This window comes from Sapajus apella, unplaced genomic scaffold (genome assembly GCF_009761245.1).
Source record: "Sapajus apella isolate SASKATOON/1434 unplaced genomic scaffold, GSC_monkey_1.0 scaffold130, whole genome shotgun sequence".
NCBI lineage: Eukaryota > Metazoa > Chordata > Mammalia > Primates > Cebidae > Sapajus > Sapajus apella.
The window spans coordinates 1,891,174-1,962,057 of record NW_022437070.1 but is presented as its reverse complement, the minus strand read 5'-3'; the positions used below and the strand labels follow the sequence as shown (position 1 = coordinate 1,962,057).

Genomic DNA, 70,884 nt, shown 5'->3' with positions numbered 1-70,884 from the left:
CAAAAAGGTGGCTCACACTTGTAATCCCAGCACTTTGGGAGGCCGAGGCGGGCAGATCATCTGAGGTCAGGAGATCGAGACCATCCTGGCTAACGCGGTGAAAACCCGTCTCTACTACAAATACAAAAAATTAGCCGGGCGTGGTGGCACATGCCTGTAATCCCAGCTGCTGGGGAGGCTGAGGCAGTAGAATTGCTTGAACCCACGAGGCAGAGGCTGCAGGGAGCCGAGATTGCACCATTGCACTCCAGCTTGGGCAACAGGAGCAAAACTGTGTCTCAAAACAAAACAAAACAAAAACACTTGGAGTTCCCAGACCCCATTGGAGAGGCACTGAAAACTGTGGTCCCTCCCTACTCAGTGGCTCACGCCTGTAATCCCAAAACTCGGAGAGACGGAGGTGGGAGAATCACTTGAGGCCAAGAATTTGAGACCAGCCTGGGCAACATAGACCTAGTTTCTACAAAAAAATAGGCATGCTGGAACCAGCCTGTAGTCCCAGCTACTCATGAGGCTGAGGCAGGAAGATCACTTGAGCCCAGGAGTCAGAGGTTGCAGTGAGATATGACCCTGACGTTGCATTCCAGTCAGGGTGACAAAGTGAGACCCTGTTTCTAAAAATTAAATTTAAAATAGGCTGGGCACAGTGGTTCACACCTGTAACCTCAGCACTTTGGGAGGCCAAGGTGGGCAGACAACCTGAGGTCAGGAATTTGAGACCAGCCTGGCCAACACGATGAAACCCTATCTCTACTAAAAATACAAAAATGAGCCAGGCGTGGTGGTGTATGACTGTAATCCCAGCTACTTAGTCACCTCGTCTCTGTTAAAAATATAAACATCATGTCGGGCAAGGTGGCTCACACCTGTAATCCTAACACTTTAAGAGGCTGAGGTGAGTGGATCACCTGAGGTCAGGAGTTCAAGACCAGCCTGGCCATCATGGTGAAACCCCATCTTTAAAAAAATAAAATAAAATAAAATAAATACAACATCAGCTGGGTATGGTGGCTCGAACCTGTTGTCCCAGCTACTCAGTTACCCCATCTCTACTAAAAATACAAAAATTAGGCCGGGAGCAGTGGCACATGTCTGTAATCCCAGCACTTTGGAAGGCCGAGAAGGGTGGATCATGAGGTCAGGAATTATATATATATATATAAATTTAGCCGGGTGTGGTGAGGCATTCTGGAGGTTGAGGCAGGAGAATCGCTTGAACCTGGGAGGCAGAGGTTGCAGTGAGCCGAGATGGTGCCACTGCACTCCAGCCTGGGCGGCAGAGCGACACTCCATCTAAAAACAAACAAACAACAACAACAACAACAAAACCCAAAAGGCCAGGCGTGGTGCCTCATGCCTGTAATCCTAGCACTTTGAGAGCCCAAGTTGGGCGGATCACCTGAGGTCAGGAGTTCGAGTCCAGCCTGGCCAAAATGGTGAAACCCTGTCTCTACTAAAAAATAGAAAAAAACCTTGCTGGGCACGGTGGCGCACACCTGTAATCCCAGCTACTTGGGAGACTGAGGCAGGAGAATCACTTGAACCCGGAGGCGGAGGTTGCAGTGAGCCAAGACCCGCCATTGCACTCCAGCCTGAGCCACAGAGCAAAATTCCGTATCAAACAAAAACCAAAAAACCTGCAAATTACCAGGTGTGGTGGCACACACCTGTAGTCCCAGCTACTCGTCACCCCGTCTCTACTAAAAATATGTAATTAGTCGGGTGTGGTGGTACGTGGCTGTAGTTCCAACTACACGGGAGACTGAGGCAGGAGAATCACTTGAACCCGGGAGGCGGAGGTCGCAGTGAACTAAGATTGCACCATCGCACTCCAGCCTGGGCGACAGAGCGAAACTCTGTCAAAAACCAACCAACCAAACAAACCAAAAACAACAAAACCCAAAAATTCTCCAGGTGGCGAGCACCTGTAGTCCCAGGTACAGTTACTCGGGAGGCTGAGGCAGGAGAATCACTTGAACCCGGGCAGTGAGCCGAGATGGCGCCACTGCACTCCAGCCAAGGCGACATCGAAAGACTGTCTCACAAAGAAACCGAAGACAGAAACAGATAGAATCATTTCAAAGATGACTGGAAAAACTTTTTATTAACCAGAGCGTAATACTCAGGGTCTGAGCCAAAAACCGAACAACTTAAAATCTGACGGAGGCCCTTCTTTTTTTTGCCCCTAAAATAAAATCTAGGCGGTTGCCTTTCCCATCCAGGTACTCAAACTCCTTTCTTATCGGAACTTCCTTGACTTAAACGTTGGAGGATGAAACACACAGGAGGGGGAAAAAAATGTCCTTTAGACAGCTATCATGATTTGTAGGGGCGGATGGTAGGTGGCTAGAGATGTGTGGCTCGCTGGGGGAAAGGACCCATTGGTGATCTGGGGATGGGGGCAGGTACCGAGTGCAATGGGCTGAACAAGGAAAAGAGCAACCAGGGAGCATTGAAATGGGTCAGCTCACCCCACTGCTCTCCATTCACAGGTGAGCCTGCGAAGACATGGTGCTCTCCAGGGACACAGGGCCGTCCAGCGTCCCACTGAGGTCCTGATGGATGGATGCTGAGGGCAGGGAAGGAACTAACCAGTGTGGTCCACGATGACACGGCGGTTCTGCAGGAGGCTGAAGGTGGAGAAGGCTGGTCTTAAGTCGACATCCCATCTTGAAATGCTTGGGTGGGCACTTCTGAGCCAGCCTTGTTCAGTGTCTCCCGAGGGCTGGCTTGGAACAGCACCAAGGAATCCTGGAGGTTCGCGGGATCCTAGAACTCCAGAGGGAACGGAGAAGTTGAAGGGGCAGGGCTCTTGTCACCAGCAGGCCCCACAAGGACAAAAGATCCACGAACTGGAGCCCAGAGGGCGCTGCAGGGTTGTGCAGGCCGGGTTCCCGGCACACCAAGGACCCTTGGACGCCCAAAGGCCAGAGCTCCGACGGCTGACAGGTCCAAGGGGGCGGGGCTGGCCTGGCTCCCAGCAGCCTCCCCTGTTTCAGGATCCAGCAGGGTGGAGTTCTCGGGGCCAGAAATTCCAAAGGGCTGGGTGACTGGAGAAGAGAGTGGAGGGACTCGGGTGGGATGGACCAGGAGGGTCAGGGGTGCGGGTGGTGGGCATCTCACGGTCCTCAGCGCTTGACCCTGCGTCCAGCTGAGTTGCGCCCGCTGCGGCGGTACAGGGACTGCTGGCCACCGTTGAGCGGGCAGTACTTGAGCGTGTGGGCCTGGCCGCCGGTGGCCCCGCACACGGGACACACGTAGTGCCTCAGGATGGGACACACCACCACGCCGTCCGGTGTCTTCAGCTGGTGTGAGGAGTAGACGTTGCGGGACTCCCCGTTGTGCTTGCAGAAGTTACAGAGGGTGCCCAGGCCCCCGGGGGCTCCCGGCCCTCCCAGCCCCTGATCCTGCCCCAGCGAGGGCCCGGGACTTGGCTCCGCAATCTCTTGGGTCTCCAGCTTTTGCCCCCGACTCTCAATCAGCGCCCATACCAACTGGCTCAGGTTGAAGTAGTCCTTCCACATGTCGAAGGGTGGCAGCTGCATAGCACCAAAGCAGGGGTGGTGGGCGCTGGAGAGGGACTAGGGCTGCAGGCCTCTGGGCAAAGGCAAGAGCAGCCAGCGTTTCCCGGAGTAGAAAGGAGCTGCACCCCCTTTTATAATCCCCAGAAAGTCTTCTAAGCAAAGGTGGAGCTTAGGATTTAAAGGGGCCACTCCCACCCATATCCCCCATCTGACTATCGTACTTCATGGAGATCTGGAAAGAGGTCATTCCCCTGGTTTCTGGTCCCTGCTCTGCCACCAAGGTGTTCTGTGTCCTCTGAGAAGACACGTCCACGCTCTGTGCCTCAGTTTCCCTATTTGTTCAAAGAAAGTCCATGTTTGTAAATATCCCCCACCCCTAGGCTGGAGTGGCTGCACCCTTCGTAGACTTCAAAGTGATTCCTAATCATCATAACAGCCAGGCTGGGTCCAGTGGCTCACACCTGTAATCCCGGCAGTTTGGGAAGCCGAGGCAGGAAGATGGCTTGAGCCCAGAACCTGTAGGCCAGCGTGGGCAAAATAGCTAGACCTTCTCTACAAAAAATAAAAAGACAAAAATAAAAATAGCATGATCTGATTTATTTTATTTATTTGAGACACTGTCTCGCTCTGTCATCCAGGCTGGAGTGCAATGGCACGATCTCGGCTCACTGTAACCTCCGCCTCCTGGGTTCAAGTAATTCTCCTGCCTCAGCCTACAGAGTAGCTGGGATTACAGGTGCCGGCCACCAAGCACAGCTGTTTTTTTTTTTTTTTTTTTTTTTTTTAATTTTTAGTAGAGACGGGGTTTCACCGTATTGGCCAGGCTGGTATTGAACTCCTGACCTCAGGTGATCCACCTGCCTCAGCCTCCCAAAGTGTGGGATTACAGGTGTGAGCCACTGCTCCTGGCCAATTATTTTCATTTTACAGAGAAACATAGGAAGCTTGGAGAGGTTAAGGAAGGTATCTAAGGTGACACAGCAGGGAAATGGCAGAGCCAGGTTTCATACTCACTCTGGGAACTGGGAATTGATGTTAGAAGTGGCAGAGGACCTTGGCATGGACATTCTCACTAAGAATGCCCCCACTTGGGCTGGACGTGGTGGGTCACACCTGTAATCCTAATACTTTGGGAGGCTGAGGCTAGAGAGTCACTTGAACCCAGGAGGCAGAGATTGCAGTGAGCCGATATCGCACCGCTGCACTCCAGCCTGTGTGACAAAGCGAGACTCCGTCTCAAAAAAAAAAAAAAAAAAGGGTGATCCTGAAATTTGAGAACAGCATGGGGGCTGGAGCGGCTAGAATGGAGGGAAGGTCCCAAGATGAAGCCAGCATGGTTTGCAGGGGTTGGACACCCTCAGACTCTGGACATCTCCCTTAGGGCATGTTTTGGAATTGGTGGGGATGTTTTGAGTTTGTCACACTGATTGGGGGTGTGGCTGGATTTAGTGGGTGGGGACAAGGGATGGCAGATATCTCAGCAGTTCACATCACCAAGAACTGTTCCGGACCTACTTAACTTTCCAGTGTCCCACTGAATACCCATCTAGGTAGAAAAACCCATTTATAATTATCCACATTCAGAACCTGGCTATGTTATATATATGTATGTTTCATACATAAGCACTAAGTGCTTTTTTTTTTTTTTTAATGGAGTCTTGCTCTGTCACCAGTCTGGAGTGCAGTGGCATGATCTCGGCTTACCGCAACCCCCGCCTCCCGGGTTCGAGTGATCCTCCTGCCTCAGCCTCCAGAGTAGCTGAGACTACAGACATGCGCCACTAAGCCCAGCTAATTTTTGTATTTTTAGTAGAGACGGGGCTTCACCATGTTGGTCAGGCTGGTCTCGAACTGCTAACCTCATGATCTGCCTGCCTCGGGCTCCCAAAGTGCTGGTATTACAGGCATGAGCCACCACACCGGGCCAGCACTAAGTGCTTTTTGCAATATTTGAAGATAAAACTAATTTTTCCTGGAATGCAACTACTGTGTTCATTCTGGCCTTCAATGATTTTTCTGAGAACTTTATTCAGTTATTCACCAATTCTAGAAGCCAACACACTTAAGGCAATGCTGCTTGTGGTATCTGTCCCCAAACAACGTTCCATTTGTTTGTGTCTCATTCATCGTGAATCTATACAGAGAGGCTAGTGTCTGCCCGCTCAGATGATTTTTAGAGTGTCCATGCCTGATATTTATACACTTAAATAGACATTATTTTATTATAAATTACTGTCTTTTTATTTTCCCTTTGTATTTTAGTTAGGACATGATGTCCATTTTTTAAAATAAAATGTGTGGCTAGGCGCGGTGGCTCACACCTATAATCCCAGCACTCTGGGAGGCTGAGGCAGGAGGATCACTTGAAGTCAGGAGTTCGAGACCAGCCTGGCCAACATGGCAAAACCCCACCTCTACTAAAAATTCAAAAATTAGCCAGACATGGTGGCGTGCACCTGCAATCCCAGCTACTTGGGAGGCTGAGGCAGGAGAACTGCTTGAACCCAGGAAGTGGAGGTTGCAGTGAGCTGAGATAGCACCACTGCACTCCAGCCTGGGTGACAGAGCAAGACTCCATCTCAGGAAAAAATAAAAAATTAAAAAAAAAATAAAATTTGTATGTTGGTGGGCTATATTACCTATGAGTTTAATTTTCAAGATCCTAAAGGAGAATTTCAAAATGTTATCTATGGTGTTGGGGGTCCTCTCTTGGCCCCATCCATTGTCCCAAATTCTCATGTCTGTAATCCCAGCACTTTGGGAGGCCAAGACAGGTGGATCACAAGGTCAGGAGTTTGAGACCAGTCTGGCCAATGTGGTGAAACCCCATCTCTACTAAAAATACAAAAATTAGCCGGGCATGGTGGCTTGCTCCTGTAGTCCCAGCTACTCAGGAGACTGAGGCAACAGAATCGCTTGGACCTGGGAGACAGAGGTTGCAGTGAGCCGAGATCATGCTACTGCATTCCACCTTGGACGACAGAGCGAGACTTTGTCTCAAAAAAAAAAAAAAGTACAAAAAAATTAACTGGTGCTGCATGCCTGTAGTCCCAGCTACTCAAGAGGCTGAGGCAGGAGGGTTGCATGAACCCAGGAGGTTGAGACTTCAGTGAGCTGTGTTCATGTCACTGCACTCCAGCCTGGGTGAGGGAGTGAGACCCCATCTCAAAAAAAAAAAGTCATCTATGATAATAAAGATACAGTAATTGTGGCAATAATCATAGGTAGACTCATTACTGAGCATTTTTGAGTATTTATCTGGCAATAATATACATGCTCAGGGCTCTACCTGTGTCACGTCTAAATCCTTCCAGATCCTGTCAAACAGAGTCTGTTAATAGTCCTATTTTACAGATGAGTAAATGGAGACTCAGAGGGGCTCAGGAGCTTGTCCAAAGTCATATGAACAGTAAGTCTTAGTCTGGGCGGGCGCAGTGGTTCATGCCTGTCATCCAGTACTTTGGGAAGCCGAGGCGGGCAGATCACTTACGGCCAGAGTTAGAGACCAGCCTGGCCAACATGGTAAAACCCCGTCTCTACTAAAAATACAAAAATTAGCTGGGCGTGGTGGCACATCCCTGTAATCCCAGCTACTTGGAGAGTGAGGCAGGAGAATCGCTTGAATCCAGGAAGCAGAGGTTGCAGTGAGCCCAGATCGCACTGCTGCGCTCCAGCTTGGGTGACAGAGCAAGACTCTGTCTCAAAAAAATAAATTAAAGGTAAAAATAATGTTAAAAAAAAAAAAGTGTCACTCTGGAGCTGAAACCCAAGACTGACGCAGACCTCGGACATCCTCCCACCCGCTGTGAAGGAGCACACACGCCCCCTGTGAGTCAAGAGCCTGCCTAAGCCGTCAAGGGAAAGCAGCATAATTTGGGAGTCTTGCCGGTGTAGCGGCAGATTGAGGTGGGAAGTCAGGAAGGCTGGGGATATGTTAGCCAGGTAGCTTTTCAGACACAGAGCAGGTGAGACCTGTCAGCAATCGACGGCCATACTCGTGAGCAGAAGAGACCCTGGTCTGCAGAATGCAGGAACAAGGGTCCTGAGGAGGCACCATGATGGGCACCGGGGTCTCTGTGCTGAGTGCAAAGTCACAGCGGGAGGTGTGAGTTCCCTGTGTGTGCAGGGCCTGGACCCAGTAACCCAGTGTCAGTGGTTACAGCTGTGGCATTAGCGGGATGTCTGAGAATGATGTTAAGGAGAGGCAGTTGTGAGGCTCCACGACTCTCCTTAACAATTGCACCTATTGTTTGGAGAATCCCAGATACTGTTGCTTAGGAGTGTGTGTGTTTTTTTCTCCCTTGTTATTTTCTCTCTAATTGTTTTCTTCTAGGATTCTGTTATTTGTGTCCTGGCTGCTTTGCACCCCCCGCTCCAATTTTATTGGATGGATGAGTTGATTGAAAGATACCCTTATCCTTCTTCAGACAAGTCCCCTCTTTCCCTGCCGTGGTTGCTGCATTAAGGGAACTGGGAGATGATACTGACGAGAAATTCATCAGCCCGGGTGTTTACTACGCCCTTACCTCAGCCCCCACCGCAAGGCCACGACCACTGCCTGCTAACCTGACGCCAAGGTGCCCTGTTTATTTGTGAGTTTCCGTCTCTACCTGAAGTCTGGCAGAAAAAAGCTCTTGCCGGGGGGTCCAGAGAAGGGTGGGGAGGGGCAAGAGTTAGAAACCGCGAGAAAGCATGGGGAGAAACACATAGACGGGTAGCGGTGACTCCCAGAGAGACCAAGGGACCTGCGCATGCAGGGACCAGGACAGGGGAGATGAAGACCGGGGGCGAGAGACCCCGAGGGCCAGCGAGGTCACCATCATCATCGTCCTCATGGCCTCTACTGTGTGCTTGCCTGTGTCATCTCATTAAGTCCCCAGACTGCCTTGTCAAGTATCTTCTAACACCCTCATTTCACAGAACAGGGAACAGGCTTGGAGGTGACATCTCTCAGGGGATGTGATCCAGTCAGGCTGGACTGAAGTCCAGATCTGGGTCTGGGTGCGTTGGCTCCCCCTTTAATCCCAGCACTTCGGGAGGACAAGCAGTAGGGTCGCTTGAGCCCAGGAGTTTTAGGCCAGCCTGGGCAACATAGTGAGACCCCCTTCTCTAAAAAAAGTTAAAAATTAGCTGGATGTGGAGGCATGCCTATAGTCGGAGCTACCCGGAGGGCTGAGGTGGGCAGATTGCTTGAGCCCAGGATGTCAAACAGTGACTGCACCAAGACACTCCAGTCTGGACAGACAGAGCAAGATCCTGTCTCTAAAAAAGAAAAAGGATATATATTTATGTTAAAATTATATCTTGTATATAATATAGTTATGTATGACTTAATATATTTATAGAATTATAATATTTTATATTTAACAATATTTTTACACATGCAAATATATTTAATTTATATATTATACATAATATAGATAAATATTAATATAGCAATAATATACATTTATAAATATGTTTGCATTTACAAGATAACACTGATTAATAATAAGTATGTTATAAATATATAAAAGGTATATATGTACTTATATATAAAAATATGTATTTTTCATATATTTATACATTTAAAAAATACATTTATATATTTAGTTTATAAATAGATATATTTATTAATATTAAAACATAAACATTTATTATTAAAATGTAAATATATATTTACTAATTTTATATCACATATTTATATAAAAATCTATATATTTTATATATACTTATATATAATATAGTTGTTTTATGTATTTTGTATATTTATATTTTATGTATTATACATAATGTATAATATATACTTATTTCACTTATATATTATAAATTTATGTATTATATAAAAATCTATATATAATATACAATATACATTTATATATAATATAAATATATATAATATAATTATATGTAATATAAAAATATAAAAATACATTTATTTTTGTTTATATTTTGTAGAATGTAAATATGATAATGTATACTAAAATTGTATATATAATTAGCTGGGTGCAGTGGTTCGTGCCTGTATTCCCAGCACTTCGGGAGGCTGAGGCAGACGGATCACCTGAAGTCGGGAGTTTGAGACTAACCTGGTCAACATGGTGAAAGTCTGTGTCTACTAAAAATACAAAAATTAGCTGGGTGTGGTGGCAGGCGCCTGTAATCCCAGCTACTCAGGAGGCTGAGGCACAAGAATCTCTTGAACCCGGGAGGTGGAGGTTGCAGTGAGCCGAGATTGCACCACTGCATTCCAGCCTGGGCGACAGAGCAAGACTTTGTCTCAAAAAACAAATTAAAAAAAAGTAAAATTATGTATGTAATTATATATAAGATAATAATTACTATATACATAGACTAAATAATATATGTTATGTGTATTTTTTGGGCAGTGGTCAGGAGTGGCCTTTTGGAGGAGGTACCGTTTGAGAAAAGTCTTCAAGGATGTGGAGGAGGGAGCCTTGTCCAGATGTGGAGAAGTGCAACCAGACAGAGGGAGCAGCCAGTGCAAAGGCCGTGAGGTTGGACCATGAGGGGTGTTCAAGGAGGCCAGTGTGGCTCGGGTGGATTGAGAGGGAGAGTGGGAGGAGGTGAGGGGGAATGCAGGACCCGGTGGGCCACAGTGGGGACGTTGGGTTTTGCTTTGAGTAAGGTGGGAGTCATGGGGGGGTCTGAGCAGCAGAAGGGAATGATTTGATTCAAGATCTAGCAAGGTCTCTCTATCTGCCCTGTTGGGGACAGACGGTGGGAGTTGAGGGCAGAAGCTGGGAGTCCTGTGAGGTCAAGGCAAGAAGTGATGGTGGCCGGACCAGCGGGAAGGCAGAGAGACAGTGTCAAGAAGTGGCTGGGTGTTGATGACCGCATAGCAGTAGAATGACATTTCTAAAATATAAATCAGATAGTGCCACTCCTCCAGCTTAAAACTTATTCTGATTCTCTTTCAATCTCAGAATTAAAGTCCCAAAATGTTACTGTGGCCTACAGGTTCCTACGTGATATGTGTCCCCTCTTCCCATCTTCCTTTTTTTTGGCGGGGGGGACGGAGTCTTGCTCTGTTGCCCAGGCTGGAGTGCAGCAGTGCAATCTCGGCTCACTGCAACCTCTGCCTCTCGGGTTCGAGCGATTCTCCTGCCTCAGCCTCCCAAGTAGCTGGGATTACAGGTACATGAGACCACACCCGGCTAATTTTTGTAATTTTTTTTTTTAGTGGAGACAGGGTTTCCCTGTGTTGGCCAGGTGGGTCTCGAACTCCTGACTTTGTGATCTGCCCTCCTTGGCTTCTCAAAGTGCTGTGATTACAGGCGTGAGCCACTGTGCCTGGCCATGATCTCATTTTCTGCCGCATTCTGCTGCAGTTGCTCACTCCTCTGTAGCCACCCAGGTGTCATTTCTCTCTCTCTCTCTTTTTTTTGAGACGGAGTCTCTGTCTATCGTCCAGGCTGTAGTGCAGTGGCGCGATCTCAGCTCACTGCAGCCTCCGCCTCCCGGGTTCAAGTGATTCTCCTGCCTTAGCCTCCAGAGTAACGGGGATTACAGGTGCCCACCACCATGCCCAACTCAGTTTTGTATTTTTAGTAGAGATGGCGTTTCACTATGTTGGCCAGTCTGCTCTTGAACTCGTGGCCTCAAGTGATCCACCTGCATCAGCCTCCCAAAGTGCTGGGACTAAAGGTGTGAGCGGCTGGGCTTGACCTAAAAATATTTTTTAAAATATTTGCAGTATTGCCGGGCTGGTGGCTCATGCCTGTAATCCCTGCACTTTGGGAGGCCGAGACGGGCTAAACACATGTATCAAGTTGTACAATTTAGTGATTTTTTTTCTTTTTCTTTTCGTTTTTTGTTATTTTTTAAAGACACAGTTTCACTCTGTCATCCAGGCTGGAGTGCAGTGGCGCGATTTCGGCTCACTGCAACCTCCACCTCCCGGGTTCCAGTGATACTTGTGCCTCAGCCTCCTGGGTGGCTGGGATTACATGCCCAGCTAATTTGTGTATTATTAATAGAGACGGAATTTCGGCATGTTGGCCAGGGTGGTCTCGAATTCCTACCTTAAGTGATCTGCCCCGCTTGGCCTCCTAAAATGTTGGGATTACAGGCGAGAGCCACCACGCCTGGCCTATTTTTTTCATTTCTAGAAGTTATGTTTGGTTCAAAATGATGTCGCCTTTAGAGTTTCCTATTTTCAGAAGATGTTTTCAAGTTTGTTGTGTCTTTATTTCAACACAGGAAGCTGGATTTTTTTTTTTTTTTTTTTTTTTTTTGAGGCAGGTGCAATCACCACTCACTGCAGCCTCGACCTCCGTAGGCCCAAGGAATCCTCCCACCTAAGGCTCCCAAGTAGCTGGGACTACAGGTGTGAGCCACCAGGCCTGGCTAAGCGTTGTTTATTTTTAGTGGAGATGAGGTTTCGCCATGTTGCCCAGGCTGGTCTCAAACTCCTAGACTCAAGTGTCTCAACATGCTGGGATCACAGGCGTGAGCCACCACGCCTGGCTGTGTGACTGTTTTAACATAGGGGTCTGATGTCTCAGCATCTAAAGTCTGAGCCACACCTTTTCTGTTCTTTTGATTCTTATTGGTGTCATATTTCCCTGTGACCTGATTATCTTGGCCTGATGCTTACTGACCTTTGCATTTTGTTTTTTTTGAAGCAGAATCTCCCTCCTTCGCTCAGGCGGGAGTGCAGTAGCGTGATCTCGGCTTACCACAACCTCCACAACCCGGGTTCAAGCGATTCTCCTGCCTCAGCCTCCAAAGTAGCTGGGATTACGGGGCCCGCCACTACGCCTGGCTAATTTTTGTATTTTTAGGAGAGATGGAGGTTTCACCATGTTGGCCAGGATGGTCTCGAACTCCCAACCTCAAGTTATCCACCTGTCTTGGCCTCCTAGAGTGCTGGGATTATAGGCGTGAGCCACTGCGCCCAGCCTGACATTTACATTTGACTGGGGGATCCCCCTGGGCCTGACTGGGATGCGTGGAAGGCAGGGCCTGTGTTTGCTTTGGTTAGGTGCCCGGTAGACACTTCCAGTTACAGCCTCTCCCAAACAGGTTCTGGCGTCTTGTTCCTTGACTCATCCAGTTATCTACTCCGGGGGTGTCAATCCATTCTTGGCTCATTCTGAGGCCACAACTTCTTAGGAACTTTTTTTTTTTTTCTTCCTTCTTCTCCCGTTCTGTTCCTTGTTTCGTTTTGTTTTTGAGACGGAGTCTCACTCTGTCACCCAGGCTGGAGTGCAGTGGCACAATCTCAGCTTACTGCAATCTCTGCCTTCCGGATTCAAGCGATTCTCCTGCCTCAGCCTTCCGGGTAGCTGGGATTACAGGCGCACGCCACCACACCCAGCTAATTTTTGTATTTTTAGGAGAGATGGTTTCACCATGTTGGCCAGGCTGGTCTCGAACTCCTGACCTCAAGTGATCCACCTGCCTCGGCCTCCCAAAGTGTTGGGATACAGGCAAGAACCACCATGCCTGGCCTGCTCAGTGTTGATGCTGTTGCCTTTGGAGTTGGGACAGCAACAGGTTTACATCTGGCTCGCCCTTGCTCAGCGGAAATCACTTTGGGGTCCCAGCTTAGTGAAAGGAGGGTCTTTCTTTGCACTTCCTGTCTAGGCCAGGCCCTGGAGGCCACAGTACTGACATCCAGTTATGTGCTCCCAGCAAACACCGTTGATGATATAACTGCCTTTTGTGTGTTCTTTTAGCTTCCCTGTTTACACTGTACATTTTACAGGTGTTACATCCTGTCTTTTCAAAAGTTTCATCAGTGCTTTCGTTTATCTTTCATTTGGAGAGAACTGTAAAGTCGCAAGTTGTCATAATAAATAATGGAGATCCTTTGTGTCCTTTACTCAGTTTTCCTTGATGGTAACATTTTCCACAACTATAGTGCGATACCAAGCAGGATATAGATAGACATCGGTACAATCCCCTAATCTTTTTCAGAGTTTACACTCATTTGTTCTCATTTGTGTGTGTGTGTATGTGTGTATTTAGTTTTATGGAATATAATTCATTTCCCAACAAAAGATACTGAAACTTTTTTTTTGAGGTGGAGTCTCACTCTGTCATTTGTTTATTTGTGATAGAGTCTCTCTCCAAAACCCAGGCTAGAGTGTGGTGGTGTGATCATGGCTCACTGCAGCTTTGGCCTCCTGGGCTCCAGCAATCCTCCCACCTCTGCCTCCTGAGTTGCTGGGACTACAGGTGTATGCCACCATGCTCAGATAATTTTTGTATTTTCTGTAGCAGCGGGGTCTCTGTAGGATCTTGCTATGCTGCCCAGGCTGGTCTTGAACTCCTGTGTCCTCAGGTTCCCAAAGTGTTGGGATGACAGGTGTGAACCTCCCACTGTGATGGCCAGTCGTCTCTCTTTACATTTACACACATGAATTTGACACCCTGATAGCATCCGGCCCCTCAGCTTCCTGCTGGGTAGCTTCCATTCGCTGCTGCAGATCCACTTTTGCCCTTCTGTTCCCGGCGCTGTCTGTCCTGGGTGCTGACCTGCATAGATCACATCAGCAGGATCTGGGCTTTCTAGGGCTTCAGCCAATGCTCACCTCTACCTGCCCCACAAGATGGGAGGGAGAGGGGCGAGAGAGAAAAGCAGACAGGGAGGGCCTCCAGGAATTATAGGAATCTAATCAACTTGAGCAATCACTGTTTTCGTTTTTTGAGACCGTGTCTCACTCTGTCACCTAGGATGGAGTGTAGTGGTGCAATTTTGGCTCACTGCAACCTCTGCCTCCTGGGTTCAAGTGATTCTTCTTCCTCAGCCTCCAAAGTAGCAGGGATTACAGGTGCCTGCCACCACGCCCAGCTAATTTTCATATTTGTAGATGAGATGGGGCTGGGGTCCCTCAACTTGGAAGCAGGTATGGGGAGAGGATCATTCAGTCGGGGTGTGTGCCTTCCTGTGCATAGTGTGCCTTTGTTACTTTTTTTTTTTTTCAGAGTCCATGAGGCATTTTATTTGTTTGGTGTTTGTTTGTTTGTTTTTTGTTTTTGTTGTTGTTGTTTTTAATACGGAGTTTCACCATGTTGGTCAGGCTGGTCTTGAACTCCTGACCTCAGGTGATCCGCCCGCCTAGGCCTCCAAAGTGCCTGGATTACAGGCGTGAGCCACCACGCCCAGCCAAGGCATTTTATGTGTAAATATATGTATTACATCCCTAGAAAAAGAATCCCAGGATTTCCCCTCCTGTGTGTTTTCGTCTTGCTCCTTCATGGTCCATGATGCCAGCTAAGGTTGTCAACACAATGAAACCAAACTGGCGGGACGGAAGCAGATTATTCTGCCATTTTTCTAGATCTTTGAGTTGCACATCAAATCTGGGGCTGATCATACCACACTTGCTTAGCCTGCCTGTGAAGGTCATAACAATTTTCCCAGCTCTGTGATTGTCAGTGATTTCAAATTCGCCAGTGTAACCATGCTTCATCATCACAGTGAGAAACCGGACGATGACTTTGGAGCACGGCCTAATAATCACCTGGCGTCTGCCTCCCTTTTCGGCATTGTTGATGCTCTTGAGAGCATCAACCGGGACATTCATGCGCGCCATTGTGGCGGCACGGAAAGATGGCGGAAAGAGCGCCTTTGATACTTTTTAAAAATTATTATTATTTTTTGAGAGGGAGTCTATGTCACCCAGGCTAGAATGTAGTAGCTCGATCTTTGGTTAATTAAATGTAACCGAAGATGATTGCATAGAATCAGCATAAGTCTACACGCTTGCGTAGTCTCACTTTGTCACCTAGGCTGGAGTGCAGTGGCACAATCTCGGCTCCCTGCAACCACCGCCTCCCAGGCTCAAGCCATTCTCCCCTGTGGTCACTCCAACTCTAGCTGGTAACTCACCAGTCTCTTTTGGTTCATGTCGCCTACCTGCAGGTGCCAGATCTTTCCACCTGCATGGAGAGCAGTTGAGAAATGGCAAAGCATGGATCCTGCTCCTGGCTTGTCCGTGGAACTAAGGGACACCCATATCTTCCCTCTCCCTCCTCTTCCTTCCCTAGGGCTCTGAGCCTCTGGTTCAACTGAGAATGGGGTGAAGGTCAAAGGGGAGATCCTTGATAACAGGGCTGGAACTAAGGATGAGGATAATGGTGAGGTGGGGGGCTGTGAGGATTGGCACTGGTCATACAAGCAGCGACCAAGAAAAAGGATAGAGAAGACCATAGAGATGGAAGAATTGAAATAAAACTGGAGCATGGGAGCCAGGCGAGGTGGCCCACGCCTGTAATCTCGGCACTTTGGGAGGCTGAGGCAGGTGGATCGCCTGAGCTCAGGAGTTCGAGACCAGCCTGGTCAAAGTGGCAAAACCCCATCTCCACTAAAAATACAAAAATTAACTGGGCATAGTGGTACATGCCTGTAGTCCCAGCTACATGGGAGGCTGAGGTAGGATAATCCTGAACTAGGGAGGTGGAGGTTGCAGTGAGCCGAGATAGGCACCATTGCACTCCCGCCTGAGTGACAGAGCGAGCCTCTGTCTCTAACAATACAAAAATAAAAACAAAAACAAAACTTGGATAGCGAAAAAGATGAAAACAAACAAAACCCAAGGAGACAGAACACACACAAAAATAGCAAGTGACATATACATGCACATAAAAACAGAGATGGACGAGGGGGGCGTGCAACCACAGGGAGAAAGTGTGGCCCCCTCAACATCTATTCCACTCTCCTGGGACACCTTCCTGTGACTGCAGCGGCTGAATGGCTCAAAACTACATTTCCCGGAATGCCTTGTGGCTGCGCATGTGGACGAAGGTTAAGTTCCACCAATCCGGTGCCTCCGCGGGAAGCTTGACTTTCTTACCGAAGTAAGTTGGGCGAGAGGAATCCCGAAGGCCAGTGCAGACTCCGGCGAGACGCTGAGGTGGAGGAGCCGGCTGCCGGCTTCCTGATCGCGCAGGGGAAGCAGCGGTTCCTGGGCAGGACTTTCTGGGCGCTGGATTTGAGAATGGCTTGCAAGCTCAGCCTAAAGTCTAGTTCTCCTGAAAGGCTCTGTGTCCCTTAGTAAGTCCCTTTCTGCTTACACTGTCCCGAGTGAATCCTGTTCGCTGCCCCTGAGCCACAAAGGGCACACAGACAGGGAGAAATAGATGCAGACATGGGCAGAGACAGGGGAAGTGATTCAGGGAGACACACAGAGACCCCATCCCTCCGAAGAGACAAGGAGAAAGACAATTCTGCAGAGGTGGGATGGAGATGCAGGGAAAAAAATCGATGGGAGGAGGAAGACCTGGTTAGACAGACACCCAGAGAAATACAGAGGTAACAGGCAGAGAGGAGAGAACAAGGGCAGGTGGGCCAGAAACAGGGACATGGAGATCTTACCAGAATGCTGGCGCGAAGGTGTTGCTTGAGAGGCCTCATTTTAAATTTGTGTTTATTTATTTATTTTTGGGATGGAGTCTGGCTCTGTCGCCCAGGCTGGAGTGCGGTGGTGCCATCTCCCCTCACTGCATCCTCCACCTCACGGGTTCAGTGATTCTCCTGCCTCAGCCTCCCGAGTAGCTGGGATTACAGGCTCCCGCCACCACGCCAGACTAATTTTTGTATTATTAGTAGAGACGGGGTTTCACCATGTTGGCCAGATTGATTTCGAACCTCAAGTTGTCAGCCTGCCTTGGCCTCCCAAAGTGCCAGGATTACGGGTGTAAGCCACAGCACCCAACCTGAGAGGCCTCATTAGAGACTAGACTTCTCTGAAGGCATGGCAGTTGAAGGCAGGTAAATGGAGGGGACTTTGGAGAGCTCTGACTTGCCAGACTCTCCGAGTTTGGTGGCAGATGGAGCATTCGTCTGGCAGAACGTGTCTTTGTCCCAGTGCCTGTTTCCAGCTGCGAACTTCGTCATCTCTGACTGCGGAAGGGTAGTGCCCCTGAATGTGTTTCCCATTCTCCATCACTTGCCCCTCAGGCCTTGTCCCCCCAAAATCAACCTCCACTTGACAGCTTGGTAAGAGTGAGAATAGTGACTCAATTGCTTTTAATGTCTGAGGCAGATTCCAGGAGTAGTGGCTGACTGAGGAACCAAGAGGGGTTCGGGGTGGCTGGAGGGACAGAGGACTGCAAAAAGGAGAGACCAAGGGAAAAAGAGGGAAATGTAGGGACAGAAAGCAGGGAGCGTGTGAGGAAGAGAGAGCGGAGACTGAGGGACACAGGTAGAGAAGCTAGGGGCAGAGAGAGGGAGGGATCCAGGGGCCGAGACAGAGGGGACAGAGAGGAGACAGAAGTGGGGGACAGAGGGACAGAGAGGGAGGATGAATAGAGCGGACAGAGAGAGACAGAGGGACAGAGGGGGACAGAGGGAGGGAGGATGAAGAGGGGACAGAGGGAGATGGGAGACAGACGGATGGGGAGATGGATGGATAGAGAGAGGGGTGGACAGAGGGACAGAGTGGGGACAGAAGGGCAGAGAGGGTGGGGTTATGGGCAGTAAGCTGGGCATGCCCCAGTGGGGTTCCAGATGGTGGACACCCTGGGTACTTTGACCAGTTCTGGCTTTTTTGCTGCCCCTCCAGTTTCTTTTTGTTCTCCTCCTCCTAAGGTTGCCAGGTAAAATACAGGATGCCCAGTTTCATTTGAATTTTAGATAAGCAACAACTCATATTGTAGCATACATATCGCCCAAATATTGCATGGGACATACTTACACTTTTAAAAAGTTTTTTTGAGATGGGGTTTCACTCTGTCACCCAGGCTGGAGTGCAGTGGTGTGATCTTGGCTCATTGCAACCTCTGCTTCCCAGGTTCAAGTAATTCTCCTGCCTCAGCCTCCCAGGTAGCTGGGATTACAGGCGCTTGCCACCACACCTGGCTAATTTTTGTATTTTTAGTAGAGATGGGAGATTTGCCATGTTGGCCAGGCTGGTCTCGAACTCCTGACCTAAGGTGATCTGCCTCCTTGGCCTCTCAAATTGTTGGGATTATAGGCATGAGCCACCGCGCCCAACCTAAGAATTTTTTTCGAATCGGAAATTCAGATGCCACTGGACACATGTATTTTTATTTGCTAAATCTTGGCAACATTATCTCCATCACTGTCCAGTTTCTGCCTCTTTTCCATTTTCTGTTTGTGCATGCCTGCCTCTCCCTCTCTTCTAGTTCATCTCCACCTTCTCTATTCTCCTTCCTCTGTTTTTTATTTTATTTTATTTATTTATTTATTTTTTTGAGACGGAGTTTCACTCATGTTACCCAGGCTGGAGTGCAATGGCGCGATCTCGGCTCACCGCAACCTCCGCCTCCTGGGTTCAGGCAATTCTCCTGCCTCAGTCTCCTGAGTAGCTGGGATTACAGGCACGCATCACCATGCCCAGCTAATTTTTTGTATTTTTAGTAGAGACGGGGTTTCACCATGTTGACCAGGATGGTCTCGATCTCTTGACCTCGTGATCCACCCGCCTCGGCCTCCCAAAGTGCTGGGATTACAGGCTTGAGCCACTGCGCCCGGCTGTTTTTTATTTTTATGTTATTTTTTGAGACAAAGTCTCACTCTGTCGCCAGACTGGAGCGCAATGGCTGGATCTCGGCTCGCTGCAATCTCTGCCTCCAGGGATCAAGCGATCCTCCCACCTCAGCCTCCCAAGTAGCTGGGACTACAGGCACGCACCACCACACCTGGCTAACATTTGTGTTTTCTGTAGAGATAACGTTTTGCCATGTTGCCCAGGCCGGCCTCAAACTCCTGGGCTCACGAGATTCTCCCATCTCTTCCTCTCAAAGTGCTGGGATTATAGGCAGGAGCCACTGTGCCCAGCTTCTCCTTCCTCTCTTAATGATCTGAGACCTCCGATGTGCAGAGACGCCTCCTGAGACACCTCCACCAGGTTCCTGGCTAGGCCTCTTTCTCCCTCCTTCCCCCCTCCCAGCCCTCTTTCTAGGGCTGTCTCTCTGCTCCAGGCAACTACTCTGTCTTCTTTCTTCATCTCTCTTCTCACTGAGGTCCCCCACCTTTGCAATTCACTCTACATCCCACTCACCCCCGCCCAGGGGAAAAAGCTTGAGGGCTCTGAGGTAGCTAGGAATCTCCCATTACTCACCTTCATCCTGACCTCATCTCCTTTCCTTTCCATTTCCTGGGCCAGAGAGGTCATGAGGGTTTTTCAAAGCCACACAGCAGAACAGAAACACCCACTGTCTCCCTCCAAATCTCTTCCAACTTCTCAGCTTCTTGGTGGAAAATTCCTCTACTCTTCCTGAAAATGGCTTGGCTTGGCAATGTTTCTGAATACCAGGCAATGCTAGAGGGTCACAGGCCAGGACCAGAGGTGCCTGTGGCTCCTGGGATGGTAGACTTTTGAGCACCTACTACGTGCTGAGAGTGAGGGATATGGCCTGTGGGCTGTAAATGCAAGAACAGTAATGTGTTGTGAGCATCACCATATTCCTAGGCCCAGAACACAGTAGGTGTTCAATAAATCTGTTGAATGAATGAATGAATGAATGAATGGACATACCCCTAGGAGTTGAAGCCTCATCTCTATATCTGCCCTCCTTCTCTTCATCCCTATCGCTCTTACTTTATCCTAGCCTGAGTCCCCCTTCTCCTTCCATCCCCCTCTCTTGGGCTTGTTCTTCTCTGGAGTCACGTTATTATTTTTTCAGCTGGAGGGGTCTCTGATGACCACCATGTACTGAACATTTTCTGTGTGTCAGGTACTGAAGGCGTGATTCACATGTAGAATCCTTCTGGAATAGTCCAGAAGGTAAGTGCAGCTTTCTAGGGTATTTTCCAGATGTGGAGATTGAGAGCCAGGGAGAGGAAGCCAAGTGTCTTGGGTCACACCAGAATCCGAGCGTCTGGCCTTACCCCACCCAGCCTCCTTGGTCTGGTTTGTCATTATCTGCCCAGCTGCATCTTTGACACCTCCAAAATCTAAGGCAATTACTTATCTCTTTTTCTTCTTTTTTGAGACAGGATCTTGCTCTGCTGCCCAGCCTGGAGTGCAGTGGTGCAATCACAGCTCACTGTAGCCTTGATCTCTCAGGCTCAAGTGATCCTCCTGCCTCAGCCTCCTGAATAGCTGTGACTACAGGCATGGAGCACCATACTTGGCTATTTTTTAAATATTTTGTAGAGACAGAGTCTCAAACTCCTGGGCTCAAGTGATTCTCCTGCCTCGGCTTCCCAAAATGCTTGGATTACAGGTGTGAGCCACTGCACCTGGCCAGGCTGGTAATTTTTTTTTTTTTTTTTTTTTGAGATGGAGTCTTGCTGTGTTGCCCAGGCTGGAGTGCAGCGGTGCGATCTTGGCTCACTGCAGCCTCTGTCTCCTGGGTTCCAGTGATTCTCCTGCCTCAGCCTCCTGAGTAGCTGGGATTACAGGCACACACCACCACTTCCGGCTAATTTTTGTATTTTTAGTAGAGAGATGATTTCACAATGTTGGCCAAGCTGGTCTCAAACTCCGGACCTCAACTAATCCACCCGCCTTGGCCTCCCAAAGTGCTGGGATTACAGGTGTGAGCCAACACACCTGGCCAGGCTAGTAATTCTAAATATTTGCTCAAGGGCTGCAAACGTCCAGAGCCTAGGCATGTGACACAAACGAGCAGTGCAGGTTGGGAAGAGGCTAAGCCTCTCTGCTCTGGGTGAGTGGCAGTGGCTGCCCCAGGCCAGCCCATTAAGGGCAGGTAGCAATTGCAATCAGTGCTGTTACATGGCATTTCTCAAGAGGGTCTTGAAACCCATGTTTTCAGAAGTCTCCCAATGTTTGAATGCTGGCAACAAACCCACACAAAACACTGTTCTGGTCAGATGAAATTATGGGGACCGCACCTGCCTGTTGGCTGATGGTCTGCAAACTCTGAATGAATTTTAGTCCCATGCACCAGGTTTTGTGCCAAGAAGAATTTCTCGATTCCAGTAGACTGTGTCCTCCAAAAAGCCAGAGATGCCTGGGTCTGTTTTGCTCATTGCTTTATCTCCAGCACCTAGAACAGTGCCCTATGCATCACAGGTGTTCAGTAATCATTTTTAAAAAAGTGAATAGTGTATTGATCCAAGCATAAACCATGTGATGTAGAAATAACAATTTAAAAAAAAAAATCCCCATTTTACAGATGGGGACATGAAGGCTCAGAGGAGCAAAGGACTCAGGGTAACATAGCAGCACTGGGCTCTAAACGCAGGACTCACCTGACTCAAAGGCCTCAACCCTGGCCTATCCTGATTCTACCTGGTGTTGTGTATTTGCAGGGCTGTGTGTGGGGATGTGTGTCCAGGAGCCTGTCTGTGAGACCGTGGCTCTTCGAATGTGTGTAGTGGTTCTCCTGATTGGACACAGAGGCCCTGGAAGCTTTTTTTTTTTTTTTTTTTTAAGACAGTCTCACTTTGTTGCCCAGGCTGCAGTGCAGTGGTGCAATCCCGGCTCACTGCAACCTCTACCTCCCAGGTTCAAGCGATTCTTCTGCCTCAGCCTCCCAAGTAGCTGGGACTACAGGCACATGACACCACGCCTGGCTAATTTTTTGTATTTTAGTAGATATGGGGTTTCATGATGTTGGCCAGGCTGGTCTCGAACTCCTGAGCTCAGGTGATCTGCCTGCCTCAGCCTCCCAAAGTGCTGGGATTACAGGCGTGAGCCACCACGCCCGGCCCCTGGAAGCTAAACTCGAGCACCTGCTTCCCTCAACCACAGTTGCTCCGGATGCTCACCCAGTCCAGAGAGAACAGTCCCCGCTCCCATCCTCCCCCATCTGGGACCATCCTCAGGGGTCCCCCCACCCTCTTCCCCTAAATGCCCAAAGCCCTGGGGGAAAGGGGGAAAGAATTGAGGATGAGGGTGGAGGTGCAGGGAGGAGGGAGAGGGAAGGGGATGGGTTAAGAAGGAGTGTGTGATGTCAAGCAAAAAAGACAACATTAGACACAGATGCTGAGATGGCGTTTATCGCGGCAAAAAAAGGTGAAGTCGCCGAGGGGGAAGGGGTGGGGAAAGGGGGTGTGGTGGGGGCTGGGGTGGGGGCCATGGAAGCTAATACATGGTGCACTAGGTCACACAACGGACACTGGGGGTGGGTGAGTGGGTGGGGTGGGCGTGGCCCAGGCATGGCAATGGGGGGACGGGGAGGAGACGGCAGTGGGCCCCAGCCAGGAGCTTCTGGAGGTGGTGGGGAGGAGGCGGGCGGCGTCTCTGGTCGCAGAGGATGGAAGGAATCAGTTAGAGGGGGTTGAATGGAGGCACTGGAGGCATGGCCACATTCCACGAAATGGAATGAGGGAGTGGAACAGCAGGCAGGGCGCCAGCCTGGGGCCTGGGCCTTTTCATCTAAGGACTGGGGAGAACCAAGGACCCTTAGAGGTCCTCCAGTCCTTCCCGTGTTCTGAGAGAGAGAACAAATCTGGAGAGCAGGCTAGCTTAAGGTCCTAAGAAGAATTTAGTAATCGGTTCTCCCAAGATGGCCCTACAGCCTTCCCCGCCCTCGATTTCTTCTCCTTCTCCTACCCTGTTTCCAACAGAGAAAGAGGGAAGAGACGTTCTAGCTCCTCTGACTCCCCCATGATCTCATTGAGGCTCCTCAGGGAAACTGGAGGATGAATCCGTTTCATAGAAGGGGAAAACGGAAGCATCCTGTCAGACTACACCTTTCCATACCTCTCCCACCTCCCTGCTGGGGAATCTATGCATCCCATCCCTCTAGAGTAATACTGATAGCTTGAAATCCTTATCGATGGGGACAGGTGAGAGGATACACCTTGAGATTCTCCCAAATTGACCCGGGATGTGGGCCGTGCCTCCAGTGGCCTGAGATGCCAACGTAAAGAAAAAAAAAATGACTCCCCACATCCCCTGGCTCAAACCCAGTACAAAAGTGACTATTTACAATGAAGGCATGGGGAGCATGTAGGGGGCACAGGAAGGAGGGGGTCAGAGTGAGCACTCCATTTGAGGGAGGCCACACCTCTGGACCCGCCTTTTAAAGGGACAAAGCCAAACAGCATAGATACTTATAGAGGATCTCAAGCCCCAGGGTGGGGCGGACCCTAAGGGTGAGGGATGGGAGTGGGGCATGGGATGGGGTGCAGGGGGGGAGGCATGGGCGGTGGGAGGAGATGGAGGAAAGGCAGCAACTGCCCCTAGCCTCCCCCTTCCCCGCTGCCGGACACACAGTTTTCCGTGGGATGAACACAGAAAGGGTTAATCAAAAAGAGTTCGATGAGCGAGTCTGACGGTCGAGTGGGGCGGGCTGGAGCAATGAGGCCGCAGGTCCCGGTGGCCGGTGGTGATGGAGTCACTTAGAAGATGAGAGGTTGGTGGTTTTGGGGGGAGAGGTGGGATAGGGAAAGGGGTGGGGGGGTTAGGCAGTCCCCCCCAGTTATCTCTGGGAGACAAGAGTGTCCTGGACTGGCTGAGAAGGGATTAAAAACCAGCAGCCTTCACCACCATAACCCGACAGATTCTTTTCCCATTTCCCTCCCTGCCACCCAGCAATCTCCAATGCGACTTGCAGGGGACACTAAAACCGACCATACACACCAGCAGCAGCGTCAGGAGAGAAGCCCCTCCAACCACGGCGTGCAGACAGCTGACCGCAGTGCAAAGGGATCACGATAGCAAGGCTGGGTGTTGTCACCCCCATAGACCAGTGCCCCTGGCCCGCCTGTGCCCCAACTTGGGTATCGCGATCCCATTCCCCTCATCGTGACATCCAGTTCAGGCTTTCACGACAGCCAGCCCGGGTTCCAGACTAAGGGAGCAGGTGCCAGGCAAAGGCCTGCCTGGCTGTCCTGACAGGGTACACTCAGTCAGCAGCCTGGACGCCCCAACTGCCATCCTCATTGCCACTCTTGTTGATACTTTTGCCACTGCACAGTTTATCACAGCCTCTAATCCTGGTCTTAAAACAGCAATCATCCACTTAGGGGGACTCCTCTCATTTTCCAGACAATTGGCCACCAAACAAAACAAAGGAAGAAGGAGGATGTGGGAAAGGAGGAGAAACAGAATGAGGGGATACTGAGGGGTTTGGTGGTCCAGAGGGGAGAGGAAATATCACTAGGAGGTAAGCGGTACCCTGCTGTTCCAAGTAGAGGTCCCCAGCCATCTATAAGTGGGCTTGTATCAAGATCCACTTGGGATACCCATAATTCCCACCTACAAGTCCAGTGCAGGTGTTAGGGCAGATAAAGATGGCAAAAATCATTGCCTTCTGATCACCGCCCCTACTAATTATTGCAGTGAAGCCTCCTTGCCCATGTAGGGATGGCTGGGACAGGGCAGAAGAAGGTGGCCGGGCAGGTTGGCTCAGAGCCCCCTGAGATGGGGGATAAAGGAGGTTAATTTGGCACATTGAACCCCCTCTTCTCATAGGTGCTTTGAGGTCTTTCTCTTGAATCCGGTTGGCACCGCCCCCTGGGCTGGCAGAGGAGGAGTTGAGCTTGTCTCCTCCTCCCCAGTTTCCATAGATTTGCCAGGAAGTTGGCAAGTGGGATTCTCCTTGGCTGGTGGAATTTGGGGGGATCCAAAAGGATAAGGGTAAGCTGAAAAGGAGAGCTTTTTTCTTTTTTTTTTTTCTTACAAAGATTCTAAGAAAAACTCAGGGTGGGAGGGCTGTGGAAGGGGACCCAATTTAGCTCCATGTCCACACTTTTTCAATGCCTCTTAGGGACCTCCTCAAAGAGAAGTGGTCCCATTTCCTCCCCTCTATCCAAGGTCCTCTCCCCCCAGAGCGGCTCAGTTCCAAGGAAGTTTGGCACTTTTTTTTTCTTTTAAATGGGGAAATTGGGGAGAGAGAGTTGAGACAGTTGAGGAGAGGAGGAAGACAGACAGAGACAAAGATAGAGACAGGACAGAAAACAATGGGAACCACATAGAGAAAAAAGATTTTCAGAAAGTCATAGGGAGCCAGACAGAGGGAGGAAAACACTTGGGGAAGGTATGGGAAGCTAAAGGGCAAATGAGAAGGAATCAGGAGACAATTCAATGCAGCAAACACTTATTAAGCACCTACTGGGTGCTGAAGAGCAGGGTGCAAGGAGGCCACTCAGGGACTCTGAAATCTGATTGGCTAATAGGGAGAGAGGAAAAAAAAAAAAGAGGTGATGGGTTTGTCAATGATCCCCATCCCTGGCCCCACATCTGTGCCCCCTCTGGACAAACTGCAGCACAAAAGATTGAGGTCAGATTGCAGAAGGGACTTTCAAGGGATGGCAAAGATGGTGGAGTGAAGATAAAATAGGGAAAGGTGTGTGGCTCTCCACTCACCAACATGGTGAGCGCAACTAGCTCACTGAGCTAGCAAACTATACCTTTCAGATAGCCCTGGCTGGCTGGGTAGGGGGTCCCCAAGAAATATGAACAGGGAGGGGTTGTTACACAGACACCCCAAGCAAACACTTTTCAGGAGGCCCAGCCTCCAGATACGTGTCTGTGTGAGAGGAGTCCTGGACCCGGCTGATTGGGACCCGGACTCCAGCGAATGGGTTTGTAGAAAGCGGCTGCCAAGCAGAGGATGCAAATGATATGCAAATGAGCTCATTCAGATCCCACCTCCCCACTCCCAGACCTTATTTCACCTCTCCCTGGCTCCTTTCCCTCCTCATAGGGGCCTGGGGGGCTATAGGGGGATACTCTAGCTAGATGCTGTAATATTCGCGTGCGGGTAGAGATACTGTGAAATACTGTAAGGTCTTTTGAGAGGTGGAGGGGAGCAATGGCCCATAGAGCCACCCCCACCTCTAACCCCAAGAGCTCCCAACGGTAGTAGAAGATATGTACAAAGTTACATCAAGAATTGTTTTGGCACTCAGATCTCCATCTGGGTTCAGTCTGGAGATTAGGGGTGGGGCGACAATGATGGGAAGTGGGGGATAAGGGAGGAGGAAGTGGGGCCTGCCCCCCACCCTAGAGATGACAGGGCATGGAAAAAATCACCCCAGTGCCCAAGCTACAGCCCCCATCAGGTGGAAGGGCCGGGGTGGGAAATTCAGTGCAAGGTACCTTAAAGGCTATTGCTTTCTAGGGATTTTCACATTTTGATTTGGGGGTGGCTCTCTAGCAAGGGGGAGGGATCTCCTAGGCTTTAGGGGCAGGAATTGTCTCTGTGGCTTTCCTTCCCTCCTTTTTTAGGAGAGAGACGAGGAGGCTGGATTTCCCCCAAAGCCATGGAGAAGAGAAGGGTCTGGAAGACCTAGGAGGGGGACAAATGGGGGAGAGGGTGGGCATGGGGTGCCCCTCCCCCAGAGATGCTGATGATGGAACCAGGGCACCGGGTGCCCTGCTTTGGGTTGGAGAAAGTGGAGGTGGTCTCCCAGGAGGAGGGGGAGATGGGTGGGGTAGAGGGAGGTCTCAGCTATCCTAGTCTACAGGGTTGTCAGGCCCTGAAATCTCAGTCTGCCAATAGGTCCTTAGAGCTGACCACAGCCACAGCACTCAGGGAGCCACTCTCAAACGAACTCTCAAGGCCTTCTGGCTTGTCAGACTCCATCAGAACATTCTACTTCTCCAGAGCCCCTGGTGAGCACACCAAAACCTTCTGATCCATCAGACATCACCAAAGTATGCCAGCTTGCTGGAAGCTACTAAATCAACCTAATGTATCAGACCACACAAAGCATTCCGGCCCAAGGGACCCTACCACGGCTCACTGAACTCTATACCGGGCCACACTGGCCTGACAGAGCCACCATACATTTGGCTCACCCGATTCAATGAAACAAAGCCACGCAGACACAGGCATGCACACAAAAGGCGGGGGTGGGAAGGGGGCGCTTTAACAGTAGTTTGCACTAGGTCCATCTCCCATCCCTCCCTCCAGGGTGAGTTCACAGACTTGGCATGTTTGAATGGAGATGACCCTGACAATATTGGGTTTTTTTCCTTAGAGTCCTCCAGATTGGATCCAAGTCCCATGCTTTATTCTCTTCCAAGGAAGACCCCCCCCCAGGCCAACACCCACCAAAGAGGGGTGTGGAGGGAGAAGGCAGGTCAGAGACTGGTCACTGTCCAATACAGGAAGTACATGCTTCAGCCTAATGACATCATAGGAAGTAACCTCTAGGCACCACCCAAAGTACATCTTCCCATGATATCACCGAAGTGACCTTCAAGGAAGAGCTCATTGAGACATCACAGGAAGTACCTGCCCTCTTATGCTCACAGGAAGTAATCTCTGAGGAACTGCTTCCTGTGACATCATAAGGAGCACCCAGAAGCACCCCAGAAAGTACTCAGTGACATCACAACAGAGACCCTCATTGCCATTACTCTAGGAAAAGCCATCAGAGATGCCACAACAAGTTCATCCAGCCTCTCATGAGTCTTGCCCACAGGACAGGCCCAATCCCAGAGCTGGCATCCTTCCCAGCAGCACCGTCCCTGCCCCCCATACAACCTGACAACAAAAGAGTGAACATTCCCACCTAGGAGGGACAACTCCAGTGGGAGGAGAGTAGCTGAGAAGATCTGGGAACTCTGGGGTCCCTGTTCCAGATGCCCCATTTCACCTCAGACGCCTCTGCTACCTCTACTCCCATGGCTTCCCTCAGATCTAGAACTGAAAGCAGAGAGGTGGGGTGTTGTGTTTTGGGGAGGCCCCTCATTCTGGATGACCCGGAGGCTCCCTCCCCTCCTCCCATGTGAAAGCAAAAACTTATAAGGGGGGAAAAATCCTTATCAAAAAAAGAAAAAAAAAGGAGGGAAAGAAAGAGAAAATAACGCTTTGTTTTCTATTAAAATCAACAAAATGCAATATATACAGATATCACACAGACCTGGGCCCTGGGACGGGAAGGGTCAGGCCCAGCCAAGCACAGGGAGGGAGGAAGGAGGGGTCAGTTCCGGGCTGGGGAGGGGGCTTCTGAGCCCCCTTCCCAACCGTCACTCAATCCTGCCTATGACTACCAGAAGGGGAGGGTGCAGTCGGGCCTACCCCAGCCCCATCCCAAAAGGAGCAGGACTACACCAAGCTGAGGTCAGGAGTTGGGGGGAAGGAGGAGAGGGAGGAGAAGGGGGAGGTGGGAGGAGGGAGAAGGGTGGGAGCACACACCACAGGCCTCATCCCACTTTCTGGGGGTTTGAGGCCCTCACTCCCTGCTCGTAGGTGACCCGCTGACTGATGAGGTATTGAGCGGCTTGCGTGGCCGCGGGGCTGCCCGTGATGGTGACCCGCCGGTTCCGCGTGCCTGGCAGGAACTCGCCCTTCTTGGAGATCTGGATGCGGGCGCCCGTCAGCTCCTGGTACTCCACCAACGTCTTGCCCCCCTTCCCCAGGATGGCTCCCACCAGGTTCTCAGGCACCGCAATCTCCACCAGCTCCTTGGCACTCTCAGCCGCCAGCTTCTCCGCCGTCAGGAAGCCCCCGGCCGCCCCTGCCGCGGCGGCAGCGGCCACCAGCGGGCCGCCCCCTCCGCCCGCCCCTCCGCCCGCCCCGGCCCCGAGGTAGCCATTGGCGGCCGCGGCCAACGCAAAGGATCCCAGGGCTCCGGGAGGTGGGGGCGGCGGCGGGGCGGCTCCTCCGGCCGGCCCGGCCCCGGCCTCGCCCGCGTAGGATGCCAGGAGGTTGGCGGCGGCGGCGGCCGCGGGGTTGGCCCCAGCGGCCACAGCGGCCAGGACGCCGGAGGCCGCGGCAGAGTTGAGGCCCAGGCCCAGGGAGTTGGTGTTGTAGCCGTAACTGGCCAGCGTGTTAAGCGCCGTGCTGATGGCCAGCAGGTCGGTGCCCGAGAAGGCGGGCAGCGCGGCGGGAAAGGCCCCCACGCCCGCCAGCCCGGCGGGGCCCAGCAGGCCGGAGGCGGCGGCGGCCGAGGCTGCGGCTGCGGCGGGCAGCACATCCGCGGGGCTGGCATACGGAGAGCCGGTGGGATTGGAGTTGGCCACCGGGCCAGCCACGTTGGCGTAGCTGATGTTGAGGCAGCTGCTGCTCTGGGGGTCTTCTTGTACCTTCTGCACGATGGCGCTCACGGCCTTGTGCACCTGCTCGGGCTCGCCGCTGACTGTCACCACGCGCTCCTGCAGGTTGATGCCCTCTGGCTTCTGGGACAACTGCACCCACGCCCCTGACTGTTCCATCACGGCTTTCACCGTGGCGCCCCCCTTGCCGATGATCAGGCCCGCCGTGCTGTTAGGGACGATCAGCTTGGCCTGCGTGGGGAGCAAAAAGGAGGGTCTTTAATTTTATTTTTTAAAAAAGTAAATCAGGCCGGGCAAGGTGGCTCTCGCCTGTAATCCCAGCACTTTGGGAGGCTGAGGCGAGGAGATTACTTGAGGTCAGGAGTTCCAGACTAGACGGCCAACATGGTGAAACTCCTCTACTAAACATCCAAAAATTAGCCAGCCCGGTATGTTGGCACATGCCTGTAATCCCAGCTACTCAGGAGGCTGAGGCAGGAGAATCACTTGAACCCAGGAAGCAGAGGATCCAGTGAGCGGAGAACGCGCCATTGTATTCCAGCCTGGGTGACAGAAGGAGACTCTGCCTCAAAATAAAATAAAATAAAATAAAAATATATATTTTAAGTAGAAACAGGGCCTGGCTATGTTGCCTAGTCTGGTCTTGAACTCCTGGCCTCAAGTTCTCCTGCCTTAGCCTCCTAAAGTGTTGGGATTACAGATCTGAGCCACCAAGCTGGGCAAGGGAGGGTCTTTACGGTGGCTACAGACTGAGAGGTCATTTCCCACCCCTCCTCTCCAGCATCCAAAATCAGGCTCAGCATGGCCCTTTGATAGGCACCAGTATGGTCCAACTGGTTGTTTAAAATACTAAAATATTTCAGGTCAGATGCTATGGCTTATGCCTATAATCCCAGCAATTTGACAGGCTGAGATGGGAGGATTGCTTGAGCCCAGCAGTTTGAGACCAGGCTGGGCAACATAGTTCGATCTTGCCTCTAACATTAAATGTTTTTAAAAATTTGACATATATCCACAATGGTTGGTAAATGAATAGCCAGTATTCGAGGTCCCCTCAGTAGCCCCTCAACCATCCTGTCCCATGTACCCGGGACTCTTAGCACCTCCCCTGAGTCCAGCATCTAAAGGCCTAATGGCCCATCCAGTGGGGCCCCCCAGGATCCCACTCCAAGCTTGAACCATGGCCCACCCATGCCTTCTAGTATTAAGTACTCTGACTTCCAGCCCCGGAAAAGCCTTTGTTAAATATCATTAATTTATAGATGAGCCTCTTGAGGCCTCAGAGGTGAAAGGACTTGCCCCAAGCTTCCCCAGTTAGTGACGGAGCTAAAATCTAGGCTCTTGGGTTCCAGATCCCTTGTGCTCCCCTAAACATGGTCTTCTCGTTTAACTCTCTGTTATGGGCTGAAATTGTATCCCCTCCAAATTCACATGTGGAAGCCCTAACTCTCAGTACTTTAGAACGTGACTGTATTTGGAGATAGATAGGATTTTTAAAGAGGTAATTAAGGTAACATGGGGTCATTAGGGTAGGCCCTAATTTACTGACAGGTGTCCATATAAGCAGAGGAGATTAGGACACAGAGGCACACAGAGAGAACACTATGTGAAAACACACGGAGAAGAAGGCCAAGGGGAGAAACCTCGGAAGAAACCATTTAGAAACCAAGGAGAGAGGTCTCGGAAGAAACCAATCCTGCTAACACCTTGGTCTTAGACTTCTGGCCTCCAGAATCATGAGATTATAAATACGTGTTGTTTAGACCACCCAGTCTCTGGCGCTTTGTTACGGCAACCCTAGCAAACTAATCTAGTTGTCTAGATCTAATCTGTAGAATGAAATTTACTAATCTGTAAAATGAAGATAACATGAGGCTTGTGTCTGAGAAGGCAGACATAGGTGGACGTCTTGGATGTCACACACTGGATCAGGAATCCAAGTAGATTTTCAGTCTCCTTCTAACTCCAGGGAGAACTCTCCAGGATGAAGAAGTTGGTCATTTGAATATGGTGATTTCCCTCTTCTCAGTTGAGAGCAGCCCATCCTTCAACCACCCGTCTGTCCCAAGCATCCGCAAGCCAGATCAATCTTAATTCCAGTGGGGACATTTCAAAACCAGCCATCTCCTTTTGCACCTTCAAGAGCATTTCTACACATAAATTCTTCCCTCTCAAAAATCATTCCTGTGTCCCCTTAAACCCTGGGGGTGTTTAAGAAATTCATGGGGGTGGTGGTTTTTGGTTGTTGAAGGGCTGGGGGGCAGATGGGGAATATCAGTGGGCAGGACCACAGGTGTCTGTACCCCACAGTTGGGAGTCAGTCCCTCACAAAGAAGAGTGGTCCCGGGCCGTACTTGATAACTTTTGTTTGTTTGTTGGGATTACAGATCTGAGCCAGGCTGGAGGGCAGTAGCTCGATCTCAGCTCACTGCAATCTCTACCTCCTGGGTTCAAGTAATTCTCCCAACTTATCCTCCCTAGTAGCTGGGATTACAGGTGCCCACCACCACGGCTGGCTAACTTTTTTGTCTTTTTAGTAGAGGTTTCACCCTGTTGGCCAAGCTTGCCTTGAACTTCTGGCCTCAAGTCATCCAGCCACCTCGGCCTCCCAAAATGTTGGGATTACAGGCGTGAGCCACTGTGCCCAGCTGCTATATGAATGTCCTGCTGGACAGTCATGCTGATGAAGAGCCTGTTTTTAAATCTCTGAGCCCTCGTCTGGGCATGGTGGCTCACGCCTATAATCCCAGCACCTTGGGAGGCCAAGGTGGGAGGATCACATGAGCCCAAGAGTTGGAGAGCAGCCTGGGCAGCATGGCACGACCCCATGTCTACGAAAAAAAAAAAAAAAGCATTAGCTGGTGTGGTGGCACATGCCTGTAGTCCCAGCTGCTCAGGAGGCTGAGGTGGGAGGATCACTTGAGCCTGGGAGGTGGAGGCTGTAGTGAGCTGTGATTGTACCACTGCACTTCAATTTGGGCAACACAATGAGACCCTGTCTCAAAAAAAAAAAAAGAAAAAAAAAAATCTCTGAGCCCAGAACCCAACTGACACAATGAGACACTATTTCAAAAAACCAAAAACCAACCAAACAAACAAAAAACCTCTGAGCTGGGAGCCCAACCCCATGATACATGTAAGTACCAAGTACCAAGTATTGTTTGCACGGTTTTAAGAGCTACTGAAATTTCCAGGAACGCAACTACCAGTAAATCAAGAGTGGACTGTGCTTTGTTTTGCTCTGCACTTTACTAAGAGTTTTCATTATTTTAGAAACCTTAGTCTCCAGTGTTATACTCTGGATCACTTTACATTTGTAGTTGCCTCACTTAGCTATGCTTAGGTGTAAGTAGCTGCCTAATTCATTATTTCTTCTATTGCGGTCCCGATCAAGTATTTATTTATATATTAAAATTCACAGCCGGGCGCGGTGGCTCAAGCCTGTAATCCCAGCACTTTGGGAGGCCGAGGCGGGTGGATCACGAGGTCAAGAGATCGAGACCATCCTGGTCAACATGGTGAAACCCCGTCTCTACTGAAACTACAAAAAATTAGCTGGGCATGGTGGTGCGTGCCTGTAATCCCATCTACTCAGGAGGCTGAGGCAGGAGAATTGCCTGAACCCAGGAGGCGGAGGTTGCGGTGAGCCGAGATCGCGCCATTGCACTCCAGCCTGGGTAACAAGAGCGAAACTCCGTCTCGGAAAAAAAAAAAAAAAAAAAAAATTCACCTTGGCCAGGCACAGTGACTCACACCTAATTCAGCACTGTGGGACTCTGAGGCATGGTGAATCACTTGAGCCCAGGAGTGCAAGACCAGCCTGGGCCTCATAACAAACCCTGTCTCTAGCAAAAATACAAAAATTAGCCAGGTGTGGTGGCATCTGCCTGTGGTCCCAGCTACTTGAGAGGATGAGGTGACAGGATCACCTGAGCCCAGAAGGTTGAGGCTGCAGTGAGCTGTGACTGTGTCACTGTACTCCATTCTGGGCAACCGAGCAGACCCTGTCTCAAAAACAACAACAAACAAAAAAATAAAATGAAATTCATCTTGTTTTATAACAAATCACCTTCCTTTTATTTCTTCTTTATTTTCAAACGTCTCATGGGATAAATAAAACACAGTATATCCATACAATGAAATATTTGGCAATAAATTGAATGAACAAAATACTGATACATGCTATAGCATGGATGAATCTAGAAGTGAAAGAAGTGAAAGAAGCCAGTTACAAAAGACTACATCTGAGTTCATTTACATAAATGTCCAGAATATGCAAATCCACAGAGCCAAAAAGTAGATTTGTGGTTGCCAGGAAATGGGAGGAAGGGAATTGGGGGTGACTGCCTACAGGTATAGGGTTTCTTTTGGGGTAAAAAGTTCTGGAATTAGATAGTGTTGACAGTTGACTAAATACTGTATGATTTCTTTTACAGAAATGTCCACAATAGGCAAATCTATAGACACAGAAAGTTTATTTGTGGTGGCCTGGGGATAGGGAGAGGATGAGTTGAGATGAGGGATTGAGGCGATCAAGATTTCTTTTGGAGGCCAGGCTTGGTGGCTGATGCCTGTAATCCTAGCATTTTGGGAGGCAGAAGCCAGAGGATTGCTTGAGCTCAGGAGTTACAGATCAGCTGGGCAAGATGGTGAAACCTCATTCTACAAAAAATAAAAAAAAATTAACTGGATGCAGTGGTGTGCACCTGTAGTCTCAGCTACTCAGGAGGTGAAGGGATCACTTGAGCCCAGGAGTTCAAGGCTGCAGTGAGCTATAATAGGTGACACTGCACTCCAGCCTGGGTAACAGTGCAAGACCCTGCCTCTAAACAAAGAAAAAAAGGATTTATTTTGGAGGCAATACAAACATTTCAAAACAGATTATGGCAACAGGTGTACTATGTGAATACAATAAAAGCCATTGAGCTGTATACTTTATTTATCATGTATTTTATGTTTCATTTTTTTAATAGACAGGGTCTTGCTCTGATACCCAGGCTGGAGTGCAGTGGTGCAGTCAGAGCTCACTGTAGCCTAGTACTCCTGGGCTCAAGTGATCCTCCTGCCTCGGCCTCCTAAAGTGCTGGGATTACAGGCATGAGCCCCCATACTAGGCCTAGAGCCATATACTTTAAATGGGTGAGTTGTATGTATGTGAATTATATCTCAATAAAGCTGTCAAAAAGTCATATGAGTGTAGGTATGTCTATATATGTATATATCAATAGTGTTTCAGAGAGTAAAGTGGACATGACAAAACATTTGTAGGAGAAAAGGGGTATTGCTGTGACAGAGCTGTCCATATTTTGTTCCCTGTTGGTCTCCCTGACTTTATTTTGATTGATTGATTGATTGATTTGACACACTCTCACTCTGTCTCCCAGGCTGGAGTGCAGTGGCACCATCTTGGCTCACTGCACCCCCCACCTCCCATGTTCAAGCAATTCTCAAGTGACCCGAGATTGTGCAACTGCACTCCAACCTGGGTAACAGAGTGAGACTCCATCTCAAAAAAAAAAAAAAAAAAAAAAATCCGGGCATGGTGGCTCATGCCTGTAATTCCAGCACTTTGAGAGTCTGAAGGGATCAGATTGCAAGTTTGAGACCACCTGGGCAACATGGCAAAACCTGGTCTCTATAAAAAGTACAAAAATTAACTGGGCATGATGGTGCATGCCTGTAGTCCCAGCTACTCGGGAGGCTGAGGTGGGAGGGCGGCCTGAGCCCAAGAGGAGGAGGCTGCAGTGAGCCAAAATGGCATCACTGTACTCCAGCCTGGGTGATAGAGCCAGACCTTGTCTCAAAAGAAAAAAGAAAAAGAAAAAGGAAAAAGAATCTTCTGGTTTTTAAGTGTTTGGAAGTATAAGAAAAAAAAATTCTTCCTCTATTTTAGGGTAAAAGAGAATAATGAGGTGTAAGAACTAAATACAAAGCATGGATGCTGACTGAATCTTGGATTGAAAAATCCTCTATAGCTATAAAAGATATTTAGGGCAATTTGAATATGGACTTTCCAATGAGATAATAGTATAGAATTAGCATTTTTGTTTGTTTTTTTTCTTAGGTGTGATGCTGGTAATACAATAATGTAGGAGACTGTCCTTGGACGATACATGTTCAAGAACTTAGGAGAAAAAAAAAAAATCCGGGTATGGTGGCTCATGCCTGTAAACTCTGCACTTTGGGAGGCCCGGGCGTGTAGATCACTTGAGCTCAGAAGTTTGAGACCAAGCTCGCCAACATGGTGAAACCCTGTCTCTGCTAAAAATAAAAAAATTAGCCAGGCGTGGTGGCATGCACCTCTACATTCCCACTTACTTGGTAGGCTGAGGCAGGAGAATCACTTGAACTCGGGAGGCAGAGGGTGCAGTGAGCCGAGACTGCGCCACTGCACTCCACTCAAAAAAACAGAGTCATGAGGTCTACAACTTATTTTCAGATGGATCAGAAAAACAAATCAAGACAAAAATTGTGTGTGTGTGTGTGTGTGTGCGCGTGTGTGTACACACATGCATATGCATGTGTTCATGCATGCACAAATGTTAACAACTGGTGAATCTAAGCTCAGTGTATAGGGACTATCCTTAAATGTTTTCAAAATAAACAGGAAAAAAAAATCTATGCCCTAACATTCCCTTTTCCTCTTCTCTGCTTTATTTTTCTTCATAGTATTTTTCACTCTCTAACATCCTCTATATTTTACATATCTCCCTGTTTATTTTGTGTTTCTCTGTAAAAGAATTTCAAATCCACGAAGTTAGAGATTTTTGTCTGCATTGTTACTACTGGGTTTTCAGTGCCTAGAAAATGTGCTTGGGACACAGTAGATACTTAGCAAAGGGTGGGAGAATAAATAGACGGATGAAGACTGAAGGATGACACACCCACAGGCCCAAGCAGGAAGGGGAATGGGTGGAGGCAGCAGGTGTATCTCACCTGGTGGCAGTGGGGAGTGATAGAGTACTGTGCAGTTGGACCGCCAAACTCAGCCTGATGGTCGTTTTCTAGATGAGCTGGAAATGCTGATTTGTAAAATGTGAAGCATCCTAGTTTTTAAATGTTGGCAACCTCTTCAAAATGTCTAAGGACCACTGCATAGTATAAACAATGCAATGTACGAGTCAGGCTACCCATCTGAAGTCTGTGCATATAAATCCCCAAAGAGCTGCCTTAGACTCTGAAGTCACCTGCTTGGATTTAAATCCTGGCTCTCCCACTGATGCTGGGCAAGGGATCTAACCTCTTTGAGAATCAGTTTTCTCATTTGTAAAACAGGGCTATTCAAACCTCCTCCATAGGACTACTATGAGGCTTAATTGAGCTTATGCATGAAGTGGTGAGCTTGAAATCCAAGCACAACCACAAGTAGCTGGAACTGAGTGTGAGCTGTGTCCTTCAGGTGACTCACAACTGCTACCATTGGCAGATTACACCTCAGTCCCCATGTTTCTGCTTGGCCCTGTGGGTGATGTCATCAGCATTCATTCAAATAAGCAACATGTGCTGAGCACGTACCGTGCGCCAAGCATAGGGCATCATGCATGTGTGCAATTAATATATGCCCATAGAAGCACTCAAGAAACGATTATTGTCATTGTTATCCCCATGGATGGAGCTGGATCTAAATCCCACATCTGTGGTACAGCTATTATGGCAAACAGTGTGGCAGTCCTTCAAAAAGTTGAACATAGATTTATCATGTGTCCCAACAATTCCACCCTAGGTATCTTCCAGAGAGCTGGAAACATATATCTACAAAAAAGCTTGTATATGAATGTTCAGAAGCATTACTTATCATAGCTAAAATAGCTGGGCACGGTGGCTCACACCTGTAATCCCAGTTTTTTGGGAGGCCGAGGTGGATGGATCATGAGGTCAGGAGTTCAAGACCAGCCTGGCCAAGATGGTGAAACCCTATCTCTACTAAAAATACAAAAATTAGCCGGGTGTGGTGGTGGGTCCCTGTAATCCCAACTATTCGGGAGGCTGAGGCAGAGAACTGCTTGAACCTGGGAGGCGGAGGTTGCAGTGAGCCGAGATCATGCCACTGTACTCCAGCTTGAGTGATAGAGCAAGATTCTGTCTCAAACAAACAAACGAACAAACAAAAACAAAGGGAGAAACAACCCAAATGTCTATCAACTGATGAATAGACAAGCAAAATGTGGTCTATGCATACAATGAAACATTATTTGGCTATAAAAAGGAGTAACGTTTTGACACATGCTACAATATAGACAAACCTCGAAAGCATTACATTAAGTGAAGAAAGCCAGACACAAAAGACCATATATTATATGATTCTGTTTATATAAAAGATCCAGAATAGGCAAATCCACAGAGACTAAAAGTAGATTAGTAGCTGGAAGAGGCTGATATTAGGATCTGGGGGAATGGTGACTGACTGCTGATGGGCACGGGGTTTCTTTTTGGCATGATGAAAATGTTCTGGAATTAGATGGTAATTGATGTACAACTCTGTGAACATACAACAAAACTACTGAACTGTATACTTCTAAACAGTAAAGTTTAGAGTATGCAAATTAAATCTCAACAGAGCTGTTTTTTTTTTAAATCACCAGGAAAAACCAACAGCCTGACAAATCAAAGGGTTGGAACAGCACGTTCATAGCCAGAACCAGGAATAATATGGTATTTCGTCTGTGATGCAATATTTTAAAGCAGTGAAGGAAGGATAGATTAGCCAAGAAAAGGTTTGAGTACAAGGGGTTAATCATATGGGGCAAATAAAGTTAGGTTTTTAAAAAATTTTTTATTTATTTTATTTTTTAATAGAGACGGGGTTTGTCCATGTTTGTCAGGCTGGTCTCGAACTCCTGACCTCAGGTGATCTGCCCACCTTGGCCTCCCAAATTGCTGGGATTACAGGCATGAGCCACCGTGCCCAGTAAAGTTCGGTTTTAAGAAAATTCCTACCTCTTCCATCTCCTAGCTGGTGGTCTATAAAAGTCCCTTTATTTCTCAGAGCCTCTTTTTCCGTATCTGTAAAACGGGCATACTATTCCTGATCTGAACAATCTGTGCAAATATTCAGTGAGACACTGGCAGCCTGCTCTCTGGTAGCCACTCAGTCAGCAGGGTTGCTGCTTTTACAACACAGCAAGGTCCAAGTCCTAGGTTTTTGTTTTTGGTTTTTTTTTTTTGAGACAAAATCTTGCTCTGTCAACCAGGTTGGAGTGTAGTGGTGTGATCTTGGCTCACTACAACCTCCACCTCCCAGGTTCAAGTGGTTCTCCTGCCTCAGCCTCTGGAGTAGCTGGGATTACAGATGCCTGCCACCATGCCCAGCTAATTTTTGTATTTTTAGTAAAGATGGGGTTTCACCATGTTGGCCAAACTGGTCTTGAACTCCTGGCCTCAAGTGATCCACCCACCTTGGCCTCCCAAGGTGCTGGGATTACAGGTGTGAACCATTACATCCAGCCTCCTAATTTGTTCTTTAGTAACTGTATGACCTTAGGCAAATGTCTTCACCTCTCTGTGCCTCACCTTTCTCATCCCCAGCATTAGCATAACCACACCTACCCTATATTATTACTGGAAACCTTCGCCTTCCTCTTTCTTTTTTTTTAGACAGAGTCTTGCTCTGTCACCCACATGATCAGTGCAGTGGCATGATCTCGGCTCACAGCAACCTCTGCCTACCAGGATCAAGGGATTCTCTTGCCACAGCCTCCTAAGTAGCTGAGACTACAGGCGTATGCCACCATGCCCAGCAATTTTTCAAGAAAATGGGGTAATAACACCTTTCTTAGGGTTGTGGTAGAACAAGCAGTTTTTTTGTATTTTTAGCAGAGAAGGGGTTTTGCCATGTTGGCCATGCTGGACTTGAACTCCTGACCTCAGGTGATCTATCCGCCTTGGCCTTTCAAAGTGTTGGGATTAGAGGTGTGAGCTACTGCTCCCGGCCTGTTATTGGAAACTTTCAGTGACTAAAGTGATGCCCAGTGCCTGGCACATGGGAAGCCCTAAGACAGTGGCAGCTGCCTTCATAGTAGACCCTGCATTGTAGAACCACAGCATCTTAGAAAGATCTGCAGATGCAAACTCACATAATGTTGGAATCCCAAGACATCAGAACAGTAGAATCTTAGATAATACATGCTTAGAATCTTGGAATCACAGAGCCATAGAATTGTTGAAGTTTTAGAGCCAGAAGGACCACAGACCATCTGCCCCAGTGATTTGCAAGCCCATGGAAATTTTCAACTACTACTACCAATAATAACAACAAAAGCAGCATCAACAGCTAACACAGTTTAATACAGTAACTTATCTAGGTTCTACCACAACCCTAAGAAAGGTGTTATTATTACCCCATTTTCTAGATTGGGAAATAGAGACACAAGGAAAGAACTTGTATAAGTTCTTTCACAGGTAGTGAGCAGTAGAGTCAGGATCTGATCCCAGGCCAGAGTCCATGCTCAGATTCCTAAGCCCTACCAGAAATATTGATTCAGTGGTTCTGGGCTAGGACCCATGAATCTGCATTTTAAGCTGCCCAGACGACTCAGATATCAGCTAGGGCTGAGAACCACTGGTGTAACCCAGAGGTGGCAATCTGGTGATCCTCAGGCCCCAGTCAGGCTACAGCCGTATTTTTTTTTCGACCTTCATAGTGTTTTAAAACAGAGTTGGCCTAGCCCAATGGCTCATGCCTGTAATCCCAGCCCTTTGGGAAGCCAAGGTGGGTGGATTACTTGAGTCCAGGAGTTTGACATGAGCCTGGGCAACATGGTAAAACCTTGTCTCTACAAAAAATACAAAAATTAGCTAAGGGATGGGTGCAGTGGCTCACACCTGTAACCCCAGCACTTTGGGAGGCCGAGGCGGGCAGATCACCTATGTTCAGGAGTCCAAGACCAGCCTGGCCAACATGGTCAAACCCTGTCTCTACTAAAAATACAAAAAATTAGCCGGGCATGGTAACAGAAGCCTGTAATCCCAGCTACTTGGGAGGCTAAGGCACGAGAATCATTTGAGCCCGGGAGGTGGAGGTTGCAGTGTGCCAAGACCACACCATTGTACTCCATCCTAGGCAACAAGAGTGAAACTCCATCTAAAAAAAACCAAAACCAAAAACAAAAAAACCACACAAAAGTTAGCCAGGCATGGTCATGTGCACCTGTAGTCCCAGCTATTCAGTGGGCTGAGGCAGTGATGTGGGATTGGGATGATCGCTTGAGCCTGGGAGGTCGGGGCTGCAGTGAGCCTAGGTCACACCATGCACCCCAGCCTGATGACAGAATGAGACTGTCTCAGACAAATATATATTAATAAATGAAAAAACCAGAGTCAACATTTTAAAATCAGGTGATCTAAAAAATGTCTGGCTTCTTTTGAAAAATTTGGAAGATGTGGTTAGCACTATGTCCGTGTTCCCAAAGTGCAAGAATTGGGTGGAGTTGAGTGGCAGCCTCTTCCTTTAAAGATGGCATACTCTTTCCAGAGAGTACAATCCTTAAGCAGTTTGTTCCCTTTTTGAATGCTTTAGTTATTTAATTAGTAATTTGTAATCCCTGGTTTGGCCCAGCCGCTGTACTGTAATAAAAGAGAAACTGAGGCCTAGAGAAGGAAAGGGGCTCTGAGTGACACAGCAAGTCCAAGGCAGAAAAGAAGTAGACCTGTTTCCTGACTCAAAAGTCTCATAACAGTAACAACAGAGAACATTCTTTGGGCTTACTTTCTATGCATTACACACACAAGCTATGTGCTTTTCAAACATCAACGAACACTAATCACCACCCTTACTTAAGGAGGCACCATAATGAATCTCATTTTACAGATGAGAAAAACGAGGCACGGAGAAATCAAAGTCACTTGCTCAAGGTCACACACAGGAAGAAAGTACTGTACGGAGAATCATTCAACTCAACAACAGAGCCCCGAGCCTGAGTCGTCAGCTGTGATCTCAGCCTTTGGAACACTCGAGTAACAAGGCAGAAAATAAATCCTGGTTCTATAACCTTTCGACTCCACTGTTTCAGAGCTCCTGTGGATTAGGGGGGAGGCGGTGGAAGGCTCAGGCACAGATGGTGCTGACCCCACTTTCCCTGCAACATTCACAAACTCCTGATGAACCCTGAGTCCCTTGTGGCCACGACCAAGGAGGAGGGAAGAGGCAATGCCCTCACCTCCCTGTAAACTGTGGATAACTTGTGCCCTACTGGTGGGAAGGTATTCGGGAGAAACCTGGCGGGGAGCGAGGAGCGGAGTCGCTTCAGCACCAAGGACAGCTGCCGCGCTCCACGCCCCAAACCCGCTGTCTTTTTTGGGGGAGCGCTCCACCCGGCAAAGCTCCTCCAGGGTTCTCCGCCCACTGTTTCCCCAAGAGCCTGAGGAAACTCAGGCCCGTGGTCTGCTTCACCTCAGGGCAACGTCAGGACTCAAGAATTCCAGATTCCTTTTAACGACGCCTTCTCTCCTGTCTTTGCCTCTAGGTAGACGTTAAGGAGCCCTCGCAAGGGGCCCTCCGGCCAGCCTAGGGGTTTTCGCCCCATTGCACGGAGTACGCAAGCACAGGGGAGTGGGGACGGGAGAGAAAATGGGAACCAGCCCCGCGTTCCCGTTCCCTTACCCACTTCCGGGTCCAGACCTCGCGGCCCGGGGCTTTGAGTCGTCATGGCAACCGGAGAGGCCCGGGAAGCGATTGGCCACTCCCTGCCACGCCCCTATGCCACCACTTCCCCGTAGCTTAGGCAACGGAGGGGCGCTACCCTCCCTCTTCCATTCCTTCCTAGAGAGGGCTGTGTAGAAGAGGGACCCACCTCCTCTCTCGCTAATGAAACACCACCTCTACTCCCATACGCTAATTACGGAGGGAAGGAAGATGAGAGGCCATTTGTAATTACACTCGTCTGGATGTGGCTGAGCTGTCACTGAGGTAACTTCCGGTGATAACAGGAAGTGGGAGGCAGGTCGTTCAGAGAGACAATGGGATGAGGTGGAAGGGAGAAGAGGAACTAGAGAATCCTAGGAAGGAAGGATCAATCAGTAGGGGATCAGGCCACATTCTCCCAGATCTTCACTGCCTCTCTGAATCAAGCCCATTCCAAGTGGTCTGGAGTCTTTTCTATACTATTAGAGCTGACTCCCTAAGAATAATACTAACCACTGCCGTGTGGTCTTTGACTGATGAGGTTTTTATCAGCTTTGTCCCATTGAACCTCATAGTAATGCAGTGGTGTGGGAGGAATGTTTCTTCGTGAATGTCACCAGCTTTACAGTAACCCAGTCTCTGCCCCAGCTGACCTGCTTGGCTCTGTCGGGGTTCATCGTGGTTTGGGGTTGAAGGATGTTGACCACCTCAGGCTTGGTCATCGCTTGTGGGATTTCTCGGACCTTCTCGGCAATAAAGCTGTGCACAGCATTCAAGGCCTCTGCCGTGCCCTGTACTAGGCATACCCGCTCTGTGGTTCCTGTTGAGCAAGGGAGAGAGAGGGTGCACTCATCAGACAGGAATGGGGGCATTCCTGAGAGACAGGCCCCATTTAATGGAAGGGTAAAGCTGAGGTCCAGAGAGTGGACCTGACTTATCACATGGTGAGCCTGGGGGAGTGGGCATGGGCTCCCAGGCCATGATGGGTAGCTGGGAGAATGAGTGGAATCCTGTTTTAAAATCTGCATTTCATCTCCCTCCCCTAAAACAACCTCTAGGGATGGAAGAATGATGCTTAAGTGTTTTGCGATGCCCACAGCAGCCCAGGGCAGGGGAGACAGGGCTCAGCTGCCTCTTCTCAGTTCTTGCGGCTCCCCGGTTGCTTTGGCAACCATTCACTCACTACGCTCCCCTCCCCTTCTGGAAGCAGAGAGCTCAGGCCTGCAACGGTTGCCACAGTAACTGGAACCCCCTTATCGGTCTGGCTGGCCGGGTCCTCAGCCCACCCCCAGGGGGACGAGGGACGAGGCCCTGTTGTCATGGCAACCCCTGAAAGCCTGCAGCGTCGGCCTCTGGGCTTTTTGGAGAGGATGGGGAAGAGCTGGGGGATGGGGGAGGCAGAGGAGAGGCCTGAGTGACTGTCTGAGCCCACCAGATGGAGGGCTGAGGGGTGGGGGAGGGCAGGGGTGTGGACAGGGGAGAACAGGGTGGGTCAAAGACTACTCTTGAAGGAGTAGGGACCAAGGAACTGGGGAGGGAGGTGGGTGGGTGTCTTTCCTGGAGATTCTCCAGATACTGGCTATGGCTCTGTCCTGGGCATCCTTCTCATTTCTGCATGAGTGTGTTGGGTAGGGGGGGGATGGGGAAGAGAGAAACTGGGGGGTGTTGAGATATGTGTGTGGGAGAGACTCTGGGTGACACTGTGACTAGTGTGTGTCTGCGAGGCTGTTTGGTGAGTGGTGTGTGTGTGTGTGTGTGTGTGTGTATTTGGGCAGGACTGGCTAGATGATCCTAATCTGTGTTTGTAGAAGATAAAGTGCGAGACTGCCTTATAAACAGACCATGTAACACAGTGATTCCGGTGAAGATGTTTGTGTGTGCCCTTGTGTGTGGGACAGACTTTGGTGTCACTTTGATGATCAAGCTTATGTAGACTCTTTGTCAGACAGAGCTGAGTGCGCGTGAGAGTTTGAGAGAAAGAAACAAAAGAATCTCACAAAGTGGCATTGAGGCTGCACAATAAATATATACCACTTTGAGACTGGATGGCAGTGTGTGTGTGTCTGCATCTGTGTGTGTACGTGTGTTTGTGAAAGTGAAAGAGGCGGACACACTTCTGGATGTTTCTAAGACTATTTGGATGATGTGTGTGCGTGTGTATGTATAGGAGACAGGCAAAATCCTAGGATTGGTGTGTGTGAACATGAGAAGGAGAGAAAGAGACAGACAGGTAGACTCAGGTGTTGGATTGCAGGACTTTTAGGATGACTGATGTGTTTGTGTATGTGTGTGTCTGAGTGTGTGAATTAATTACAGTGAGAGACAAAGAAAACTTGACCAGTCTGTGTGAGAATGTGTATGCCTGAGTGAGCCAGGATATGTGTGATGTGTGGAGTGTGATTGTGTGTCTCTCTCTCCCTGAAGGGGATCCTGCCCCTGAGAAGGCAAAAGGTCTTGAGTGTGGTTGGGCACAGTGGCTCACGCCTGTAATCCCAGCACTTTTGGAGGCTGAGGTGGACAGATCACAAGGTCAAGAGATTGAGATCATCCTGGCCAACACGGTAAAACCCCGTCTCTACTAAAAATACAAAAATTAGCTGGGTGTGGTGGTGTGCACCTGTAGTCCCAGCTGCTCAGGAGGCTGGGGCAGGAGAATTGCTTGAACCCGGGAGGCGGAGGTTGCAGTGAGCCAAGGTCGTGCCACTGCACTCCAGCCTGGTGACAGAGCAAGATTCCATCTCAAAAAAAAAAGGGGGGGTCTTGAGTGTGTGCTGCGTGCCTGTGTGTCTGGGATACCTGGGGTGTGTGTCAGTGTCCGGTGGCACTTCAGTGCAGCACGCCGGTGCCACCACCCTGACTCCTCGACTGCCGTTTCCCAGTCTGGCAGGCCAGCCTCGCCATGTGTCTGGGCGTCACTGTCTGTGGGTCACTTGTGTAGCTGACATCCCCCACCCGCTTTGGGTCATGTTCCTCACTCTTAATACCCCGCCACCCCAGAACAATGGCTTGGTCTCAGCCAAGGGTGAGTCAGCCTGCAGTCTGCCTCCATCTGGTGTAAATAGGAAAGGGTGTGGGTTGGGGTGGGAACTGGGAGGCGGGGTAGAGAGAGGTGGATGCCCCAGGAAGAGCTGGCCGAGGGTTTGCATCTCTGTGAAGCTTCCTTCCAACTCAGAAATCTTTGACCTCCCATCCCCTTGTAGTTCTTATAAGAGGACCCACAGGGACTTTGAGGGGGGGTTCGGTTAAGCCCCAAAAGTATCTAATATTAACAGCTGACCCTTATACAACCCAAGTGTCAGGTACCATTCTAAGTACTTTTTTATTTTTATTTTTCTGAGACAAGAGTCTCGGCTCTGTCACCCAGGCTGCAGGGCAGTGGTGCAATCTCAGATCACTGCAACCTCTGCCTCCCAGTTCGAGTGATTCTCCTGCTTCAGCCTCCTGAGTAGCTGGGATTACAGGGGTGTGTGCCACCACACCCATCTAATTTTTGTATTTTTGGTATAGATGGGGTTTCACCATGTTGGCCAGGCTGGCCTCAAGTGATCCACCCATCTCGGCCTCCCAAAGTGTTGGGGTTACAGATGTGAGCCACCATGCCTAGCTAAAGCACTTTATATATATGTGTTCGCTTCATATATGAAGTAGGCAATACTTCTACTTCATATAGTCCCTGATTCCCTGCTAAGGACACTGCAGCAAGAGAGGGCTCAAGGTTTGTTCAAGTTCACTCAAATGGTAGCGAATGTTCAGGGTTTTGAACCCAGGTGTCTGGCTTCAGAGCCTGTGCATTCTGCTAAATTTGGGGTGCAGGGAGTGATCAGCTCTATGTGTGGGTCTTGGAGGGACGCATAAAATGACAACAGTTTTGTTTTCGTATTTTTGATACTAAAAAAGAACATGTATGAATGTATTAAGTAGTCACTCAAGAGTTTGGACTTTGATACAAGTATGTTATAAATCTATAAACATGTTTTTAAAAGTGTGTGTGGTGGGGCACAGTGTCTCATGCCTGCAATCCCATCACTTTGGGAAGCCGAGGTGGATGGAAGGCTTGAGCTCAGGAGTTCAAGACCCGCCTGGGCAACATAGCGAGACCCCATCTCTACAAAAAATATATATATATACAGGTCGGGCGTGGTGGCTCACCTCCCAGCACTTTGGGTGGCCAAGGTGGGTGGATCACCTGAGGTCAGGAGTTTGAGACCAGCATGGCTAACATGTCAAAACCCCGTCTCTACTAAAAATAAAAAAATTAGCCAGGCATGGTGACGGACACTGGTAATCCCAGCTACTCAGGAGGCTGAGGCAGGAAAATCGCTTGAACCCAGGAGATGGAGGTTGCAGTCAGCTGAGATTGCGCCATTGCACTTCAGCCTTGGCAATAAGAGTGAAACTCTGTCTCAAAGAACCCCCCAAAACAAAAAACAAACCCCCCAAAATTAGCCAGGCCTGGTGGTGCACACCTGTAGTTCCAGCCACTCAGGAGGCTGAGGTGGGAGAATCACCTGAGCCCAGGAGGTCGAGGTTGCAGCAAGCCACGATCATGCCACTGCACTCCAGCCTGGGCAACAGAGCACTCTGGCCTTGGTGACAGAGCAAGATCCTGTCCCAAAATAAATAAATAAAAATAAAAAGTGTGTGTGTGTCTGTGCTTTTCTTCAGCAGTTAGGGTCCAAAGCTTCATGCAGACGTTCAACATCAGAGGGCGTTTTCTATCCCTAGGCTGGCACACTGGAGTCTGTGTTGCCCTTGGCAAGGTACCTGCCTTTTTCTGCATCTTAGTTGCTCCATGTATGACCAGGATGGATTGAATCTAGGGCTTGGGGATCCATCACCAAGGAGGGGAGGCCTTCTGTGTGCTCTGCCCTTCCCTTGGGGCTAAGTGCCAGGTAGGTTTTTATTTCATGTAGTAGACACACAAGTGCAGTGTGTGTGTGTATGTGTGTGTAAGTGAATGTGTGTATAGGTGTATGTGTGTGAATGTATGTTTGTGTGGGTGTGAGAGTGTGTGTGTATGTATGAGCGTGTGTGTGTGTGTGTGAGTGGTGTGCCAATGTGTGTATGTGTGTGTGCCAGTGTGAGTGTGCGTGAGTGTCATGTGTGAGTGTGTATGTGTGAGTGCGTGTGAGTGCGTGTGTGAGGATGTGTGTGTCAAAGCGTGTGTGAATGTATGTATGTGTGCATGTGAGTGCAAGTGTGTGTGTGATGTGTGTGAATGTATGTGAAAGTGTATATGAGTGTATGTATGTGTGTGTGTGTGTGTGTGTGCGTGCACGTGCATGTAAACCTACTATGCCCAGAGCACCCTTTCAGTTTCTCCATGGTCATTTCTCACACGTCCTCTCTGCTTTGGCTACATTGCCCACACTACCTAGTGGCCTCTGAGTCTGCTGTTTTGTCTTCCTGGAGCACACTTCTCTGCACTTTGCCTCGCTCATTCTTCCTTACTGCTCCAGTCATCTCTTCTAGGGAGCTCTTCCTGATCTCTCTGGGCTGGGTCCTTTGTGCTACCTGGGCTCCAGCCACCACCACCCTCTGGACTTCCCTGTCCCAGACCTGAGCACTCTGGGTCATCACTGGTGTGAGGTCGGCCTCCCTGACTGGGATGTGAGAACTGAGGAAGCAAGGCTGGGACATTTCAGCCACTGCTACTGTCCCCATCTCTGTCCAGCACAGGGCTGGCACAGAGGAAGTACTCAGGGAATGTGTGTTGAATGAATGAATGAATGGATGGATGGATGAAAGGGTGTCAAGCCAGGAGTGGAGGGAAATGTTTTTTGTCTCCTGCAGTAGCACTTCCATTCTCTGCATTCCTGTGGGGTCCTGGGAAGTCCTGGGGACAGGGCTAGGAAGGAGGGGGCTGTGTCCTGTATCTCTGAGTCAGTTGCTGGCTCATGCTCTGTGATCTCAAGTTCCACACCAGGAGTGGGGATGGGGGCTGACTATGTGTCCAGGGGCTGAGGAGAGACACTGGTTCCTGCTGCTTGTCTGAATACTGCTTGACCTGGGAGGACCAATGTCTGTCCCACCTTCTGGGTCTCCTGGCTGCCTGTGGGGTGTGTCATTGGGTTGAGGGGACAGACAACATGTCTCATGGCACAGAGTGTGATCCAGGAGCAAGGAACCAAGTGTCCTCAGAGGGACGTTCCAAACAGAGGTCTTATCCCTATCTTGTGGGTTACAGGGGAGTGGGGAAAACTGGGCCAGAGTGGAAGAGAAAAGGAGGAGGTGTGCCTGGTTCACTCGATTTTTCTCTAAACCTCTTGCCAAAGCTGCTTAGTGAGATGGGAGGCTGGGGAGGGGGGTGCGTGGTGGAGAGAGGAGGAAAGGAGAGGGGGAGAGAGAGAGAGAGAGAGAGAGAGAGAGAGAGAGAGAGAGAGAGAATGAGCGTGTACTGACCCTGGGCTCCAGCTCTGGTGTTTGACCTAAAAAATCCAAGGGGATTAAGGATGAACTAGAACCAGCACTCGGCCAAAGATGCACTTCAGGAGGCCTTCCCTGGAGGCCTAGATGTCAAAGCTTGTTGGGCATTGGTCTTGGGAGGGGTGAGAGATTTTGGGGGGAATAGAGAGAGTGGAGGGGCCCTGGAAAATTTATGGTTGGGGGAGGAAGATAGAGCAGAGGAGAGGCAGAAAAGGGACTGGGTTTGGGGAAGGGAAAGAAAAACCAGGAGGGAGCTGAGGTTTGGGGGAAAAAAGAGGCACAGGAAGGGAGAGAGAGATGAGCAGAGGCAGAAAGAAATGGGTGACGCCAGCAGAGAAGGACCCCAGTGAGAGGGGACTAGTAGGTATTGGTTGAACGGATGACTGAACAGCGTTCAGAGAGAGGAGGAAAGAAAAAATGTGACACTGTAAGAGGTGGAGGGAAGGAAAGGATGGGGAGAGAGAAGACAAAAGGGGGAAAGAGGAGGTGAGGGGGAGGGAAAGCAGAGGACAGATGAAGAGGACAAGAAATGGGGGATATCCAAACAGAACGGGAGAGATGGACAGAGAGGCAGACAGAGGGGTAAGAGGCAGAGAGAGGCAGAGGGGAGCAAGAGATGGGCAAGTCGGAAACAGAACGAGAAGGAGACACATACAGAATGACACCGAGACAGAGAAAACCAGTGAGACTGGGCAGGAGGGGGTGACAGAAATCCGAGGGGGGGCACGTGTGTGGAACATGGCTGGCCGGGCCCCCAAGTCCCGAGGGACGCCCTGACACCTGCCTCCCTCCCCACCCTCGCTCCTCCAACTGACCAGAGGGGGCAGGTGTGTAGGAAGAGATACATCTGCCAGCCCATCATGCAAATGAGCTCATGAATATGCAGCAGGCCCATTGTCTTGCCCTGCCCCCACCCCCATCTGCTCGGCCAGGCCCCTCGGGCTGGGGGCAACTCTGTCCTCTTAGGGGGAGGGGAGGCCCCCTCCCCACCACTGTCACTGTCCCTAGGGCAGACCTTCCCACCATCTAGGGCCCAGGTGGGAGGGAGAAAGGGAGAAAGGGCGGAGAGGCCTAGGGCAGAGACCTGGGCCGAGGCTCACCGGGGTAGAAGTCTTTGGACTTGGAGAGCTTGATGGTGGCTCCTGTCTCCTTCTGCAGCTGCACGATGGTCTGCCCGCCCTTGCCAATGATGGAGCCCGCCGCGTAGCTGGGGATCAGCACCTTCAGGAAGTATTCGCCTTCCTCTGCGGGGGCACACAGGGTGGAGGGAGTCAGTGGGAGAGGGACCTCCACCTTTAGGGGAGCAGAGGACACCCTAGGGGTCACAGTAACAGTATGGAGAATAATACAAATAATGATCTTCATTCACTCATTCATTCATTCAACAAATAGTTACTGAGCACCTGCTCCATGCCTGGCACCGGTCTAGGGAAAGAGCCAAGAAGAAAATAGACAAAGCTCCCCGATTTGTGGGCAATGAGGCAAACAAGGCCGAAAGACTTTTAGTGATTCAGCCAAGAGCTCATACAGCTAGCTACATTCTTCTAGGTAGGGAAGACAGGCAGTATATTTCATGTCAAATGGTGGGACTCCTAATGACACAAAAAAAAAGGCAGAAAAAGGGGGTCAGGGAGGGTGGGAGGCTGCAGTGTCAGAGAGAGAGCCCAGGGAAGCTCTTGCTGAGAATGTGGAATGCTTTACTCATCATCACACAATTCTGCAGCACCTGACAGGCGCTACACTGTTCTAGGTACTTTCCAAATACTAGTCCTTTTAATTTTCACACTTATCCTATGAAGGAACCTGTTAGACAGATGAGGAAACAAAGGTGAAGAAATCACCCAAGGGCACTTGTAGGCAGCAGAGCTGAGAGATTTGAAGCCCACCTGGCTCCAGAGTCCATGCTCTGAACTATTATGATCACCAGGCTATGGAGGAAGGAATGGAACCACGTGGCTATGTGAAGGACAGGCAAGCGCAAAGGCCCTGGGGTGGGACAGTGCCTGGGGTGTTCCGGGGGGGTGAGGAGGACCCTGTGCCTGGGGCTGGATGAGAGAGGGGAAGAATGGGAGGAGATGGGGACAGAGAAGGGTGCTGGTAGGGAGGGGTGATGGGGCTCGCAGGCCACAGTGAGGTCCTTAACTTTTACTCCAAGTGAGATGGGAGCTATGGGAGGGATGTGACCTGACTTAGGTTTTAGGAGGAGTCCTCTGATGCCCATGAGGGGAGCAGACTATGAGAAGCAGCAGTGGGAGAGCTGGGGGCCCAGGGAGGTGGTGACTGCAATGGTCCAGGCCAAAGGTGATGGAGGTCTGACCAGTGGAAGCAGTGAGGGGGGAGGTGGAGGAAGGCCGGATGCTGGAGATGCTCCCAACACTCACTTTTGACCGGGCGCTGTGCTGAGTGCTTTGTGAGCTTGATCTTGTCCGTTCCTCACAACCTCCGGGTGAGGTGGGTAGAATGAGCTCCATTTTTACACAAGAGGAAACTGAGGTACAGAGGGGCACAGAGAAGTGAAGGCACCAGCCCACAGTCACCACCGGCCCAAGGACGCTAACACAGCTGCTGGGTTCGGACTCAAATCCAATTCTCATTCAGTCACCTCCCCTCGTTGCTTGACACCTTTCACTCCGGGAGACCAGCACGATGACGGACAGCCTCAAAAACCCAGATGCAGTACCAGTGGCGGCCTGTGGAGTTTTGGCCATTCTTTGTTATAGGCCAATTTTCCTTTTCTTTTCTTTTTTCCTGATGTGGGGTCTTGCTCTATTGCCAGGCTGGAGTGCAGTGGCATAAGCTCGACTCACTGCAGCCTCCGCCTCCTGGGTTCAAGCGATTTCCCTGCCTCAGGCCCCTGAGTAGCTGGGACTACAGGCGCCTGCCACCATACCAACCTAATTTTTGTATTTTTAGTAGAGATGGGGTTTCACTATTTTGGTCAGGCTGGTCTGGAACTCCTGATTTGAAGTGATCCACCCACCTCAGCCTTCCAAAGTGCTGGGATTACAGGCCTGAGCTACCGTGCCCAGCTGCTGTGTCCAGCTAATTTAAAAAAATGTTTTTAGCCGGGTGTGGTTGCTCACACCTGTAATCCCAGCATTTGGGAGGCCAAGGTGGGCGGATCACAAGATCAGGAGATAGAGACCATCCCCGCCAACGTGGCGAAACCCCGTCTCTACTAAAAATGCAAAAATTCGCCAGCTAGATACTTGCCTTGAGTCTACATTAACAAAATGCTTTACACATGGTCAGGAAACTGGCTTATAATAGGCAAGGCTCAGTGGCTCACACCTGTAATCCCGGCACTTTGGGAGGAGGCTGAGGCAGGAGCATCGCTTGATCCCAGGAGTTCAAGGCCAGCCTGGGCAACATAGGGAGAGCCATCTCTACTAAAAAAAATTTTATATTTTTTGCAATGGAGTCTCACTCTGTCACCAGGCTGGAGTGCAATGGCGCAATTTCAGCTCGCTGTAACCTCCACCTCCCAGGTTCAAGCAATTCTCCTGCCTCAGCCTCCTGAGTAGCTGGGATTACAGGCATGTGCCACCACACCTGGCTAATTTTTTGTATTTAGTAGAGACAGGGTCTCACCATGTTGGTCAGGCTCATCTTGAACACCTGACCTCAGGTGATCCACCTACCTCGGCCTCCCAAAGTGCTGGGATTACAGGCGTGAGCCACCGGTCTCAGTGTACTTGTTGTTCCCTAAATGTTCCCTGCTTCCTCCCACCTTAGGGCCTTGGCGCATGCTCGCTCTGTGCCTGGCAGCCTCCCTTCCCCAGTCAATTTCTTTTGTCCTTTAGGTCCCCACTGAAATGTTGCTTCTTTTTGGAAGATTTCCTTGAACCCCAAGGATGGGATGAATCCTCCTGTTTCACGCTTTCAGAGTAACTGATCACAGAGGTCCACTGTGGACCACAACCGTAGAGCTCAGCCTTGTCCCAGGGACTTGAACAGTGTCCCAGAAACTTGAACAGCACATAGTAGGTTTGCAATAAGCACTGGGAAAAGAAAGGGAGGAGTCAGGCCATCCTGCTTCCAAATCTTAAGGTCTTAAACCATCCCCCCAATGGTTTTTCAACTTTTTCTTTTAAGCAAAGGAAGACTATTTTTTCTTTCCCTTTTTTTTTTTTTTTTTTCCCTTGTCTATGGTTTTTTTTTTGAGACGGAGTCTTGCTCTTGTCACCCAGGCTGGAGTGCAATGGCGCAATCTCAGCTCACTGTAACCTCCGCTTCCTAAGTTCAAACGATTCTCCTGCCTCAGCCTCCCGAGTATCTGAGATTACAGGTGCCTGCCACCATGCCCAACTAATTTTTTTGGTGTGTTTTTAGTAGAGATGGGGTTTCACTATGTTGGCCATGCTGGTCTCGAACTCCTGTCCTCAGGTGATCTGCCCGCCTTGGCCTCCCAAAGTGCAGAGATTACAGGGGTAAGCCACAGCATGTGGGCAAGAAGCCTATTTTCAATGTCTTATGTAAAACCTCAACATACAGTGGCCAAGCATGGTGGCTCATGCCTGTAATCCTAGCACTTTGGGAGGCTAAGGTGGGTGGATCATGAGGTCAGGAGTTCAAGACCAGCCTGGCCAACATAGTGAAACCCCATCTCTACTAAAAACACAAAAATTAGCCAGGTGCGGTGGTGTATGCCTGTAGTCCCAGCTACTCAGGAGGCTGAGCCAGGAGACTCTGAACCTGGAAGGCGGAGGTTGCAGTGAGCCGAGATTTCGCCACTATATAATTTCAGCTTGTACGACAGAGTGAGACTTTGTCTCAAAACAAACAAACAAACAAAAAAAAAAAACAAAACAAAAAAAAACCTCAACATATAGAGCAGATAAAAGAGAAATGGCTCTATCCCTCCCTGATCTCTCTCTCTGTATCACTCAGGCTGGAGTGCAGTGTTGCCACCACGGCTCACTGCAGCCTCAACCTCCCGGGCTCAAGTGATCCTCCTGCTTCCGCCTCCCAAGTTCCTGGGACTACAGGCTCATGTCACCACTCCTAGGTAATTTTAAAATGTTTTGTAGAGATAGAGTTTTGCTGTGTTGCCCAGGCTGGTCTCAAATTCCTGAGCTCAAGGGATCTACCTGCCTCGGCCTCCCAAAGTGTTGGGATTATGGGCGAGAATCACTGCACCCGGCCTCCGCCTGGTCTCTTAAGACGAAAGTTCTGCATTCCCTTACGTGTTTAAGATGGGGTTGTGGGAAGAGGGGCTAGCTGTGGCTTTGCAGGCATGGGGAAGGGTCCAGAATGAAGGAGTTTGTCTGAAACCAAGGCAATCCTCTTAAACTTGCTAATCAGACCATAAGCCTATTAGGTAATTAACCCCTCTCTGGTGCCTTCTTACCAATCATCCTGACCCCTACTGAATTCATTCTCTTCCATGGATTCACGGAGATGTCCTGTTCCCCACCCTGACCCTAAACTTGTCACAGATACGGGGTCCTTTATCTCTGGAAGGCTCAGAAAGATGGGGAGGTAATTCTCACTAATCCCTAGGACTCCATCCTCTCTCTGCTTCTTCAATTTCACTCCCCATCTTCTCTCGAGCCACAGCATCTTCCCCCGCTTCCCTCTAAGGGTGGAAGGTTATCATCTTCTCTGAAGAAAACTGGTGTCACCCTCTTCCCCATTTTCTGCCCCCTCTCTTTTGTACTTCTTCAAACCGTGCCGGAGAATTTTTGTATGAAACAGCAGAAACAACCCTAGACTAGGAATGACATTCGTGCCTGGGTGTGGTGGCTCATGCCTGTAATCCCAGCACTTTGGGGGACTGAAGTGGGTGGATCACTTGAGGTCAGGAGTTCAAGACCAGCCTGGCCAACATGGTGAAACCCCGTCTCAACTAAAACTACAAAATTTAGCTGGGCGTGGTGGTGTATGCCTGTACTCCCAGGTACTTGGGAGGCTGGGGCTGGAGAATCACTTGAACCTGGGAGACAGAGGTTGCAGTGAGCCAAGATTGTGCCATTGCATTCCAGCCTGGATGACAGAGTGAAACTCTGTCTCAAAAAAAAAAAAAAAAAAGAGTGAATTTTGTCACTGATGGGCTCTATGGCCTTGGACAAGTCACCTCACCTCTTTGGGCCTCAGTTTTCCTAATCTATAAAATGGGAATCATGATAGTGCTACCTCATGGGGTTATTGTGATTAATTAAATGACAAAATATAAGGAAAGGTACTGGGGACGGTCCCAGACACACAGAGCATTTGAGAAATGTTAGCTATCATCATCAGTATTGCTCACACCATGAACACAAGTTCAATGCTTATCACAGCATCAGACACACAGCAAGCTCCCAATACTCGGGGCTTGGCAGTTGGATTGAGAGGTAGGAGAAGGAGGGGCGATCTCACTTCCTTAATCACCCATCCCCCTAGCAGGCTGTCCCAAACATTTCCCTGCTTCTTGGAGGAGAAATGTTCTCTCACTGATACAACTGAGAACTTGTCTCCATTCTCCACCCTCAGCCTCTCTCTAATTCCTGTCTTTCTTATGCCACTGTCTAGAATTCTGCCCTTTTTATGTTCTTCTGTACTGCAATTATTCTTTCTTCTCTCCTTCTTTGCTTTCTTCCTCCAACAAATCCTTTCTGAGCACCCATCACCTTCCAGTCCTTGCTTCAGGTGCTGGGAATACAGCAGGGAACCTCACATACAAGATCTCTTTCCTTCAAATTCCTTTTAAATTTCAATGCACTTATCTACTTACTTATTTATCATATTTTTAGTAGAGATGGGGTTTCACCATGTTGCCCAGGGTGGTCTTGAAATTGTGGGTTCAAGGGATCTGTCCCCCTCGGTCTCCCGAAAAGCTGAGATAACAGGTGTGAGCCACTGCGCCCAGCCTAAATGCATCAATTTAAGGAAGAAATTAGGCCGGGCATGGAGGCTCATACCAGTAATCTTAGCACTTTGGGAGGCCAAAGCGAGTGGATCACCTGAGGTCAGAAGTTTGACACCAGCCTCACCAACATGGTGAAACCCCGTCTCTACTAAGTACAAACAATTAGCCGGGCATGGTGGCACATTCCTGTAATCCCAGCTACTTGGGAGGCTGAAGCAGGAGAATTGCTTGAACCTGGGAGGTGGAAGTTGCAGCGAGGTGAGATTGTGCCATTGCACTCCAGCCTGGGCAACAAGAGTGAAACTCCGTCTCAAAAATAAATAAGAAATTAAAAAATCATTGCTAATAATTGGAGCTTGAAGGGCTGGTTACATTTTTGTTCTCCCTAACGTACATTAATATAAACATAAAATGTTCACAAATGAAAAAAAAATTTGTCCAAGGACCACCTTAAATCATCTTGTGGGTGGCTTGGTGGTCCTTGTATCAGACCAGCCCAAATCTGGCCCCTGAACCCCTTCTTCAAGTGAGTCTCCTATGGACGCCAATTGGCTAACACGTCCCACCTGCAGATACTCAGCACTTGAATCCCCAGGAGCCCTCACTGTCAGCATCAGTCTGTGCTGGCCCTTCCCAGAATGCTCTGCACACCTTTTCTGTTTGTGGGAGTTCCCCACCACGTGAATCCTACCTCCCCAGAAAGAAACCAGTTCTTTATTGACCAGCCTTCCTTGCAGCAAGGGCAGACACGTGATCTAAGCCAAACTCGGAGCCCTCAGCCATCACGCACACCTACCCTGTTTGAACAACAAAGGCACTGCTTGTGAGAAAGTTCTTCCTTCTAGTGAGGCAGAATATACGTGCCAGAACTCTGCACCCACCTGTTCCCACCCCACTCTTCGCACTTTCCTGGTGTCCAGGCAGCTCCCTCTACCCAATGGCAGAGTCTGAAGAACTGAAGAGAGCAAGTTCAGGTCTCCTGATTAATTTCCTGGAGGAGTTTCAAACATTTCCACCTTGGAAAGGTACCGTCTTTCCCCTTCTAGTCTCTGAGTCTCTGCCCTTGCCCCTTCTGTATCCACTCCCTCAGGGATGCTTCTGAAGGCTTTCAAAAATCCTAGCACTTTGGGAGCCTGAGGCAGGCGGATCACTTGTGGTCAGGAGTTTGAGACCAGCCTGGCAGACAAGGTGAAGCCCTGTCTCTACTAAAAATACAAAAATTAGCCAGGCATGGTGGTGCACAACTGTACTCTCAGCTACTTGGGAGGCTGAGGCAGGAGGATTGCTAGAACCTGGGAGGTGGAGGATGCAATGAGCTGAAATTGCACCACTGCACTCCAGCCTGGGCCACACAGCAAGACTCCATCTCAAAAATGAAAAAAGTAATCAGCAAATACTCCCTTTCCCCTTCCATAAATAATACCCCAAGAGATTTGGGGTGTTGTAAGAGTGGCCTATTTTAGTGTCAGAGAGTTCACCCTGTAAGGCGGCTTTGATTTGGGGGTCCTGAATGACAAAAGGAAAGATGAAGGGGTGTGGGTTGTCGAGGTGTTGTTTTTGGTGTTTGTCTGTCTGAAGACAACATTGATGTTGTGGCATTGCCATCATGGCACCTCACGGTTTTGTTTGGGGGCTGGGATGGGAGGGCTGGCATGTTCTTTGGGGGTACGAGGAGGCTGGGGTTTGACATTGGTATTGTCCGGGAGCCTGTGGGGATCCTGCTGGCAGAGGATGGTGAGGGTGTGGGGTGGGAGCAGTGCCGCTGAGGAGGGGCGGGACTTCAGGCATGTGATGTGTTTCTGTGAATGGCGGTGTTGCCTATTTGGTGTGAAATGCAATACAACCAGAGTGTGCTTCTGTAGGGATGAGATGCTGAAAGGTGTGATGCTGCCTTGAGTTGTGACTGTCTCTGAGTGAGAGAAAGGCAGGTGGGCCATGGTTTTCTTGGAGTGAATCACCCTTGGATGGTGAAAGGGAAAATGACATTCTCAGTGGCACTAATAATAATAATAATGATGATGATGATGATGATGATAGCGACTGTTTGCTGAGCACTTACCATCTATCAGGCCTTACGCTATGTGCTTCACATACGCAATCTCATCTAATGCAGACAGCCCAGAGAGGTGGATCTTCCTGCCTCCATATTCCAGACAAGCAGGCTGAGGCTCAGAGCAGTGAAATAACTCGCCTGAGGATTCCACACCAAGCACATGACACTGCCAAGATACGAATCTTGAAAGATCTCCTTCTAGAAGGGGGCTCTTAACCCTGGTGATGTTGACTTTGTGATAAAAAAAAAAATGTGGCTGGGCGTGGTGGCTCATGCCTGTAATCCCAGCACTTTGGGAGGCTGAGGCAGGTGGATCACCTGAGGTCAGGAGTTCAAGATCAGCCTGGCCAACGTGATGAAACTCAGTCTCTACTAAAAATAAAAAAATTAGCCAGGTGTGGTGGTGCATGCCTGTAACCCCAGCTACTCGGGAGGCTGAGATACAAGAATCGCTTTAATAACCCAGGAGACAGAGGTTGCAGTGAGCCGAGATAGCTCCACTGCACTCCAGCCTGGGAGACACAGCGAAACTGTCTCAAAAAACAAAATAAAACAAACAACAACAACAAAAAGAATGAGGGATGTGGCTGGGAATGGTGGCTCACACCTGTAATCCCAGCACCTTGGGAGGCTGAGGTGGGTGGATCGCTTGAGCTCAGAGATTTGAGACCAGCCTGGGCAACACAGCAAGACACTGTCTCTACAAAAAAAATACAAAGAATTAGTGGGGCATGGTGGTGCACACCTGTAGTTCCAGCTCCTGGGGAAGCTGAGGTGGGCGCATCACCTGAGTCGGAGAGGTCAAGGTTGAAGTGAGCCATGATCTCACCACTGCACTCCAAGCCTGGGTGACAGAATGAGACCCTGTCTCAAAAAAAAAAAAAAAAAAAAAAAAGAGGGACGTCAGGAGCAAGATCTGGCTGGTGTAAGCTAGGCCGAGGGTGTGAGATGTGTTATGTGTGTCTGTATATGGGTTTTTATTTTGGGGGAGTTGACAGAGGCGGGCATACAGTCAGGAGTACAGGGGTCACAGTGGCAGTGTAAAAGTTAGGATCTCTATCAAGGGGGCACTGTTTGTTATTGTCCCGCCAGACTGGGGTCATTTATTTCTGCAAAGAATCCCTGACTGGAGTTTCCATCCAACCTCTTCACCCAAGTCTTCCTGCCTTTGGTGCCTTGTTTTCCTCCCAGCGGCATCTGCCAGCAACTCACAGTGCCCAGAAGCGAGTGTGAACCGCCAGCGTCTCCACCACTTCTCTCATCTGCTCCCAGACGCAGGCAGGAGGGGCAAGGATATCATCTGTCCTGTCTGCCACTGCTTGCTGGGACACCCAGGAAAAGCCCTCACCCCTCTCAGCCTCGGTTTCCCCATCTGAAAATAGGGTCCATTCTAGTGTCTACCCACACAATGGAGCCAGCTGCCTGCATTCACCTCATGGTTCTGCTGCTTATCAGCTGAGTGACATTGGGCAAGTGACTTAACCTCTCTGTGCCTCAGTTTTTCATTCGTAACATGGGTTAACAAGATAGAATTGTAAGGATTAAAAAACTGATCCATGTCAAGCACTTCCCATAATAATTCAAGTTGTACTGTAGTATCATATGTGCTAGCCACAATTACAACTGATTATTATTCCACCATAGCATGTTGGGAGAATGATATGAAATTGCATGTAAAGCATGAAACAACAATATAAGTAGCTATTGTTACTATTTTCCTTGCGGTCATTTTTTTTTGAGACAGAGTCTTGCTCTGTCACCCAGGCTGGAGTGCAGTGGTGTGATCTTGGCTCACTACAACCTCTGCCTCCTAGGTTCAAGCGATTCTCCTGCCTCAGCCTCCTGAGTAGCTGGGACTACAGGTGCCTGACACCATGTCCCGCTAATTTTGGTATTTTTAGTAGACACGGGGGTCTCCCCATATTGGCCAAGCTGGTCTCGAACTCCTGACCACAAATGATCCACCTGTCTCAGCCTCCCAAAGGGCTGGGATTGCAAACAACAGCCACTGCACTTGGCCCCTTGTGGTCATTTTTATGTGTCCATATGGCAGACGAGGACACTGAGGCTCAGGAAAGGGAATGGGTTGACCTAGCATTCCCCAGCTATGAATGTACATTATCAAAAGAAGCCCTCAATTTTGGACCCTTGCCCAGCCCTGCCCCTGAGTGTGTTTCTGTCAGTGGAGGCCCATCCCTCTGCATCTCCCGGCCTCAGTTTTCCTATGGGTAAACAGAAGTGGGGTGGGAGACAGTCCAGAGGAGACAGTCCCTCAAGGCTTGTCCTAGTTTCCCCGCTGTGGAGGGAGGCAGGATAGCACAGTGGTTATGTCCAGGAGCTCCAGAATCAGGCAGCCCAGGCTTGGATAAATTCTAGCTCCATCACTTAGAAATCGTGTGACCTTGGGCAAGTGGTTTCATTTTGCTGAGCCTCAGTTTTCCTCATCTGTTAAAAGATGCTCAGATCATCCCTCCCAGGGGTCTAGTCCATAACCCATATCTCAGAATAGTAGTTGCCAAGTAGGCAGGTGTGACTGTTATTAGCAGCAGTGGCGTCAGTGTTAAGTTGTGCTTTGAAGTGATCAGATTTTGAGCATCTCAGCCCCTTTAAGAGAAAGGTGGGAACCCCCTACCCTCTGGAGGCTGGTGGGTGGAGGGCTAGACAGTCTGGCTGGGCTCAGGGACCTCCTGGGTCCCTGATCTCTCCAGGACTGGGAACGGCAGTGAGGCAGGAAGGAGGGAAGGAAGTCGGGGACATATTCATGTGTGTGCTGGTGGTGGGGGAGCAGAAGGACAGGAAACTCCCTCCCATCCCCTCCCCCAACTTCCCTTTCCTCCAATTTCTGCTGGACACCCTCACGGGCATCCAGGGGGTCCCTGATTCCTGTCCCACCTGGATGGAGGTTGGGGAAGGCTAGGATGGGAGGAAGAAAGTCGACTTGTATTCAATTGCAGGCAGGAGGTGGCAGGCCCCCACCCCACCCACTACCAGGCCTGGTGGAGAGGAAAGGGTGCACTCTGCCTGAAGCCATCCCTCTCCCATCCGGAGGAAAAGGCCAGAGGAAGTGGAGATTTTGGCAAGGTGACCGCGGGGAGGGGCTTGTCCGCTCTGGGGTCTTCCTCCTACCAGGGAGCTAGAGGGCTGGGCTCTGAGGACCCCAATAAACCCCACCTCTTCCTGAGCCCCCCATGAACTGTAGGACATGAACCTAGAGTTCCCAGCTGGGCTTTTTCTTCTCTGGTACGCATACCTCCTTCGGTCACACACCCAGGGAGGTCCCCTCTTGTCCCTCACACCGCCTTCCGTGGTGTCAAACATTGGGCAATCTCCAGTACACACACCTTCCCTTGTCAAACACAGGCAGAATCATCCCCCCATCTCTGGTGTCACACACTCAGCCATTTCACACACACACACCTCTCCTTGTTACACCCATACACAGAGCTTGGTGTCATACACACACGTGCCCTGTCACATGGGGACCCATCCTTCCTTCTCCCTTTTACACACCCTCGTGCATTTCACCCACAAGCCCCGGCCTCTCCCTCGTCATACACCCACCTTCCCTATTGCACACACCCCCTCTGATGTCACTGTTGCACACCTCCATGTGTCACACCCAGCCACAGCCTCTCTGGAGTCACACCCACACCCTTTTTTTGTCACAGCCCCTCACCAGCTTCTTCGGGTCCCATCCTGCCCCAGCCACACCTGTGTCATACACCCTGAGCCCCTTTCCTCTGAGCCACACGGCCTCTTCTGGCTCACGCCCAGGGCCAGCCCATTCGGCGTCCCCCACACACCCCCTTGCATCTAACACACCCTCTCACTCATGTGTCACACTCTCTGCCACAGCCCCCTCGGGGGTGACAAGCACACACCTTCCCTTGTCACACGTACCCCGCTGGAGGGTCTCAAACATGGAGCCCAGCCCCTGTCCTCTTGCCCCTGTCTCTCTCTCACACCTCCTCTACGCTGTCATATTCCTGATCCCTAATGTCACACATCCAGGCCGTAGAGGGCACACACAAACACGCAAACACACACACACACCTGTCCTAGCCTCACATTCTCCCACCTAGCTTTACACACCCACCCTTTCCTCCATTTCACCCCACACACCCACCCAGCCTGTCCCCACGCACGATCCTGCCAGGGCCACACAAGCCTCCCTCCGGGACAACCCATGTTCAGGACATCCCCAGGGAGGGAGGCTGGGAAGCTCCCGGTCCACAGGCCTCTACTCCTTCCCCTCCCCCAGCTAGGACACGCGAGCCCCAGGAACACCCCTGCCCCGAAAGGGTCATATCACACACCCCTCAAGGACACACAGACACCCACCCTGAGGCTCCCACGCCCCCCATCCTCTGCGCCCCCCAAGGACACTTATCACCCCCTCCCCCCCAACCCCTCTCCTCGCAGACAAAGCTCCCAGCCCCGGGCCTCGGCGAGAGAAGGAGGAGGTCCGGCCCCCTCCTCAACTCCCCGCTATGTCCCCAGCCTCGGGGAGGGGTGTCTCTCCCCTCCCCAGATCCCTTGCACCTGCCATGGGAGGGGGGGGAAGGATGGAGAAAGGCGAGGTCCCCAGCCCGCTCCCCCGCCCGGAGCCGCAGCCCTTTCTCACCTCCCGTGTTGCTGCGCTTGGTGCAGACCACCTCGGGGGGCGTTTCGAGGGGCCTCTTGCGGGAATCCGGGGCCTCGGGCTCCATGGGGGGGGGCCTGGGGCGGCGGCTGCTGCTGCTGCGGCGGCTGCGGCGGCGGCGGCGGAGGCTGCTGTGGCGGCGGCGACGGCTGCTGGGGAGGCTGGGGTTGCGGCGGCGGCGGCGGCGGGGGCGGCGGCGGCTGCGGGGCCGCGGAGGCCGTGAAGAGGCCGTGCACCGCGCCGGCGGCCATCATCCTCATGGTGGGGGGGGGGGGGGGGGGGGGGGGGGGGGGGGGGGGGGGGGGGGGGGGGGGGGGGGGGGGGGCGGGTCTCGGGGGGCTGACAGAGCCTGGAGAGCGGCTGTGAGCAGGATGGCAGGGCCCGGGGGGTCTCCGAAAGGGCCGGGAGAGAACTGAGGGGTGGGGTCTCTCCTGGAACCACAGAGGCTGGGGACTGAACGCGCCACTGGGGGGACGGGAACCCCCTCTCTTCTTGGCTCCCCGGGGCAAGAGGGCCGAGCCCCCCAAACCCTTCTCGGGGTGGGGGGCCGGAGGAGCGTGGCCGGAGGTGGGAGGTGGAGGCGGCCGCTAGTGGGGGCCCGGGGGGGCGGCGGGCGCGGTCGGTGGCAGCGACGGGGCTGGCGGTGGCTGCTGGCCCGAGCATCTTCTTCCCGGAGGCTCCCACAGCGCCTGGCCCCTCCTACCTCGCGAGGTCACGCCCATGCCGGGTAGGGCCACGCCCTTCGGCGCCCCCATTGGTCCATCCTTGAAGCCTGGACCACGTCTCTCGGAGTTGGCCACGCCCCTCCCGGCGGCAGAGATCTGGACCGGACTCCCCCAGGCTGCTGGGGAGGAACCCGGACTCCTCCAAGCCGTCCCGACTCCTCACCTTGAATGAACGTTTATTGAGCACTTACTGTGTGCCAGGTCCGGTTCCAAGCAAGCACGTCACAGACGTTATAGCATTTAATCCCCAGAACGACCAGCTCTGTGAGGTACACTTATTATCCTTATTTAACGGATGAGGAAACAGCTTTGGGAACTTACTTGAGTTCACCTGGTCAAGATAAGAAATTTTGGCTGGGTGCGGTGGTTCATGCCTGTCATCCCAGCACTTATTTGGGATGCTGAGGCGTAAGAATCACTTGAGCCCAGGAGTTTGAGACCCGCTGGGCAACAACAGAGTGAGACTCCATCTCTACCAAAAAAAAAAAAATTTTTTTTTTTAGTTAGCCGGGCGTGATAGCACATGCTTGTAGTTCCAGATACTCTGGAGGCTGAGGTGGGAGGATTGCTTGAGCCCAGGAGTTTGAGGCTTCAGTCAGCCATAATCAAGCCAGTGGATTCAATTCTGGGAGACAGAGCAAGACCTTGTCAAAAAGAAAGAAAGAGAAAGAGAGAAAGAAAGAGAAAGAAAGAAAGAGAAAAGAAAGAAGAAAGAAATAGAGAGAGAGAAAGAAAAAGATTTCGCTCACTCTTTCAATCCTTTCAGCTGGGAAATTCCCCTTCAAATCTTTCATCCATCCTTTGAAGAATCAACACCGTGATGCTGAAAGGGCTCAGAGGACTGAATTCACTGAGCTGAAGTTGAAGCTTGCAGCACCAAGCCTGGGGGACACCTGGCTCTCCATTCAATCAACAGCCCTTAGAGCCTACCTACTAAGCGCCAGGTACTGTCCCTGATGCTGCTATACAACAGGGAACAAAACAGACTTGGCCCTTGTACAGTATAACTATTCATGTCATTAAGAAAAATTGGTTTTCAGATGACAAAGTGGAGGCCTGGGAACATCGAGTATGGCTTGTCCAAGGGCACACAGCTTGAGAGAGAGAAACTGGGATCTGAATGCAGGACAGGTCCAATTTCAGACCCCGAAGTCATTGCAACTAGGGGCCCTTCTTTGGAATGGACCATTGCTAATATTCTGTGTTCTTTGATATAAGAATTTTCTTCTTCCTGGATTCCTAATCTCCAAGGAATCTTTCTTTCCTGGGTTGGTCAGAGGCAAGATTAGGCTCTGAGGGGGTCTGGATGTGGGTAATTGTGGCCACTGTGGGATCTGTGGCAGGGGGATCAGCTCTAACCCGCCCCCTGCTTCTCCCTTGCTATGGTCTCAGGTCCCCAGGATGGGGGGGTAGCAGATGGCCTGGGGTGGATGGGGTGACTACCCATCTGTCCCCTCCCCCTCATTGTCCCCAGAGACAAGGGGGATGGGAAGGGGCTGTGGTCCACTGCAGTCTGGATCCTCCCCCTCCATCTTCCTGGAGGGAGCGGAGGAGCTGGTTGCCATGGAGACGAGGAAGAGGCAAGAGAGATGTAGGGACATACTGGGGGTCAGGCTGAGTTCCACACCTTAGTCACTTTGAGTTAAATAGCCTCACACCACACAGGAACATATCCCAACATCCATGAAGTTAGCTGTGAAGTTTCCCCTTCTGTGTGCCACACACGGAGTCACACTGGCCCTGCTGCAGGTACACAGGTGCACCATCTCAACACAGTTTCACATAGACACACTCACAGGGGATAGGCACAGACACACACACACTCATACATACTCATCTGTAATGCACATTCAATCATGCAGATGCAAAGCCACAACACAGGCTCTCATGCACAAATAGACACACACATCTAATATGCAGGTACGCCCCAGGTGCTCATATTCAGAGCCATGACAGCTCCACACTTGGCCCCACACACACTGAAAAGTTACAAATCCATGATCAAAGCCACAGGACATCCACTGCCTATGTTACATAAGACATATCAGCAACATGTGATGTACAGACTGACGAACAGACTCAGTCATGCCTTGCACACAAATTGGGTAAACACACACATTTAGATACACGGCCCACATAGGCTAACACACACAATAACCGGACTTCACGGGCCACTCAGTGACAAGCACAACACACATGGAATGCTGTGTGCCACTCAGCCCCCATCCCCAAGTCATGCCTGCAGCCCCAACCCTGCGCTCCCCCTTCGAGCCCTCCCGTTTGGACACACGCAACAGCACGGTCGGTCACGCACTCACACTCACACACAAACACAAACCTCCTGCTAGATATTTTTAAACCCAGGCTAGTTCTGCTGCCATGGCAACCGCCCCAAACCCATCACCATAGCAACCCAACGTCAGCTTTCCAAGCACCAAATCCTGGGGGACTGCAGGGCCCCAATCAGAGGCTGGCGGAGGGGGCTGTTGCACCCTCACCATCATCCATGCCACCCCTGCGTCGCCACCTCAGAGCTTTCAGGGGAGCAGTCACCCTAGTCTGGGCAGAGGCCAGAGTCAGGAACAACAGAGACTCAGACCAAGCTGGGGTAGGGGCATCCCTGAACTTGCCTTTTCCTTCCACCCTGGCAGGAGCTGTATGGAGGAGCCCAGTGGAGTGAAGGTCAGCCTGCACAAGCCTGGGTTTGAGTTCTGGCTCTGCCACTTACATGCTGTGTGACTTGGGCATGTCCTTACCCTCTCTGAGTCTCGCATTCTTTAGTTTGGAAAATGATGCTGTTAATATCCCCTTTATTTTTATTTTCATTTTTGGTATTTTTAGTAGAGACAGGGTTTCACCACGCTGGCTAGGTGGGTCTCGAACTCTTGACCTCAGGTGGTCCACCCACCTCAGCCTCCCAAAATGCTAGGATTACAGGCGTGAGCCACCAGCCTGGCCAATACCCCTTTTAAATGACTGTTATGATTTGGTGGTTAAAAGTCCAGGCAGATCTACCTCCAGAGTCTGGCTTTCCCACTTAGCCATGTGAACTCAGGCAAGGGCCTTCTCCTCTCTATGACAAGTCTCAGGGGTAAATAGTCCAACTACATTGGGCTGCTGGGAAGACTCCCTAGCCAAGGGGTATGGCCACTGTCCTAAGAACTCTGCATGTATTCTAACTTATTTCAGTCTTAAACATGGCTTTACGGGTAGATTACTATTCTCATACCCATCTTTCAGAAAAGGAAACTGACACCCAGAGAGCTTGTCTAGTGTCACATAGCTACAAAGTTTAGAAGGATAGGAGGCCGAGGTAGGAAGATCACCTGAGGCCGGGAGTTCAAGACCAGCCTGGCCAACAGGGGGAACCCATCTCTACTAAAAATACAAAAATTAGCCAGGGGTCATGGTGCATGCCTGTAATCCCAGCTACTCAGGAGGCTGAGGTACAAGAATCACTTGAACCTAGGAGGTGGAGGTTGCAGTGAGCTGAGATCGCGTCACTGCACTCCAGCCTAGGCGACAGAGAGAGACTCTGAAATAAGACTGAAATAAGAATACATGCAAAGCTCAAAATTCTTTAATTTGATAAAGAGGGCAGTTTGGAGAGGGGTGATGGAATAGTGGAGCCTTGGAAATGCTTTCTAGCTTTTGTTTTCTTGGATAAAAGGCCTCAGTCTTCTAGCCTGCAGAATGGAGATTGAAATGATTCTGTTGGCTGGCGTATAGGGAGGATCGATGAGGCAGTTTGCACCTGTTGGGCTCTGAGGATGGGCTGGCACCCCTGAGTGCCTTTGTAGGTGCAGAGCAGATCGGAAGGGGCTGGGCAGGTGGGCGCATGGGCAAGCATTACCTGTGTGGACTCAGGAGGGAGGCTTGCTTTGGCCCAAGCTCAGCTTTCCCAGCATGGTGATCTCAGGCATGGGCTGTCTCTGGCTTAAGCCTCAGTCTCATCATCTGTCAAATGGGAACCCATGACCATACTCAGGGTGTGACAAGGAGTCCGTGAGCCAAGCAGGCAAAACCACTTGGCACAGATCTCAGCAAAGAGATAAATCTGAGCTGCTATTAATATCATCCATCCACTCAGTATACAGGATTTAGGAGAGGCAGGACTGCAAACTATCTTGCAGGGTTTTTGCAAACTTTGTTGACTCACAGTGAGAAATACACTTACATCATGATGCAATGAATGTATTAGGTTGGTGCAAAATTCATTGCGGTTTTTGTCATCTAAGGCAATGGCAAAAACCGCAGTTACATTTGCACCAACCCAATACAACTGAAATAAAAGTTTCATGAAGCCACGCTTCATGCCTATCTTAGTCTACATTATTTCGACACTACATGCACAGACTCTGATTTTTTTTTTTTTTTTTTTGACACGGAGTCTTGCTCAATTGCCCAGGCTGGAGTGCAATGGTGCAATCTTGGCTCACTGCAACTTCAACCTCCTGAGTTCAAGCGAGCTGGGATTACAGGCACCTGCCATCATGCCTGGCTAATTTTTGTATTTTTGTAGAGATGGGGTTTCACGATGTTGGTCAGGCTGGTCTGGAACTCCTGACCTCAGTTGATACGTCTGCCTCAGCCTCCCAAAGTGCTGGGATGACAGGTGTGAACCACTCTGATCTATTCTATTCTATTGAAAAAACTACTGGTTGATTTCACAGCGTGCTAAGCAGTTGTGACTGACAGTACAGAAAACCCTGGTGTGGAGATGACAATGTGGAATCCTTGGGTCCCTGGAGGGTTTTAAGCAGGGGAGTGACATGGGCATCATAGGGGTGATGAAGGGGAAGGGGCTAGATGGGGGCCGAGATGAAGCCAGAATGGACTCTAGGGAAGAGGACTTCTTTGCCTTTACCTCTTGGCAAAAGCAGGGGAGATGGAGATTGTTTGAGCCGGGAATTCAAGGCTGCAGTGAGCTGTGAGATGGAGAGGTGTGGTCAGACGCCAACACCACAAAGCAGCTATCTCAGTGCTTTGCACAAAAAGGTATAGTGGGGAGGAGCATGAACCCCACACACTCATCTGCTCAGCAAATATTTACTGAGCACCTACTATGTGTTGGGTACTGTTCTAGGTGCTGGTAACACAGCAGTGAACAAAACAGATACAAATTCCTGACCTTATGAGCTCATGTTCCAGGGAGACAAATAATCAAGTGAAAAAGTAAGACATAGAGTGTGATGATAGATGAGGGTAAGTGCTGTGGGAAAAATGCAGCAGGGGAGGAGGAGGACACATAGGATATGGAGGCGGGGGGATGGCTGCAATTTTATTTTTATGTATTTATTTATTTTTGAGACGGAGTCTTGCTCAGTCGCCCAGGCTGGAGTGCAATGGTGTGATCTCGGCTCACTGCAACCTCAACCTCCTGAGTTAAAGCGATCCTCCTGCCTCAACCTCCTGAGTAGCTGGGATTACAGGCACCCACTATCATGCTAATTTTTGTATTTTTGCAGAGATGGGGTTTCACCATGTTGGTCAGGCTGGTCTGGAACTCCTGACCTCAGGTGATCCGTCTGCATCCAGTCTGGATGACAGAGTAAGACTCTGTCTCAAAAAAATAAAAATAAAAATAAAAAATGCAGTGGGAGGAATCCTGGCTGTGTATGAAGAACATGGTATCAGGGATAGGGGCAGAAGTAAGGCGTCCAATAGGAGGTGACTTGGACCATCCAGGTGAGAGGTGCTGGTGGTTGGACCAGGATGTGAGATAGCAGTGCTGGTGGGAAGATGTCTTGGAATCCCAGTTCTCCCCTGTGACTCTGAGCAAGTCTTTTCAGAGCCTGTTTCCCTATTTACAGATGAAGATGATAATAAAGCTCCCACCTCACAGGGCTCTTGCATGGTCTTAATTTCACTGACTGTGAATAGTGCCTGGCACAAGTGCCGTCTGCCATTGTCACTAATTTTTTTTGTCGTTCTTGAGAAGGAGTCTCCCTCTGTTGCCCAGGCTAATGTGCAATGATGCAATCTCGGTTCACTACAACCTCAGCCTCCCTGGTTCAAGAGATTGTCCTGCCTCAGCCTCCCCAGTAGCTGGGATTACAGGCGTGCGCCACCCCGCTCGGCTAATTTTTTGTATTTTTAATGGAGACGGGGTTTCACCATGTTGACCAGGCTGGTCTCAAACTCACGACCTCGTGATCTGCCCGCCTTGGACTCCCAAAGTGCTGGGATTACAGGCGTGAGCCACCGTGTCTGGCCCATTGTCACTAATTTTATCCTCGAGGCTCCTGGATCAGGGCGCTTCTGCACCTTGCCCAGTAGTGAACAGGTGGGTTTTGGGGAGGAGGATAAGGAGAAGAGATTTAATCTTGTGTGCTGATTGTGTGTTTATCTGATCCTGGGGATATTTGAGTCAGGGCTTTTTCTTCCTAATAGCCTCACTGCAGTAGGGGAAGATTGAAGTCCAGTGAGGGGTGATAGCTTGCCCGGGAGCCCACCGTGAGTTGGGGGCTGAGCCAGGGCTAGAATCCATCCCTGCCTACTGTTTCTCAGGCCTGTGTTCTCCGTCCTGGCTGCTACCTTGGTGATTTTGGCAACTGACCGAGTCCCCTCCCCCACTCCAGCCTCAACATCTTCCTATGACTCCCTGCTGCCTCTGGGAGAAATTCCAAACTCTCCCGGTTGCTCAGGCCAAAACCTTGCAGTTGCCCTTGACACCCCTTTCTTCCTCACAGCCACATCCACTCCATCAGCAAACCCTTTCTGCTCTACCTCAAGTTCCAAATCTCACTCCATCTCCCTACCTCCAATAGCACCACTGAGTGGGGGATCCACTAACTCCCACCTGGACTCTCACAGGAGCCTCCTCCCTCAGCACCCCAACTTCCACACAGGCCCACCCTTTCCCACCAGCAACCAGAGTCATTCTTTTTTTTTTTTTCTTTTTTTGAATCAGAGTCTCACATTGCTACCTGGGCTGGGGTGCAATGGCACGATCTCAGCTCACTGAAACCTCTGCCTCCCAGGTTTATGTGATTCTCCTGCCTAAGTAGCTGGGATTACAGGTGTGTGCCACCATGCCCGGCTAATTTTTTGTATTTTTAGTAGAGACGGGGTTTTGCTATGTTGGCCAACCTGGTCTCGAACTCCTGACCTCATAATCTGCCCACCTTGGCCTCCCAAAGTGCTAGAATTACAGGCGTGAGCCACTGTGCCTGGCCCCCCCCCGCCTTTTTTTTTTTTTTTTTTTTTTGAGATTGAGTCTTGCTCTCTTGCCAAGGCCAGAGTGCAGCGGCTCAATCACGGCTCACTGCAGCCTCCTGGGTTCAAGCAATTCTCCTGCTTCAGCCTCCAGAGTAGCTGGGACTACAGGTGTGCCACCACACCTGGCTAATTTTTATATGTTTAGTAGAGATGGGGTTTCACCATGCTGGCCAGGTTGGTCTCAAACTCCTGATCTTAAATGATCTGTCCACCTTGGCCTCCCAAAGTGCTGGGACCAGAGGCGTGCGCCACTGCACATGGCCCAGAGTCATCCTTTTCAAAGGTGAGTAAGATCACACACTGTGTTGTATCTGAAAGAAATAAAAATGGGATTTCTGGCCAGGCACAATAGCTCATGCCTATAATCCCAGCACTTTAGGGGGCAGAGGCAGGAGGATTGTGTAAGGTCAGGAGTTCAAGACCAGCCTGGGCAACACAGTTAGAGCTCATCTCTTAAAAAAAAAAATTCAGCCACACACAGTGTCTTGCACCTGCAGTCCCAGTTACTTGGGAGGCTGAGGTGGCAGGATCATTTGAACCCAGGAATTCAAGGCTGCAGTGAGTCTTGATGGCACCACTGGATTCCAGCCTGGGTGACAGGGCAAAAGCCTGTCTCAAAAAAAGTGTGTATGTGGGAGATTTCTGTAAGAACCTTGAGGAGCAATCTATATTGCACTATTTCTTGCCTTAGGCTGTGGAAGAAGAAGGCAGTTTCCAAGCATCTCTTATGACTTTACAAATAGTGTGAATAGGCTGGCCATGGTGGCTCACGCCTGCAATCCCAGCACTCTGGGAGGCTGAGGTGGGCAGATCACTTAAGGTCAGCAGTTCAAGATTACCCTGGCAAACATGGCGAAACCTGGTCTCTACTAAAATGACAAAAGTTAGCCAGGTGTGGTGGCACACGCCTGTAATCCCAGCTACCTTGGGAGGCTGAAGCACGAGAATTGCTTGAACCTAGGAGGCAGAGGTTGCAGTGA

General features: G+C 50.1%; 2 protein-coding genes across 2 annotated transcripts; both read right to left on the bottom strand.

Annotated features, from left to right (window-relative positions):
* Positions 1-2,076: 2,076 nt before the first annotated feature.
* NANOS2 (nanos C2HC-type zinc finger 2) lies at positions 2,077-3,743 on the bottom strand. The gene has a single exon (XM_032262835.1). It carries the CDS (start codon positions 3,543-3,545, stop codon positions 3,129-3,131), a length of 417 nt encoding a protein of 138 aa, XP_032118726.1. The 5' UTR covers positions 3,546-3,743; the 3' UTR covers positions 2,077-3,128.
* A 21,293-nt stretch (positions 3,744-25,036) lies between these two features.
* On the bottom strand, positions 25,037-62,086 carry NOVA2 (NOVA alternative splicing regulator 2). The gene is made up of 4 exons (XM_032262582.1): positions 61,941-62,086; positions 49,514-49,657; positions 42,641-42,807; positions 25,037-29,599 (listed from the first exon to the last, which is right to left on the bottom strand). The coding sequence occupies exons 1-4, from the start codon at positions 62,023-62,025 to the stop codon at positions 28,517-28,519; spliced, it is 1,479 nt and encodes a 492-aa protein (XP_032118473.1). The 5' UTR covers positions 62,026-62,086; the 3' UTR covers positions 25,037-28,516.
* Between the last annotated feature and the right edge of the window lie 8,798 nt (positions 62,087-70,884).

Coding starts and splice junctions, on each gene's coding strand:
- NANOS2 (XM_032262835.1), bottom strand. CDS start 3,545: ATGCAGCTGCCACCCTTCGACATGTGGAAGGACTACTTCAACCTGAGC.
- NOVA2 (XM_032262582.1), bottom strand. CDS start 62,025: ATGGAGCCCGAGGCCCCGGATTCCCGCAAGAGGCCCCTCGAAACGCCC. Junction 42,808..49,513: donor GTCCAAAGACTTCTACCCCG/GTGAGCCTCGGC, acceptor CTTGCTCAACAG/GAACCACAGAGCGGGTATGC. Junction 29,600..42,640: donor ACCCCGACAGAGCCAAGCAG/GTCAGCTGGGGC, acceptor CTCCCCACGCAG/GCCAAGCTGATCGTCCCTAA.